The sequence below is a fragment of the Abramis brama genome (assembly GCF_963993115.1).
Source record: "Abramis brama genome assembly, chromosome: 1".
Taxonomy (NCBI): Eukaryota; Metazoa; Chordata; class Actinopteri; order Cypriniformes; family Leuciscidae; genus Abramis; species Abramis brama.
Genome location: NC_139963.1, coordinates 60,126,539 through 60,198,627, shown reverse-complemented (window position 1 = coordinate 60,198,627; position 72,089 = coordinate 60,126,539). Strand labels below are relative to the sequence as shown.

Sequence of the window (72,089 nt, the reverse complement as noted above, 5' to 3'; positions counted from 1 at the left end):
ATCATCTGAACAAACATTCATCCTTTACAGCCCAAGCTGATTCAACAACAGCAGTGAATCCTTCTACACGAGGTACATAACGATGCTGATGCTTTTACGCCATTGATTATTTTATTCACAGAATAATCTCTATTCTAGAATAATTCACAGCTCGATCTCTTCTTCAGTCATAGTGATTTCTGTCGCTGCAGTCGCTGTTCTCCTTCTTGCTCTTCTCTGGCTGATCTGCAGAAAAAGAGCTGGTGAGTTTTCAGATTTACTCCTTTGCAACAATTAAAAACAGTTCAGATGAGCAAACAAACACATCATGTTCAGATTGTAAAATCATAGAAACGTGGATTATATGAAATTCTCAAACAGAAGTTTATTCCTGCTGAGAATTCCTGTAAAGTCAATATCACAGAGTTATCAAGTGAAACAACAATCGTTCCCTTTCGAAATGTTTACTCGTATTGCGTCTTTGCAAGACACTAAGGAGGAAACTCCTTTTCTCAGAATTTTGAAGCCTTTAACCTGATAAGCTTCACCAGGCTTCATGGTCAATGGTCATGGTCTTCATGGTCTTCATGCCAGCCTAGTGGAAGGGAGGGGGAGTGCTTAAAACCACTGTAAAAAGTACCAACTTTTCATATTATATTCAGCATTTTGGTATAAAAAAAACATACAAAACAATGGTGGGCAGTTCTTATCTTTATGTTTAATAAGCACATTGCATAATCTTCGTGAAAAATGTAACCTGCAATTTACACTTTAAAAGAGCTAATTGACACGGGTCACACCCCCTCCATGCTAAAAGTCTATGTGGAGGCCATAGCAGCACACCACGCTCTCTTGGCCAGCCCGTCTCTGGGTAGAAGCGACCTGGTCGTCCGCTTCCTGAAAGGGGCAAGGAGGCTCAACCCGGCTCGTCCTCTAACTCTTGGGAGCCTCAAAAGGTCCCCTGTTCGAGCCACTACAATCGCTACAATGGCTACAACCTGCCACTTTCGATTAAGACCGCACTATTGCTAGCATTAGCATTGGTAAAGTAAGTGGGTGACCTGCAAGCTCTCTCCGTCAGCGCTTCCTGCCTCGAGTTTGGGCCTATCGACTCGAAGGTCATCCTCAAGCCAAGGCATGGCTATGTGCCCAAAGTGCTCTATACTCTGTTCAGAGCTCAAGTTCTTACGCTGTCAGCTCTTCCCAATTCGGAAGACAAGCGTCAACCTCACTTACTCTGCCCTGTTCGGGCCTTAGGAGTATATATAGAGCGCTCTGTCTATTTCAGAAAGTCAGAGCAGCTCTTTGTATGCTTCGGTGGGTTCTCTTACGAGAGTTCTCTCGTACTGCGTTTTAACCAAAACGCTACGGGAAAAGTCTCTTTTTCACGAAACACTGAAGCAAAAAATTATCCTTTAATTTTCATATATGTAAAACGCGTTGCGGCAGCAGTCAGCTATGGCGAGACGGCTTGCTCGCTCATTGGCTGCTCTGCGGCAACTGCATAAGCCTATCGAGCGAGGCCTGAGGTGACGTCAGGCCAATGAGGGCGCTTCGCGCCCTCCTCGCCACTTCCCGCCGAGACGGGCGTGGCTTACCTCTATAAAAGGAGCTCGAGAAGGCTGATTCACTTGATTTTAATCTCTTCAGCGAAGCGCACGCATCGCTGGATCACGAGGAAGCACGCGTCGTCTGATGCAAGCACTTCAGCGGGACGAGCCCTTGAAGCCGCTGGCCAACGCCGCCTTCTACCGCCGTACCTGCTGCGCTTTCCAACGCCATATCCTTTACATTCTTTGTTTTTGTGTATGTGTGTGTGTGTGTGTTCGCTTTGCAACACGCACCCCTAAAAGAGCTGCGTCTTTTTCAAGATGCCTTCTCATGCAGCGCTCGCGCTCGCTGACGGCGAATCGCCTTCACTCCGAGCCAATTGCCTACGGTGACTCTGAGGACTCGCCGGGCATCCTTTCCGAGGCTGCCCTTCCTGGAAGCGGATGGCGGGATTAGTTTTTCTTTACGTTACAAGAAAAGCTACCCTGCCTCTGCACGCGTCATTCACCGGCGAAGGAGAAAAGAGTGTTCTTAGTCCCACCGTTGGTCGGTCTGACCTCTTTTCTCTCACATTTCTCAGTTCCCTGTTCGGCGACTGGAAATATTATTGCAGCAAGTGAGTCTTGTTACACACTTGCCTGCCAGCAAACGCCGAAGAATACATGTTGACGCCGCTTTGAAAAGCCTGTATCCCCCTGTGGCTCAGTGGTGGAATTATAGGTTTTCCACACGGGAGACCGGGGTTTCGAATACCGGTCTAGCGGCATATATATTTATGCCGCCAATGCTTTGCTCTGTCAGTCCCCTGAAGGCGACTGCAGAGATGCATTTTGCAGCCAGCGAGCGCGTAGTACCCGCTTGCCTGCAACCGAACACCGTTTCTACGGTTCCCGTGCGTCACTGGCGAAAGGAGAATGGAGTGTTTTCAGCCCCGCTGAAACTGGGCGATATCCACTCTTCTCACATTCTGGCATTTTGCAGGCGTCTGAAAATGCAAATCACTCTGTCTGTTCCCCGAGAGGCAACTGTAGATGTGTTTTTTGCTGCCCACGAGCACGTGGTACATGCCTGCAAGCAAACGCCAGTGTGGATAATACTCTCGCTGACTTTGTTCCCGAGAGGCAACTGTAGATGTGTTTTTTGCTGCCCACGAGCACGTGGTACATGCCTGCAAGCAAACGCCAGTGTGGATAATACTCGCGCTGACTTTGTCTATGTATTTTCACTGTGGTCCAGTGGTAGATTCTTAGACTTGCGCGCGGGGGATCCGAGGTTCGAACCCCAGGCCTGCCGGCAGAAAATATTTATGCCGCCGAATGCAAATCACTCTGTTTGTTCCCCGAGAGGCAACTGCAGACGTGTTTTTTGCTGCCCACGAGCACATGGTACATGCCTGCAAGCAAACGCCAGTGTGGATAATACTCGCGCTGACTTTGTCTATGTATCTTCACTGTGGTCCAGTGGTAGATTCTTAGACTTTTGCGCGGAGGATCCGAGGTTCGAATCCCAGGCCTGCCAACAGAAAATATTTATGCCGCCGAATGCAAATTGCTCTGTTTGTTCCCCGAGAGGCAACTGCAGACGTGTTTTTTGCAGCCCACGAGCACGTGGTACATGGCCGGACTTCTACCGAAGTCCCGGCCACGGCCGATGATGCTATATGTGTAGAGAAGATGCCCACTGCTAGTGCCCATCCCTACACACTAGCACAGCCCTTCACACAGGGCCTGCGCTCATATATTCGACTCGGGTCGATCACGCACGCAACATAGTGAACGTGCCCACTGCCTAGTGCCCACAAACACTATGTTCTGCATGCCTTGTGGTTTCTGTAAAGACGAAACCTGTGTGCATTCACTCTGCTCAGGCAGACAGTGCACTCATTGCAGTAACTGTGCCCGCTCTCCCGCGCCCACACTTACTTACGGTATTTTCTGGTGTCCCGGCCACGGCCGATGGTGCTATAAGTGTAGTGTCGATGCCCACTCCTCAGTGCCCATCTCTACACACAAGCACAGCCCTACACTTAGGGCTCGCGCACATAAAATCGACTCAGGTCGATTGCGCTTCCAACATAGTGAAAGTGCCCGCACAAACACTATGTCTCACAGACCACAGGCTCTCTGTAAAAACGAGACCTGTGCGTGCTCGCTCTGCTCAGTCAGACAGCGCGCCCAAAGCAGTGAATGTGCCCGCTTCCCGCCCACATTTACTCGCAGACATGAGTCCCGCGGGACCCGCTCAGCCCTCCCTCACTCAGTCAAGCGCTGTAGTAAGGTCGAGGACGAGCGCTCTGCCCGCTGTAATAAGCGCGCCCCCCGCCTCGAATGCCACAGGCATAACGCCTACGTTATTGCGCCCCGAAGCGCCTCTGTCGCACGGCGAACAGAGCGCGCTTCGCATCCAGCCCTTAGCCAACCATGCAGAAGCATGGGCAGCGCTTCCAGGGGTTTCGGACTGGGTGCTAGGCATTATAAAGAGAGGCTTCTCGCTACAGTTTTGTTGACGCCCTCCCCGCTTCACAGCGCGCGTCCAAACTACGGTGGTTTCAGAAGTAGCACACCTACTTCGCGCCAAATATCAAAACTGATAAGCAAATGGGCGATAGAGTGTGTGCCCCAAGCTCAAAGCGAAGGGGGGCTATACAGCAGATACTTTCTAGTCCCCAAAAAGGACGGTGGTATCAGACCCATACTGGATCTAAGACGGCTGAACAAAGCATTAGTGAAACGCAGTTTCAAAATGCTCACGACCAGGAAAATCCTCGCGCATGTTCGCCGAGGAGACTGGTTTATGTCAATAGATCTGAAGGACGCGTATTTTCAAATACAGATAGCGTCACATCACAGGCGATACTTGAGATTCGCCTTCGAGGGTCAGACATACCAGTATACAGTCCTGCCGTTCGGTTTGTCCCTGGCACCTCGTACATTTACGAAGTGCATGGACGCAGCGCTCGCTCCTCTCAGACTCAGAGGCATGCGAGTGCTGAACTATTTGGACGACTGGTTGATCCTAGCCCAATCACGATCTCAGCTCGTGGAGCACAGAACCATTTTACTCGATCAACTCGAGAATCTTGGTATCACGGTCAATTGGGCGAAGAGTTCACTGAACCCCAGTCAAACGATTTCGTTTCTGGGTATCGTTCTGGACTCGCAGTCTATGACAGCGCGGCTGTTGCCACAGCGCATGCTGCACATTCAGCGCACGGCGAAGTCTTTCCGCCGCGGCGCTTTCACCCCGCTCAGGAAGTTTCAAAGGATGCTGGGTCTCATGGCCTCAGCATCGTCAGTTCTCCGGCTGGGCTTGCTCCGCATGCGCCCGCTGCAGTTCTGGTTGAAAGCGCGGGTACCCGGACGATTACGCCTCAAGGTCGATCAGAACTGTGTTACAGCCCTGGTGCCTTGGATGGCGGACGACTGGTACCGATCAGGTGTAAGCCTGGGGACTTCCTCGGGAGTGAGGATGGTGTCGACGGACGCATCCACCTCGGGATGGGGAGCGCTGCTCGAGGGCAGACCGTTCTTCGGCCTGTGGTCGGAACGAGAAAAGCTCCAACACATAAACTGCCTAGAAATGCTGGCAGTGCACAACGCGCTGACGCGTTTTTGTCCCCACATCAAGGACCAACACGTCATAGTCCGTTCGGACAACATGGCTGTGGTGTCCTACGTAAATCGCCAGGGCGGTCTGAAATCCACATCCCTGTACAGGTTGGCGAAACGCCTCCTAATATGGGCTCAGCACAACTTACGCTCGCTGAGAGCAGTGCATGTACCTGGGCTTCAGAATGTGGGCCCAGACAGACTGTCCAGGAACAACGTTCCCCCGGGCGAGTGGTCTCTACACCCACAAACAGTCCGGCTGTTGTGGGAGAGATTCGGCAGAGCGGAGGTGGACCTATTCGCGTCCCACGAAAACGCTCACTGCCCCGCGTTCTTTTCAAAGAGCGACAGCGCGCTGTCCCGAAGGTGGCCGCGCTGCCCGCTATACGTTTTTCCCCCCGTCTCCCTCCTGCCACAGGTGTTGGAACGGGTCAGGGAAACAAAATGCCCAGTGCTGCTTGTAGCACCGTTCTGGAAGAACCAAGCATGGTTCCCAGTCCTGATGCAGTTAGCAGACATCGCTCCATGGCCAGTGCCGTTGAGGAGAGATCTCCTCTCGCAGGCCGGGGGCTCGATTTGGCACCCACACCCGGAGCTGTGGTCCCTTCATGTGTGGGCGCTCAACGGATATCCGTTGGTCTCGCAGAGGGAGTCATGAATACCATCACTCAGGCTAGAGCACCGTCGACTCGGCGGCTTTATGCTTCGAAGTGGTCGGTTTTCTCCGGCTGGTGTACAGCTCGGAGCCTATCACCCCTCGAATGTGAGGTAACGGAGGTTCTCTCCTTCCTACAAGAGCTGTTGGATAAGGGCAGATCCCCTTCCACGCTCAAAGTGTATGTGGCGGCTATTTCAGCGTTCTCCGGTTCAACGCTGGGTCAGTCACTGGGAAGGAACGATTTAGTCATCCGCTTCCTCAGGGGAGCTAGGAGACTGAATCCACCCAGACCTCCTTCAGTCCCTATGTGGGACCTTTCTACGGTCTTGGCGGCCATGAAAGGTGCCCCTTTCGAGCCTATCCAGTCTATTAGCCTCAAACATTTGTCTCTCAAAACAGTGTTTTTGATGGCTCTCGCTTCAGTGAAGCGCATAGGCGATCTGCACGCGCTCTCCGTGAGCCCGGCATGCTTGGAGTTTGGTCCTAATGACTCTAAAGTCATACTCAAACCTAAGCACGGCTATGTGCCGAAATCCCTCAACACGCCTTTTCGGGCTCAGGTTATTTCCCTGTCTGCCCTGCCGGCATCGAGTGAGGAGGGGGACTCGAGTTTTCTTTGCCCTGTTAGGGCTTTAAGAGCTTATATGTCCCGCTCTGCTGTCTTCAGACAGACAGAGCAGCTCTTTGTCTCGTTCAGCGGACGTTCCAAAGGAATGGCTGTTTCGAAACAAAGTCTATCCAGATGGATAGTTGACGCCATAGCGCTGGCTTATACTGTCAAGGGCATTCAATGCCCGTTGGGAGTTAGAGCGCACTCTACGAGAGGCGTTGCCTCCTCGTGGGCTTGGTCTAGCGGGATTTCCCTACAGGATATATGTACGGCGGCAGGCTGGGCCTCTCCGTCTACATTTATCAGGTTTTATAACCTAGAGGTTCCCGCCTTACAGGCTAAGCTTTTGTCGGTGTAGTCGATTCAGCTGTCTAGCTAGACCTCTGAAATCGCAGGCGCAATGCGCTACCGACTATCTTGGGCAGAACTGTGTAAGACCCACATTTCCCACATTAGTTCAGGCTCCCTACCCTGTCTATGTGATGTCATATTCGCGTCTGTGGACATGTCTATATAAGGACGGAGGGAATCCCCTCTTGTCTTTAGACTCTCCCTGTGAGGTCGCGTTAAGCCTGCGGACGCTACAGTATAGGGAATTAACCCTCTGAGGTCTGAGCTGTTTTCTGGGCCCTGGAGGTGTTCTGACATGCTCTGACATTTCTGGTTATTTCTGTTACTTGTGACATTTTCATGGCTAAAGTCTAATTACACTGTATTCAGCACAAACTCTGCTACAATAATATATCAGCAGCATGTATGTAAAAGTTTGTAGTTTTGAGATAATGACATTTATGCGTGGTTTTTGAAAATACAAAAAAAAATTCTCACTGAAATAAGGCCATGAAACCCATACTGATTATTTCTTCACAAGACTTTTGAAAATTGTATGACGTAGCCTAGAATATTTGCTGCAAAACTATGTGAAAATCACCCTGACTGCTCATTCAGATAAGACAATATATTGATTTAAAAATTTTACGACGTGTTTTGTGTGAAAAAGCCTTATGCGAGAGCTCATTAATATGTAAGCTTTTCTCACCTGAGAAAGACAAAGAACCTCCCCTAACGGCCCTATTAGGAGCTATCAGGCCCCTATCATTCTGAGCAACCTTGCACAATACTGTAAATGAGGAGATTTAAAAAATAATGGCTTTTAAATTGTTTGGATTTATTTACAACACAACATAATCCAAAGATACACAACAAATGCCAAAAAAGCACTTCAAAGACAGAGACCTTTGTGCCATTCCTAAAAACATTGTACATACCTTTCATTTCCAAGATTTTCACTTTACCATGTTCACGTACTGAGACTCATGTGAATGTTGAAGTCCTCAGTGGCATCTGGGACCTGAAAAAAAAAAAAGTGAACATACTGATATCAAGAGAAAGGCCTGCACGATTTTGGAAATAAATATTAGATTTTTCTGGTTAAAATTGCTTTTTAAAATTCCTTTTTAAAATTCACAGAATACACACACACACACACGTTTCCAACGATATATAATATAATGAACACCAGGTTTGTTGTGCCTTGTAGGCATAAGGTATATGCGCAGTGCGGATAAAATAATAATAACAATAAATAACCTATAGCAGCCTATAAATCTTCCAAAAGAAGCTAGAGAAAAATATATTGATTATCATGTTACTTCAAATGTTTCCATCCGTTATGATGATATGAAATGAGATAATAATAAAAACATGAAGCCGTTTGGTGCGTTTTGCTTTCATCCAAAATATGATACATTCAAACGCGATCGCTTGCAAAATATGATACATTCAAACGCGATCGCTTGCAAAATATGATACATTCAAACGCGATCACTCTCAAATATAAAACATTATGGTTACCATAAACATATCTATGTTTGAGCAGATATCCACAAACACAGTAAACACATATGATACATTCAAACGCGATCGCTTGCAAAATATGATACATTCAAACGCGATCGCTTGCAAAATATGATACATTCAAATGCGATCACTCTCAAATATAAAACATTATGGTTACCATAAACATATCTATGTTTGAGCAGATATCCACAAACACAGTAAACACGGGTCTAAATATTATAATATTCCCCATATATCTAGCAACAGTTCAGCTGCAACGTGACATTTATGCAACAATAACAAACTAGGCTATGTAAGAATTTCTTACCTTATCTTTCTTGTCTTCAAATCGCGTTCTTCTTCTTCTGAGGTAGCCTAAATCCAATGTAAGCTCAGGCACGTCTTTCAAACTCGACGAAAAGTGAAGTGAAGTGTTTTGTTGTTGAGGTAACGAGCGCGTTCGCGTTCCATGTGGAGATTTGCATGTGAATATCTTTTGCGCGAGTAGGCGTGGCCAAATTAACTGTAATGAGCAAGCGTTTGAGAAGCTGGACATCTTGTTGGTTTTATACAAATTACTTAAACAGAGAATATTTGTTTTCGTTTTGAATCCGATCATTTAAAAGTACACACTTAAATGTTTATAAAGGTATATGGCTCATAAATGTGTGACAAGTATTCGCTGAGTTTTGTTTCAGTTTATAGACGTGCTCAAGAAAAAAAAGTTCACCGCGACGGAGAGGCAGAAAGCACACCCTGTTTATTTTCTTTATTTTACAAAAGCACAATGTTTTGATTTGATTGTAAGTGGACACATACAAAAGGAGAAATATCACAGATTCTTTTTTTATATTTCTTTTTTCTGTATGACCATAAATGATGGAGTAATTTAAGTTTATAGTGCTACAATGTGGGGAAAATCCGGCAAAACGCGTCGGCGCGTTTGTCGACCTCAGAGGGTTAAGGCTCCCCTCCCTTATTCCCTGACTCTGTGTGAGTCTATCTGGTGATTATGCACTGTATGCCTGAAATAGCTTCCGGTGATCAGTGTTTTTATCCCAGCACGCACGGCGTTTTACAAGGGGTTCCCGTAGCGTTTTGGTTAAAACGCAGTACGAGAGAACTCTCGTAAGAGAACGTACTCGGTTACTAACGTAACCTCGGTTCTCTCTAGAAGAGGGAACGAGTACTGCGTTCTCTGCCGTGCGTATGGTTCACTCTGGTTCGCTTCGGCGATCAAAATCAAGTGAATCAGCCTTCTCGAGCTCCTTTTATAGAGGTAAGCCACGCCCGTCTCGGCGGGAAGTGGCGAGGAGGGCGCGAAGCGCCCTCATTGGCCTGACGTCACCTCAGGCCTCGCTCGATAGGCTTATGCAGTTGCCGCAGAGCAGCCAATGAGCGAGCAAGCCGTCTCGCCATAGCTGACTGCTGCCGCAACGCGTTTTACATATATGAAAATTAAAGGATAATTTTTTGCTTCAGTGTTTCGTGAAAAAGAGACTTTTCCCGTAGCGTTTTGGTTAAAACGCAGTACTCGTTCCCTCTTCTAGAGAGAACCGAGGTTACGTTAGTAACCGAGTACGTTTTCGGTCACGAATCAGTGATCCCGCTACATAGTGGGCACTATCATGTTGGCTTATGCTTCGGTGGGCCTTCAATGCCCCATAGGAGTCAGAGCAAACTCCCCCAGAGGCGTGGCGTCTTTCTGGGCGTGGTCCAGTGGTGTGTCTATTGGCGACATCTGTGTGGCAGCGGGCTGGTCCCAGGGGCGATTCCAGGATTTTATACATGGGGGGGCACAGGGAGGACCAAGAACCAGTCAGGGGGGGCCAATCAGAAAATTCAACTGAAAATAAATACTGGTTTAGAAAATATTAAGCACGATTTCCAACATCTTGTGCAATGCCACGTGCTCTAATATAGATGGTATTATTTTTTTGTATTTTGCATGGATTAGACGACAACAGTTCTGTTCCAATAAATAAAATAAAAAAATCACACAGACATTATTTAGTAATTTAACATTATTTTATTTACTTTACTTTTTACATTACTTTATTTTCAACACAAAAAATAAATGTGTGTGTGTGTGTGTGCTCTGTTTTGCCTCAGAACAGCTGTATTCTGCGGTTTTTGTGCTGGCTACCAAATAGTCTGATAAACTCATCCATGTCCAGGGACTTGGCTCTCCGTGACTCTACACTGAGCACTCCCAGGTCACTCAGTCGCTCATCAGACATGGTTGTTCGTAGGTGGTTCTTGATTAGTTTCAGGGTGGAAAAACTCCGTTCACAAGAAGCAGTGCTTACAGGTATTGCGATGGCAATTTTTCACAACCGAAAAAGTTCATGGAAAACCTCTTTGAAAGGTTCCAGAAACACTGTGAACTCCAATAGGCTGGTGAGGCTTTGCATGCCTTCTTTCCTTTTCCTCTCCAAAATCCTTTTGGCTTGGTGCAGCTCATGCTTCAGATCATCCGAATTTGACTCATAGATCTCTGCGAATGAAAAAAGCTTGTAGAAAGCTGTTGCTGTTAGGATGGAGTGCTTGAACACCGCTCATTATGTTGCAGTTGGGCTTTGGAGAAACGTTTCTGTAATTCCCCAATAACAGAGTCAAGGATTGGATAGAAGATGTTCTTTCTAAAACCATCTTTGTCATCTTGGTCACTTGTACGCGCACCAACAGTGGATGTCACTACAGATCCTTCTAGTCTAGAGCTGGTCTTACGTTGCCTTTTTTCACTCTTTCAATGCTGATATTTCACTTTTGAGCTGTGTTTAAGATTTCTCTCCATAGCTCATCACAAAAGGATTCTTCTCTGTAACTCTTAAATGTGTCCTGAAGTGCTTCAATAAGCTCAACAGCTCTCGCTAGGTCTAGTAAAGGTGATTGAAGCATATCAGATAGAAGCTTGGTGTCACCCAGCACTTTGCAGAATGTTGCTTGAAGCCCAATGAAAGGCAAGTCAGTTTGGGCAAGAATACCCCGTGCCTCCACAGACCGGTCCCCACTTCTCTCTTCAGCATTATCTTCAAGGACACACAGCACTGCAGGTAACCTGTCCATCATATTATGGCAGGCAAAGTGCCTGCATGCCCATCTTGTGTCGCTAAGCTTCTGAAGCTCTCTAGGCTGACCTCCATACATTTCTTTCTGAACTTCAAGCCATTTGTGGTGAATGTATGAGCCTGACATGAAGACATAGTTTTTCCAGTAAAGAAAAGAAACATGATGCCTCAGGTACTGACTTGACAGTATCAACTAAAACTAAGTTCAGGCAATGTGCATTGCAATGCACATAGAACGCATGTTTTGCCACTGCCTTTATGCGTGCAGAAACACCTGTATGTTTTCCACTCATTACAGGCACTCCATCATATCCCTGGCCTACAAGATTGCTTCTGTAATCCAATCCATATAATATCAAATATCAAGACAATTGATGATCTTCTCTGTCAACCCTTCAGCATTTAAACTATCAGCTTTTTGAAAATGTAAAAAACTCTCATGTACTGCACTCGTATAATAATATATCAGGACCAGGGAGATTTGTTCTTTTTTTTTCATGTCCTTAGTTTCATCAACTAGAACGCTGAATGACTCATTTTCTTTGATGATATTTTGTCGAACCATCTCTGCCAAACACTCCAGGATTTATTTTTGTGTGGTATTACTTGTGTACTTAGCATTTCCGCTGGACAGTTTTTTCTTCACTATTGGGTCATGTTTTGCTATTTGCTCCAATATGGCCAGAAAGTTCCCCCTATTCTCAGACTCCTCTGACTCATGATGGCCTCTTTGGGGAATATTTTGTGTAGCAGTAAGCAGGAGACATCTGCCACAGTTTTTATATAGCCCTGGTTCTCTTTGACTCTTTTTAGGTAGTCTTTATTAATTGATTTCAACAAAGATTTGTTGCTCTCAGCTCCCCTTTTGTAGTCAGACCATGCCAACATTGCATTTACATGGTGCTCTGATTTGGAATGCATTGCAAACCCACCGTCCTTATATAGTGCTTTTTTCCAGTTTGCAAAACCAGAGCTTGAAGTGAAGGCAGATTGAGGGGCAGAAGGGAGTGAAAAATGTCTGCATACAAAACAATGGGCTGAGTTCTGGCTTTTTATGTTTTTAAAAACAATGAATAAAGGATTCTGCTGAGTGAATTTACTAAGGTGAATGTGAAATTTTGCAAGGAACAATAATAGATTAATAATAAAATACTCATTAAATTGAGCTTTTTGTATATTAAAGAAACCAAACAGTACATCCTTAAAAAGCAAAGAGAAATCCGGAAGCAGAAAATTCAACCCAAAATAACTGTGTGTGAGGACAATCCCAGAAGATATGAAGAGCAGTTTCATCAGGGGCACCACAAAAAGAACAACTTGTGTTTATGATTTAAATAAAAAGGAGTTTCCCCCATAGCAAAGACGCAACACTCGTTTCCGTTATTTCAGGGAACCGAGATTATGTAAGTAACCAAGACGTTTTTATTACTCACATTAATGATTGAAAAAAAAAAATGTATTGTTAAGATTCTGTGTTTTGCACGTGTGTTTTATCATAACTCATATTTCATGAGGCACTTGTTTTCAGATAATAAAAGAGGGACTGGCGACTCTGCGGTGAGTTCAGTAATACAGTGATTTAGATTTGATTACTGTCTTTAAAGCTCAATAAAGTGTCATTCATGCAGTTTAACTGTTTGTTCTGAAGGTCAAAGATGAGAATGATCATAAAGGGACGAATGAGACGATCAACATGTCCATTCCTCCCGCTGCAAGAGCCAATGTGAGTCCACTAAATCATCAAACATTACGTTCACTGTCTGTTCAATAATGTGATTTAAAAGCTTTTGTGTTATTCTACATATTATAGTGAGACATATGTCTGCTCTGTGTGTTAAACTTGACTCTCTGCACGTTTGCATTGATGTTTAGGAGCAGAAAAATGATCATGTGACTTATTGTGTCCACTGACCAGTCCTATTCAGAGAAAATCACAGCAGCTTCTCTCATCTATGTGAGTTTGACTGTGTCAGAAGTTTAGGAAATAAATGAAGCTCATGCTCTAATAATAATAATAATAATCGCTGGGGTTCAAACATTGATGGACAGAATCTGTGCTGTTCTTTCAGGATCATGATGATACAGTGACTTATGCTGCCATCAGAGGAAGAGAAGATCAACCGCAGGATGAACTTTACGCCTCTGTGAACAAGAACAAGACCTTCACACATAAACATTAATGATACAGATCATGCCCTTACGGAACAAAAATATATGGGATATACTGCAAAATATAATGCGATATATTCCATAATACATTTCCATATATGGGAAACTAGTGCTTATATTTTTAAATATACTGCAATATATGCATTGACCATGTATGTCTATTAATACATATTTACATTTTACATTTAGTCATTTAGCAGATGTCTTTATCCAAAACGACTTACAAATGAGGAATACTCATCAGTAATGTCTGTGCTCTCCTCAGCACAGTGATAGTCTCTTGGCTAAATACTTTAGTACATGCAGGTGTGCTTGTGCTTTTGTTAACTAGCTTGAAAAAATGAAACATTACATTATATATTACATTATATATTTCTCTATATATGTGTGTTTTTGCTCCATGAGTAACTATATCTGCAATATATTACACATGCAGTACCATATCTGATCACATATACATTTTATGAAGTGTATTACTGAATATAAAGAAAAATACATACATTATATACTAGTAAATATATTGTTACATATTTTCAGTATTTGAAAAGCAGCAATTCCTTATGTATTATTCAATATACTGTAATATATTAAAGAAGTATTCTTGAAATTTAATATTCAATTTTGTATCTTATTAAACATTGTGTTCCTAGATTGAAGATCGATTTTTATGTTGGCTGTACATTTAGCTAACAAAGGTTAATAGAAATAAAATAAAAACAGCTAGACTTGAGGGGCAGTGAAGCATATGTGACTGATAAATTGTAAATTAAGTAACACTCCCAGTCTACTAATACATGTTCCTGGTCTTGCTACTAGTCTCAGAGCACACTTGTCCTCTTTTTTTCTTTTCTTTAGTGCGACACATGGCTGGTTTCAGACTACTGGGGGGAAGAGAGCAGGGATGCACAGATATTCTAGTCATGTTGTTTGATGAAAAAAAAAATGAAAAAAGAATACACAGAATAATTTGGGAATTTAATTATTTTATCGAAAAAACAAAAACAATTTTGCAATCAGTTTGTCCCCCTTTAGGGTTTGGAAAAAAGTAAAGCTCATTATACATGGAAATTTCTTACTTACAAAATAAGACACAAGAAATTTGTTATATACAAGATAAAAATATATACCATGTATTTTTTTTTTCAAATATATTTTTATATATTTCAAAATATACAAAAAAAAAAAAAAAAAAGGCAAAAATATATTTACTAAAATGTGTTTCAAAATGTTTATGTAAATGTTTTCTACTAAAAAGATTTCGGCCATTCATACATTTGGTATAGGAATGGCCAAATATATTCATATAGTCATATATTTTTGAAAAAACATATTTTGCCCTCCATATTTTATATATATATATATATATATATATATATATATATATATATATATATATATATATATATATATATATATAGTGAAGTGGTGCTTGCAGTGGCAAAACTCGCCACTCGGTTGCTAGGGTGTTGTACATGATTGCATACGAGCCAACAACCATGTCTGTACGATGTTGTGGAGCTGAAATATGGCTTCTATATGTTGCAATATGGTTGGTAGGTGGCTCTAAATGGTTGCTAGGGTGTGAATACACAGTTACCATGGTGATATTTACAGACTGTTTTACAACTGAAACTAATGAGCCAACCCCCATCTCTATACAATATTCTGATGCAGAGATGTAGGTCTTGTAAAATGGTTGCTAGGGTACTCTGTTTGGTTGCTATGGAGTTGCTTGGCAGCTGCTAATGATGAAACTGCAAAGGCTTCTTGTCAGTATGAATGATATAAACCAACTTCCATCTCTATATGATGTTCTAATGCAGAGATATACGTTTAGCTAAACGGTTGCTAGGGTACTCTGTTTGGTTGCTAGCGAGTGGCTTGTCAGCTGTCAATGATGAAATTCCAAAGGCTTCTTGTCACTATGAATGATATAATCCAACTCCCATGCCTCTGTGACATTCAGAATGGAAGATATGCCTCTTTGGATTTTGGTTGCTAGGGTACTCTGTTTGGTTGCTATGGAGTTACTTGGCAGCTGCCAATGATGCAATTCCAAAGCCTTCTTGTCACTATGAATGATATAAACCAACTCCCATGCCTCTGTGACATTCAGAATGGAAGATATCCCTCTTAGGATTTTGGTTGCTAGGGTACTCTGTTTGGTTGCTAGGGAATGTCTTGGCAGCTGCCAATCATGAAACTCAAATGCTGCTTGTCAATATGAATGATATAAACCAACTCCCATGCCTCTGTGACATTCAGAATGGAAAATATCCCTCTTTGGATTTTGGTTGCTAGGGTACTCCGTTTGGTTGCTATGGAGTTACTTGGCAGCTGCCAATCATGAAACTCCAGAGGCTGCTTGTCATTATGAATGATATAAAACAACTTCCATGCCTGTGTGACATTCAGAATGGAAGATATCCCTCTTTGGATTTTGGTTGCTAGGGTCCTCTGATTGGTTGCTATGGAGTTACTTGGCAGCTGCCAATGATAAATCTGCAAAGACTTCTTGTCACTATGAATGATATAAACCAACTCCCATTCCTGTGTGACATTAAGAATGGAAGATATCCCTCTTTGGATTTTGGTTGCTAGGGTACTCTGATTGGTTGCTAGGGAGTGGCTTGGCAGCTGCCAATCAGGAAACTCCAAAGGCTTTTTGTTACTATGAATGATATAAACCAACTCCCATGCCTCTGTGACATTCAGAATGGAAGATATCCCTCTTTGAATTTTGGTTGCTAGGGTAATCTGTTTGGTTGCTATGGAGTTGCTTGACAGCTGCCATTGATGAAACTGCAAAGGCTTTTTGTTACTGTGAATGATATAAACCAACTCCCATGCCTCTGTGACATTCAGACTGGAAGATATCCCTCTTTGGATTTTGGTTGCCAGGGTACTCTGATTGGTTGCTAGGGAGTGGCTTGGCAGCTGCCAATCATGAAACTCCAAAGGCTTTTTGTCACTATGAATTTTATAAACCAACCCCCATCTCTATACGATGCTCTGATACAAAGATATAGGTCTTGCTAAATAGTTGTTAGGGTACTCTGTTTGGTTGCTATGGAGTGGCTTGGCAGCTGCTAATGATGAAACTCCAGAGGCTGCTTTTCAGTATGAAGGATATAAAGCAACTCCCATGCCTCTGTGATATTCAGAATAGAAGATATCCCTCTAGGATTTTGGTTGCTAAGGTGCTCGACAATGGTTGCTATGGAGGGGCTAGGAAGTGTTCAGGTGATTCATGATTGGCCATTTGATGCCCTGAGTGAAACGAGACCACCTTCGTGTTTCTATGATCTACTAGAGCATTTCTAGACGTTGCTATGGTGTTCAGGGTGGTTGCTAAGGTGTTTTTGTTAGTTGCTATGGTGTTACTAGGTGGTTGGTAGTTGTCAAATATGGTTACTATGGAGTTTTTATAGAGTTCTTAAAATCTTTAATAACGAGTGCCTTCAGTACGGCACTCGGCCTGCGGCCTCGTGCCTATGCCCGAATAGGCACAAGCATGGAGCAATATCGCAAGGCCACGAGAGTAAAATTGCTTTAAAAAATAAAAAAAATGTAAAAAAATGTTTTTTTTTGGTTTAGGGTGGTTGCTAGGGAGCTCTTAGTGGTTGCTAGGGTGCTGAAACTGGTTGCTAGGGTGTGGCTATGAAGATTTTAGGCCATTACTTATTGGCTGCTTGATAATATAAATCCTCTGAGGGAGAGAGAGAGGGAGAGATGCAGGGGTGTCAGGCCCTTTGGAGTGGTGTGTGTGTGAAAACGTCGGTTGGGATTAGAATTTTTTTAGAATGCCCAATGTAAAGCAAATGGGGACTTTTTTGGCCGGTTTTTCGTCCGCTGTGCGAACATCGTACACCCGATCGCTTAGAAAAGTCATAGCACACCTCTCCTCAATGAGCCGGTCGATTTGACACTTCACTCAGGGGTCTGTGACAAACGATGCGGGGCGAGTTTCGCGCCAAACTTTGTCCAGAATAATAATAATAATAAGAACTAGAATGTACATTTCCTGAAGAAAATGTGAAGTGGTGCTTGCAGTGGCAAAACTCGCCACTGGGCAGATGCTAACACAATTAACATGTTGTGATACCGTGATATACCACGTTTTAGCATTATTTACCACGATTTACCATGTTTCTAAGATGATTTACTACGATTTACCACATTCCAGCATGATTGACTATGATTAACATGTTGTTAGAATGATGCTAGCAGGATTAGCATGTTGTTAGCATGATTAGCATGTTGGTTGGATGATGCTAGCATGATTAGCATGTTGCTATCATGCTTTTAACAAGATGCTAGCATGATTAGCATGTTGCTAGCATATTTTTAACTTGATGCTAACATGATTAGCATGTTGCTAGCATTATGCTAGCTTGATTAGCATGTTGCTAGCATAATGCTAGCATTATTAGCATTTTGCTAGCATGATGCTAGCTTGATTAGTATGATGCTAGCTTGAATAGCATGTTGGTAGCATGATGCTAGCATGATGTTAGCTTAATTAGCATGTTGCTAGCATGATGCTAGCATGATGTTAGCTTGATTAGCATGTTGCTAGCATGATGCTAGCATGATTAGCATGTTGCTAGCATGTTTTTAGCAAGATGCTGTTGCCAGGTGGTTGCTAGGGTGTTCTGGGTGGTTGCTATGGTGTTGCTAGGCAGTTGCTAAGGTGTTCTGTGTGGTTGCTAGGGCTTTGCTAGGTGGTTGCTAGGGTGTTCTGGGTGGTTGCTATGGTGTTCTGGGTGGTTTATATGGTGTTGCTAGGCGGTTGCTAGGGTATTCTGGGTGGTTGCTAGGGCGTTGCAAGGCAGTTGCTAGGGTGTTCTGGGTGGTTGCTATGAAGTTGCTAGGCGGTTGCTAGGGTATTCTGGGTGGTTGCTATGGTGTTGCTAGGCGGTCGCTAGGGTATTCTGGGTGGTTGCTAGGCAGTTGCTAGGGTGTTCTGGGTGGTTGCTATGGTGTTGCTAGGTGGTTGCTAGGGTATTCTGGGTGGTTGCTATGGTGTTACTAGGTGGTTGCTAGGGTATTCTGGGTGGTTGCTAGGGCGTTGCTAGGCAGTTGCTAGGGTGTTCTTTGTAGTTGCCAGGGTGTTGCTAGGGTATTCTGGGTGGTTGCTATGGTGTTGCTAGGTGGTTGCTAGGGTATTCTGGGTGGTTGCTAGGCGGTTGCTAGGGTATTATTGGTGGTTGCTAGGGTGTTGCTAGGCAGTTGCTAGGGTGTTCTGGGTGGTTGCTATGGACTTGCTAGGCGGTTGCTAGGGTATTCTGGGTGGTTGCTATGTTGTTGCTAGGCGGCTGCTAGGGTATTCTGGGTGGTTGCTAGGGCATTGCTAGGCAGTTGCTAGGGTATTCTGGGTGGTTGCTATGGTGTTGCTAGGCGGTTGCTAAGGTATTCTGGGTGGTTGCTAGGCAGTTGCTAGGGTGTTCTGGGTGGTTGTTAGGGCGTTGCTAGGCAGTTGCTAGGTGTTCTGGGTGGTTGCTAGGGCGTTGCTAGGCAGTTGCTAGGGTATTCTGAGTGGTTGCTATGGTGTTGCTAGGCAGTTGCTATGGTGTTAATAGGCGGTTGCTAGGGTATTCTTGGTGGTTGCTAGGGCGTTGCTAGGCAGTTGCTAGGGTATTCTGGGTGGTTGCTAGGCAGTTGCTAGGCAGTTGCTAGGGTGTTCTGGGTGGTTGCTATGGTGTTGCTAGGCGGTTGCTAGGGTATTATGGGTGGTTGCTAGGCGGTTGCTAGGGTATTCTTGGTGGTTGCTATGGTGTTGCTAGGCGGTTGCTAGGGTATTCTGGGTGGTTGCTAGGCGGTTGCTAGGGTATTCTTGGTGGTTGCTAGGCTGTTCTGGGTGGTTGCTATGGTGTTGCTATGCAGTTGCTATGGTATTCTGGGTGGATGCTAGGGCGTTGCTAGGCAGTTGCTAGGGTGTTCTGGGTGGTTGCTAGGCAGTTGCTAGGTGTTCTGGGTGGTTACTAGGCAGTTGCTAGGTGTTCTGGGTGGTTGCTAGGCAGTTGCTAGGGTGTTCTGGGTGGTTGCTAAGGTATTTTTGTTAGTTGCTATGGTGTTACTAGGTGGTTGGTAGTTGTCAAATATGGTTACTATGGAGTTTTTATAGAGTTCTTAAAATCTTTAATAACGAGTGCCTTCAGTACGGCACTCGGCCTGCGGCCTCGTGCCTATGGCCGAATAGGCACAAGCATGGAGCGATATCGCAAGGCCACGAGAGTAAAATTGCTTTAAAAAATAAAAAAAATGTAAAAAAATGTTTTTTTTTGGTTTAGGGTGGTTGCTAGGGAGCTCTTAGTGGTTGCTAGGGTGCTGAAACTGGTTGCTAGGGTGTGGCTGTGAAGATTTTAGGCCATTACTTATTGGCTGCTTGATAATATAAATCCTCTGAGGGAGAGAGAGAGGGAGAGACGCAGGGGTGTCAGGCCCTTTGGAGTCTGTGTGTGTGAAAACGTCGGTTGGGATTCAAATATTTTTAGAACTCCCAATGTAAAGTCAATGGGACTTTTTTGGCCGCTTTTTCGTCCGCTGTGCGAACATCGTACACCCGATCGCTTAGAAAAGTCATAGCACACCTCTCCTCAATGAGCCGCTCGATTTGACGCCTCACTCAGGGGTCTGTGACAAACGGTGCGGGGCGCATTACGCGCCAAACTTTTGTCCAGAATAATAAAAAGAAGTAGAATAATAATAAGTATGAGCAATAACAATAGTGATGCTTTCAAAAAAGCACCACTAACTAGAATGTACATTTCCTGAAGAAAATGTGAAGTGGTGCTTGCAGTGGCAAAACTCGCCACTCGGTTGCTAGGGTGTTATACATGATTGCATACGAGCCAACAACCATGTCTGTACGATGTTCTGGTGCTGAGATATGGCTTATTCATGTTGTTCTGGGTGGTTGCTATGGTGTTCTGGGTGGTTGCTATGGTGTTGCTAGGCGTTTGCTTGGGTATTCTGGGTGGTTGCTAGGCGGTTGCTAGGCAGTTGCTAGGGTATTCTGGGTGGTTGCTATGGTGTTGCTAGGCGGTTGCTAGGGTATTCTGGGTGGTTGCTAGGGTATTCTTAGTGGTTGCTAGGCAGTTGCTAGGCGGTTGCTAGGGTGTTCTGGGTGGTTGCTATGGTGTTGCTAGGCGGTTGCTTGGGTATTCTGGGTAGTTGCTAGGGCGTTGCTAGGCAGTTGCTAGGGTATTCTGGGTGGTTGCTATGGTGTTGCTAGGGTATTCTGGATGGTTGCTAGGGCGTTGCTAGGCAGTTGCTAGGGTATTCTGGGTGGTTGCTATGATGTTGCTAGGTGGTTGCTAGGGTATTCTGGATGGTTGCTAGGGCATTGCTAGGCAGTTGCTAGGGTGTTCTGGGTGGTTGTTATGGTGTTGCTAGGCGGTTGCTAGGGTATTCTGGGTGGTTGCTATTGTGTTGCTAGGCGGTTGCTAGGGTATTCTGGGTGGTTGCTAGGGTATTCTTAGTGGTTGCTAGGCAGTTGCTAGGCGGTTGCTAGGGTGTTCTGGGTGGTTGCTATGGTGTTGCTAGGCGGTTGCTAGGGTATTCTGGGTGGTTGCTAGGGCGTTGCTAGGGTATTCTGGGTGGTTGCTATGGTGTTGCTAGGGTATTCTGGATGGTTGCTAGGGCGTTGCTAGGCAGTTGCTAGGGTATTCTGGATGGTTGCTAGGGCGTTGCTAGGCAGTTGCTAGGGTGTTCTGGGTGGTTGCTATGGGGTTGCTAGGCAGTTGCTATGGTATTCTGGGTGGATGCTAGGGCGTTGCTAGGCAGTTGCTAGGGTGTTCTACGTGGTTGCTAGGTGTTCTGGGTGGTTGCTAGGCAGTTGCTAGGTGTTCTGGGTGGTTGCTAGGCAGTTGCTAGGTGTTCTGGGTGGTTGCTAGGCAGTTGCTAGGGTGTTCTGGGTGGTTGCTAGAGTTTTTTGGTGGTTACTAGAGCATTTCTAGACGTTGCTAGGGTGTTCAGGGTGGTTGCTAAGGTATTTTTGTTAGTTGCTATGGTGTTACTAGGTGGTTGGTAGTTGTCAAATATGGTTACTATGGAGTTTTTATAGAGTTCTTAAAATCTTTAATAACGAGTGCCTTCAGTACGGCACTCGGCCTGCGGCCTCGTGCCTATGGCCGAATAGGCTCAAGCATGGAGCGATATCGCAATGCCATGAGAGTAAAATTGCTTTAAAAAATAAAAAAAAATTAAAAAATATTTTTTTGTTGTTTTAGGGTGGTTGCTAGGGAGCTCTTAGTGGTTGCTAGGGTGCTGTAACTGGTTGCTAGGGTGTGGCTATGAAGATTTTAGGCCATTACTTATTGGCTGCTTGATAATATAAATCCTCTGAGGGAGAGAGAGAGGGAGAGACGCAGGGGTGTCAGGCCCTTTGGAGTGGTGTGTGTGTGAAAACGTCGGTTGGGATTCAAATATTTTTAGAACTCCCAATGTAAAGTCAATGGGACTTTTTTGGCCGCTTTTTCGTCCGCTGTGCGAACATCGTACACCCGATCGCTTAGAAAAGTCATACCACACCTCTCCTCAATGAGCCGGTCGATTTGACACCTCACTCAGGGGTCTGAGACAAACGGTGCGGGGCGAGTTACGCGCCAAACTTTGTCCAGAATAATAAGAAGAATAACTAGAATGTACATTTCCTGAAGAAAATGTGAAGTGGTGCTTGCAGTGGCAAAACTCGCCACTCGGTTGCTAAAGTGCGTTTAGCTATTTTTTAGCAAGATTATAACAAAATGATCATCATGCTAGCATTATAAGCATGTGACTAACATAATGCTAGCATGTTGCTAGCATGATGCTAATATGATTAGCATGTTGTTAGCATCATGCTAGCATGTTTTTAGCAAAAGCTAACGTGAATGTAGCTAGCATGATTAGCATGTTGTTAGCATGATGCTAGCATTTTTTAACAAGATGCTAACATGAATAGCATGTTTGCTAGCATGTTTGTAGCAAGAAGCTAGCATGATTAGCATGTAGCTAGTATCATGCTAGCATTATTAGCATGTTGCTAGCATCATGCTAGAATTATTAGCATCATGCTAGCATCATGTTAGCATGATTAGCATGTAGCTAGCATGATGCTAGCTTGTTTTACCACGTTGCTAGCATGGTTTACCATGATTTACCATAGTTTACCATGATTTACCACAATTTACCATAGTTTACCAGATTTACTATAGTATACCATGATTTACCATGTTCAAGTATGATTTACTATGATTCTAGCATGATTTGCCATAGTTTACCATGATTTACCACGATTTACTATAGTTTACCATGATTTACTATAGTATACCATGATTTACCATGTTCAAGTATGATTTACTGATTCTAACATGATTTACCATAGTTTACCATGATTTACCATAGTTTACCATGATTTACCACAATTTACTATAGTTTACCATGATTTACTATAGTATACCATGATTTACTATGTTCAAGTATGATTTACTGATTATAGCATGATTTACCATAGTTTACCATGATTTACCATAGTTTACCACGATTTACCACGATTTACTATAGTATACCATGATTTACCATGTTGAAGTATGATTTACTGATTCTAGCATGATTTACCATAGTTTACCATGATTTACCATAGTTTACCATGATTTACCACGATTTACCATAGTTTACCATGATTTACTATAGTATACCATGATATACCATGTTCAAGTATGATTTACTGATTCTAGCATGATTTATCATAGTTTACCATGATTTACCATAGTTTACCATGATTTACCATAGTTTACCATGATTTACTATAGTATACCATGATTTACCATGTTCAAGTATGATTTACTATGATTCTAGCATGATTTACCATAGTTTACCATGATTTACCACGATTTACCATAGTTTACTATGATTTACTATAGTATACCATGATTTACCATGTTTTAGTATGATTTACTATGATTCTAGGATGATTTACCATAGTTTACCATGATTTAGTCAAAAGAGCCAAGTCCCATGTCTATACTATGTTTTGATGCAGAGATATACGTTTTGCTAAACGGTTGCTAGGGTACTCTTTTTGGTTGTTATGGAGTTGCTTGACAGCTGCCAATAATGAAACTGCAAAGGCTTCTTGACACTTTGAATGATATAAACCAACTCCCATGCCTCTGCGACATTCAGAATGGAAGATATGCCTCTTTGGATTTTGGTTGCTAGGGTACTCTGTTTGGTTGCTAGGGAGTGGCTTCTCAGCTGTCAATGATGAAATTCCAAAGGCTTCTTGTCAGTATGAATTATATAATCCAACTCCCATGCCTCTGTGACATTCAGAATGGAAGATATGCCTCTTTGGATTTTGGTTGCTAGGGTACTCTGTTTGGTTGCTATGGAGTTACTTGGCAGCTGCCAATGATGCAGTTCCAAAGGCTTCTTGTCACTATGAATGATATAAACCAACTCCCATGCCTCTGTGACATTCAGAATGGAAGATATCCCTCTTTGGATTGTGGTTGCTAAGGTGCTCGACAATGGTTGCTAGGGAGAGGCTTGGAAGTGTTGAGGTGATTCATGATTGGCTGTTTGCTGCCCCAAGTCAAATGAGACCACCCCCATGTTTCTATGACAATTCAGTCTGGAGATATCTCTTTGAACTCTTTCAATGGAAGTCTATGGAACTTGTTGCTAAGGGGCTCTAAATAGTTGCTAGGGCGTGGCTTGATAGCTTCACAATGATCCTGAGAGACTGATTGGTCGTCTGAGTAAAATGAGCCGTCCCCCTTGTCTCTATGACACTGTGATCCAGAGCTACGTTCAATACAAAGTCCCTATGCAATTTACCATAGTAGGAAAAGCATGTGTGTTTCACGGGACGTTCCTTCCCCATAGTAAGTCAAAGGGGCAACTTTGGGCATCTCCTGCCCCCCAGGGGTGCAACTTTTACCCCATTGTGAGGTATGTTCTTACAGAGCCTGTCAGCCTCTTCAAATGTGGCAAATCACACGTTTCTGCGAAATCGTCGCTCGGAGTTATGACTCGTCAAAGTTTGTCGCAATGTTAAGTCTATGGGATTTTTCGGACGCTTTTTCGCCCCTGGGGCGAACACCACACCCCCGATCGCTTATAAAAGTCATAGCACACCTCTCCTCAATGAGCCGGTCGATTTGACACCTCATTCATGGATCTGTGACAAACGGTGCGGGACGAGTTACGCGCCAAACTTTGTGTGGAATAATAATAAAAAGAAGAATAATAATAATAAGTATGAGCAATAACAATAGTGATGCCTTGCTTTCAGCAAGCACCACTAATAACTAGAATGTACATTTCCTGAAGAAAATGTGAAGTGGTGCTTGCAGTGGCAAAACTCGCCACTCGGTTGCTAGGGTGTTGTACATGATTGCATACGAGCCAACAACCATGTCTGTACGGTGTTGTGGAGCTGAAATATGGCTTCTATATGTTGCAATATGGTTGCTAGGTGGCTCTAAATGGTTGCTAGGGTGTGAATACACAGTTACCATGGTGATATTTACAGACTGTTTTACAACTGAAACTAATGAGCCAACCCCCATCTCTATACAATATTCTGATGCAGAGATGTAGGTCTTGTAAAATGGTTGCTAGGGTACTCTGTTTGGTTGCTATGGAGTTGCTTGGCAGCTGCTAATGATGAAACTACAAAGGCTTCTTGTCAGTATGAATGATATAAACCAACTCCCATCTCTATACGATGTTCTGATGCAGAGATGCTAAACGGTTGCTAGGGTACTCTGTTTGGTTGCTAGGGAGTGGCTTGTCAGCTGCCAATCATGAAACTCCAAAGGCTGCTTGTAAGTATGAATGATATAATCCAACTCCCATGCCTCTGTGACATTCAGAATGGAAGATATGCCTCTTTGGATTTTGGTTGCTAGGGTACTCTGTTTGGTTGCTATGGAGTGGTTTGGCAGCTGCCAATGATGAAACTCCAAAGGCTTCTTGTCAGTATGAATGATATAAACCAACTCATGCCTCTATGACATTCAGAATGGAAGATATCCCTCTTTGGATTTTGGTTGCTAGGGTACTCTGTTTGGTTGCTAGGGAGTGACTTGTCAGCTGCCAATCATGAAACTCCAAAGGCTTCTTGTCACTATGAATGATATAAACCAACTCCCATGCCTCTGTGACATTAAGAATGGAAGATATCCCTCTTTGGATTTTGGTTGCTAGGGTACTCTGTTTGGTTGCTAGGGAGTGGCTTGTCAGCTGCCAATCATGAAACTCCAAAGGCTGCTTGTCAGTATGAATGATATAAACCAACTCCCATGCCTCTACGACATTCAGAATGGAAGATATCCCTCTTTGGATTTTGGTTGCTAGGGTACTCTGTTTGGTTGCTATGGAGTGGCTTGTCAGCTGCCAATCATGAAACTCAAAAGGCTTCTTGTCACTATGAATGATATAAACCAACTCCCATGCCTCTGTGACATTCAGAATGGAAGATATCCCTCTTTGGATTTTGGTTGCTAAGGTGCTCGACAATGGTTGCTAGGGAGGGGCTTGGAAGTGTTGAGGTGATTCATGATTGGCTGTTTGCTGCCCCGAGTCAAATGAGACCACCCCCATGTTTCTATGACAATTCAGTCTGGAGATATCTCTTTGAACTCTTTCAATGGAAGTCTATGGAACTTGTTGCTAAGGGGCTCTAAATGGTTGCCAGGGCGTGGCTTGATAGCTTCACAATGATCTTGAGAGACTGATTGGTCATCTGAGTAAAATGAGCCCTCCCCCTTGTCTCTATGACACTGTGATCCAGAGCTACGTTCAATACAAAGTCCCTATGCAATTTACCATAGTAGGAAAAGCATGTGTGTTTCACGGGACGTTCCTTCCCCATGGTAAGTCAATGGGGCAACTTTGGGCATCTCCTGCCCCCCAGGGGTGCAACTTTTACCCCATTGTGAGGTATGTTCTTACAGAGCCTGTCAGCCTCTTCAAATGTGGCAAATCACACGTTTCTGCGAAATCCTCTCTCAGAGCTACGTGTGGTCAAAGTTTGTCGCAATGTTAAGTCAATGGGACTTTTTTGGCCGCTTTTTCGCCCCTGGGGCGAACACCGCACCCCCGATCGCTTATAAAAGTCATAGCACACCTCTCCTTAATGAGCCGGTCGATTTGACACCTCATTCATGGGTCTGAGACAAACGGTGCGGGGCGAGTTACGCGCCAAACTTTGTGTGGAATAATAATAAAAAGAAGAATAATAACTAGAATGTACATTTCCTGAAGAAAATGTGAAGTGGTGCTTGCAGTGGCAAAACTCGCCACTCGGTTGCTTGGGTGTTGTACATGATTGCATACGAGCCAACAACCATGTCTGTACGATGTTTGTGGAGCTAAAATATGGCTTCTATATGTTGCAATAGGGTTGCTAGGTGGCTCTAAACGGTTGCTAGGGTGTGAATACACAGTTACCATGGTGATATTTACAGACTGTTTTCCAACCGAAACTAATGAGCCAACCCCCATCTCTATACAATATTCTGATGCAGAGATGTAGGTCTTGTAAAATGGTTGCTAGGGTACTCTGTTTGGTTGCTATGGAGTTGCTTGGCAGCTGCTAATGATGAAACTACAAAGGCTTCTTGTCAGTATGAATGCTATAAACCAACTTCCATCTCTATACAATGTTCTGATGCAGAGATATACGTTTTGCTAAACGGTTGCTAGGGTACTCTGTTAGGTTGCTAGGGAGTAGCTTGGCAGCTGCCAATCATGAAACTCCAAAGGCTGCTTGTCAGTATGAATGATATAATCCAACTCCCATGCCTCTGTGACATACAGAATGGAAGATATCCCTCTTTGGATTTTGGTTGCTAGTGTACTCTATTTGGTTGCTAGGGAGTGGCTTGGCAGCTGGCAATCATGAAACTCCAAAGGCTGCTTGTCAGTATGAATGAAATAATCCAACTCCCATGCCTCTGTGACATACAGAATGGAAGATATCCCTCTTTGGATTTTGGTTGCTAGGGTACTCTATTTGGTTGCTAGGAAGTGGCTTGGCAGCTGCCAATCATGAAATTCCAAAGGCTTCTTGTCAGTATGAGTGATATAATCCAACTCCTATGCCTCTGTGACATTCAGAATGGAAGATATGCCTCTTTGGATTTTGGTTGCTAGGGTACTCTGTTTGGTTTCTATGGAGTTACTTGGCAGCTGCCAATGATGCAATTCCAAAGGCTGCTTGTCACTATGAATGATATAAACCAACTCCCATGTCTCTGTGACATTCAGAATGGAAGATATCCCTCTTTGGATTTTGGTTGCTAGGGTACTCTGTTTGGTTGCTAGGGAGTGGCTTGTCAGCTGCCAATCATGAAACTCCAAAGGTTTCTTGTCACTATGAATGATATAAACCAACTCCCATGCCTCTGCGACATTCAGAATGGAAGATATGCCTCTTTGGATTTTGGTTGCTAGGGTACTCTGTTTGGTTGCTAGGGAGTGGCTTGTCAGCTGCCAATCATTAAACTCCAAAGGCTTCTTGTCACTATGAATGATATAAACCAACTCCCATGCCTCTGTGACATTCAGAATGGAAGATATCCCTCTTTGGATTTTGGTTGCTAAGGTGCTCGACAATGGTTGCTAGGGAGGGGCTTGGAAGTGTTGAGGTGATTCATGATTGGCTTGTTTGCTGCCCTGAGTCAACTGAGACCACCCCCATGTTTCTATGACAATTCAGTCTGGAGATATCTCTTTGAACTCTTTCAATGGAAGTCTATGGAACTTGTTGCTAAGGGGCTGTAAATGGTTGCTAGGGCGTGGCTTGATAGCTTCACAATGATCCTGAGAGACTGATTGGTCGTCTGAGTAAAATGAGCCCTCCCCCTTGTCTCTATGACACTGTGATCCAGAGCTACGTTCAATACAAAGTCCCTATGCAATTTACCATAGTAGGAAAAGCATGTGTGTTTCACAGGACGTTCCTTCCCCATAGTAAGTCAATGGGGCAACTTTGGGCATCTCCTGCCCCCCAGGGGTGCAACTTTTACCCCATTGTGAGGTATGTCCTTACAGAGCCTGTCAGCCACTTCAAATGTGGCAAATCACACGTTTCTGCGAAATCCTCGCTCAGAGCTACGTGTGGTCAAAGTTCGTCGCAATGTTAAGTCAATGGGACTTTTTTGGCCGCTTTTTCGCCCCTGGGGCGAACACCGCACCCCCGATTGCTTATAAAAGTCATAGCACACCTCTCCTTAATGAACCGGTCAATTTGACACCTCACTCAGGGGTCTGTGACAAACGGTGCGGGGCGAGTTACGCGCCAAACTTTTGTCCAGAATAATAAAAAGAACTAGAATGTACATTTCCTGAAGAAAATGTGAAGTGGTGCTTGCAGTGGCAAAATTCGCCACTGGGCAGATGCTAACACAATTGACATGTTGTGATACCATGATATACCACATTTTAGCATTATTTACCACGATTTACCATGTTTCTAAGATGATTTATTACAATTTAACATATTCCAGCATTATTTACTATGATTAACATGTTGTTAGAATGATGTTAGCAGGATTAGCATGTTGTTAGCATGATTAGCATGTTGGTTGGATGATGCTAGCATGATTAGCATTTTGCTAGCATGATGCTAGCTTGATTAGCATGTTGCTAGCATGTTTTTAGCTAGATGCTAACATGATTAGCATGTTGCTAGCATGATTAGCTTGGTGCTAGCATTATGCTAGCTTGATTAGCATGTTGCTAGCATAATGTTAGCATTATTAGCATGTTGTTAGCATGATGCTAGCTTGATTAGCATTATGCTAGCTTGATTAGCATGTTGTTAGCGTGATGCTAGCTTTATTAGCATGTTGGTAGCCTAATGCTAGCATGATTAGCATGTTGCTAGCATGATGCTAGCTTGATTAGCATGATGCTAGCATTATGCTAGCTTGATTAGCATGTTGTTAGCATGATGCTAGCTTTATTAGCATGTTGGTAGCCTAATGCTAGCATGATTAGCATGTTGCTAGCATGATGCTAGCTTGATTAGCATGTTGCTAGCATGATTAGCATGTTGCTAGCATGATGCTAGCTTGATTTAGCATGTTGCTAGCATAATGCTAGCATGATTAGCATGTTGCTAGCATTATGCTAGCTTGATTAGCATGATGCTACCATTATGTTAGCTTGATTAGCATGTTGTTAGCATGATGTTAGCTTTATTAGCATGTTGGTAGCATAATGCTAGCATGATTAACATGATGCTAGCATGATGCTAGCTTTATTAGCATGTTGGTAGCATAATGCTAGCATGATTAGCATGATGCTAGCATGATGCTAGCTTGATTAGCATGTTGCTAGCATGATGCTAGCTTGATTAGCATGTTGCCAGCATGTTTTTAGCAAGATGCTGTTGCCAGGTGGTTGCTAGGGTGTTCTGAGTGGTTGCTATGGTGTTGCTAGGCAGTTGCTAAGGTGTTCTGGGTGGTTGCTAGGCAGTTGCTAGGGTATTCTTGGTGGTTGCTAGGCAGTTGCTAGGGTGTTCTGGGTGGTTGCTATGGTGTTGCTAGGCAGTTGCTATGGCATTTTGGGTGGATACTAGGGCATTGCTAGGCAGTTGCTAGGGTGTTCTGGTTGGTTGCTAGGTGTTCTGGGTGGTTGCTAGGCAGTTGCTAGGTGTTCTAGGTGGTTGCTAGGCAGTTGCTAGGGTGTTCTGGGTGCTTGCTAGAGTTTTTTGTGGTTACTAGAGCATTTCTAGACGTTGCTAGGGTGTTCAGGGTGGTTGCTAAGGTATTTTTGTTAGTTGCTATGGTGTTACTAGGTGGTTGGTAGTTGTCAAATATGGTTACTATGGAGTTTTTATAGAGTTCTTAAAATCTTTAATAACGAGTGCCTTCAGTACGGCACTCGGCCTGCGGCCTCGTGCCTATGGCCGAATAGGCACAAGCATGGAGAGATATCGCAAGGCCACGAGAGTAAAATTGCTTTAAAAAATACAAACAATTTTAAAAAATGTTTTTTTTTGGTTTAGGGTGGTTGCTAGGGAGCTCTTAGTGGTTGCTAGGGTGCTGAAACTGGTTGCTAGGGTGTGGCTATGAAGATTTTAGGCCATTACTTATTGGCTGCTTGATAATATAAATCCTCTGAGGGAGAGAGAGAGGGAGAGACGCAGGGGTGTCAGGCCCTTTGGAGTGGTGTGTGTGTGAAAACGTCGGTTGGGATTCAAATATTTTTAGAACTCCCAATGTTAAGTCAATGGGACTTTTTTGGCCGCTTTTTCGTCCGCTGTGCGAACATCGTACACCCGATCGCTTAGAAAAGTCATAGCACACCTCTCCTCAATGAGCCGGTCGATTTGACACCTCACTCAGGGGTCTGTGACAAACGGTGCGGGGCGCATTACGCGCCAAACTTTTGTCCGGAATAATAATAAGAAAAAGAATAATAATAAGTATGAGCAATAACAATAGTGATGCTTTTAAAAAAGCACCACTAATAACTAGAATGTACATTTCCTGAAGAAAATGTGAAGTGGTGCTTGCAGTGGCAAAATTCGCCACTGGGCAGATGCTAACACAATTGACATGTTGTGATACCATGATATACCACATTTTAGCATTATTTACCACGATTTACCATGTTTCTAAGATGATTTATTACGATTTAACATATTCCAGCATTATTTACTATGATTAACATGTTGTTAGAATGATGTTAGCAGGATTAGCATGTTGTTAGCATGATTAGCATGTTGGTTGGATGATGCTAGCATGATTAGCATGTTGCTAGCATGATGCTAGCTTGATTAGCATGTTGCTAGCATGTTTTTAGCTAGATGCTAACATGATTAGCATGTTGCTAGCATGATTAGCTTGGTGCTAGCATTATGCTAGCTTGATTAGCATGTTGCTAGCATAATGTTAGCATTATTAGCATGTTGTTAGCATGATGCTAGCTTGATTAGCATTATGCTAGCTTGATTAGCATGTTGTTAGCATGATGCTAGCTTTATTAGCATGTTGGTAGCCTAATGCTAGCATGATTAGCATGTTGCTAGCATGATGCTAGCTTGATTAGCATGATGCTAGCATTATGCTAGCTTGATTAGCATGTTGTTAGCATGATGCTAGCTTTATTAGCATGTTGGTAGCCTAATGCTAGCATGATTAGCATGTTGCTAGCATGATGCTAGCTTGATTAGCATGTTGCTAGCATGATTAGCATGTTGCTAGCATGATGCTAGCTTGATTTAGCATGTTGCTAGCATAATGCTAGCATGATTAGCATGTTGCTAGCATTATGCTAGCTTGATTAGCATGATGCTACCATTATGTTAGCTTGATTAGCATGTTGTTAGCATGATGTTAGCTTTATTAGCATGTTGGTAGCATAATGCTAGCATGATTAACATGATGCTAGCATGATGCTAGCTTTATTAGCATGTTGGTAGCATAATGCTAGCATGATTAGCATGATGCTAGCATGATTAGCATGATGCTAGCATGATGCTAGCTTGATTAGCATTTTGCTAGCATGATGCTAGCTTGATCAGCATGTTGCCAGCATGTTTTTAGCAAGATGCTGTTGCCAGGTGGTTGCTAGGGTGTTCTGGGTGGTTGCTATGGTGTTGCTAGGCAGTTGCTAAGGTGTTCTGGGTGGTTGCTAGGCAGTTGCTAGGGTATTCTTGGTGGTTGCTAGGCAGTTGCTAGGGTGTTCTGGGTGGTTGCTATGGTGTTGCTAGGCAGTTGCTATGGCATTTTGGGTGGATACTAGGGCATTGCTAGGCAGTTGCTAGGGTGTTCTGGTTGGTTGCTAGGTGTTCTGGGTGGTTGCTAGGCAGTTGCTAGGTGTTCTAGGTGGTTGCTAGGCAGTTGCTAGGGTGTTCTGGGTGCTTGCTAGAGTTTTTTGTGGTTACTAGAGCATTTCTAGACGTTGCTAGGGTGTTCAGGGTGGTTGCTAAGGTGTTTTTGTTAGTTGCTATGGTGTTACTAGGTGGTTGGTAGTTGTCAAATATGGTTACTATGGAGTTTTTATAGAGTTCTTAAAATCTTTAATAACGAGTGCCTTTTGTACGGCACTCGGCCTGCGGCCTCGTGCCTATGGCCGAATAGGCACAAGCATGGAGCAATATCGCAAGGCCACGAGAGTAAAATTGCTTTAAAAAATATTTAAAAAATAAAAAAATGTTTTTTTTTGGTTTAGGGTGGTTGCTAGGGAGCTCTTAGTGGTTGCTAGGGTGCTGAAACTGGTTGCTAGGGTGTGGCTATGAAGATTTTGGGCCATAACTTATTGGCTGCTTGATAATATAAATCCTCTGAGGGAGAGAGAGAGGGAGAGACGCAGGGGTGTCAGGCCCTTTGGAGTGGTGTGTGTGTGAAAACGTCGGTTGGGATTCAAATATTTTTAGAACTCCCAATGTAAAGTCAATGGGACTTTTTTGGCCGCTTTTTCGTCCGCTGTGTGAACATCGTACACCCGATCGCTTAGAAAAGTCATAGCACACCTCTCCTCAATGAGCCGCTCGATTTGACACCTCACTCAGGGGTCTGAGACAAACGGTGCGGGGCGAGTTACGCGCCAAACTTTGTCCAGAATAAAAATAAGAATAATAACTAGAATGTACATTTCCTGAAGAAAATGTGAAGTGGTGCTTGCAGTGGCAAAACTCGCCACTTGGTTGCTAGAGTTTGGTACATGATTGCATACAAGCCAACAAACATGTCTGTACGATGTTCTGGTGCTGAGATATGGCTTATTCATGTTGTTCTGGGTGGTTGCTATGGTGTTGCTAGGCGGTTGCTAGGGTATTCTGGGTGGTTGCTAGGCGGTTGCTAGGGTATTCTGGGTGGTTGCTAGGCGGTTGCTAGGGTGTTCTGGGTGGTTGCTATGGTGTTGCTAGGCGGTTGCTAGGGTATTCTGGGTGGTTGCTATGATGTTGCTAGGCAGTTGCTAGGGTATTATGGGTGGTTGCTAGGCGGTTGCTAGGGTATTCTTGGTGGTTGCTAGGCAGTTGCTAGGGTGTTCTGGGTGGTTGCTATGGTGTTGCTAGGCGGGTGCTAGGGTATTCTGGGTGGTTGCTACGGCGTTGCTAGGCAGTTGCTAGGGTGTTCTGGGTGGTTGCTATGGTGTTGCTAGGCGGTTGCTAGGGTATTCTGGGTGGTTGCTAGGGCGTTGCTAGGCAGTTGCTAGGGTATTCTGGGTGGTTGCTAGGCGGTTGCTAGGGTATTATTGGTGGTTGCTAGGGCGTTGCTAGGCAGTTGCTAGGGTGTTCTGGGTGGTTGCTATGGTGTTGCTAGGCGGTTGCTAGGGTGTTCTGGGTGGTTGCTATGGTGTTGCTAGGCGGGTGCTAGGGTATTCTGGGTGGTTGCTACGGCGTTGCTAGGCAGTTGCTAGGGTGTTCTGGGTGGTTGCTGTGGTGTTGCTAGGCGGTTGCTAGGGTATTCTGGGTGGTTGCTAGGGCGTTGCTAGGCAGTTGCTAGGGTATTCTGGGTGGTTGCTAGGCGGTTGCTAGGGTATTATTGGTGGTTGCTAGGGCGTTGCTAGGCAGTTGCTAGGGTGTTCTGGGTGGTTGCTATGGTGTTGCTAGGCGGTTGCTAGGGTATTCTGGGTTGTTGCTAGGGCGTTGCTAGGCAGTTGCTAGGGTGTTCTGGGTGGTTGTTATGGTGTTGCTAGGCGGTTGCTAGGGTATTCTGGGTGTTTGCTAGGGCGTTGCTAGGCAGTTGCTAGGGTATTCTGGGTGGTTGCTATGGTGTTGCTAGGCGGTTGCTAGGGTATTCTGGGTGGTTGCTATGGTGTTGCTAGGTGGTTGCTAGGGTATTCTGGGTGGTTGCTAGGCGGTTGCTAGGGTATTCTTGGTGGTTGCTATGCAGTTGCTAGGGTATTCTGGGTGGTTGCTAGGTCGTTGCTAGGCAGTTGCTAGGGTGTTCTGGGTGGTTGCTATGGTTTTGCTAGGCGGTTGCTAGGGTATTCTGGGTGGTTGCTAGGGCGTTGCTAGGCAGTTGCTAGGGTATTCTGGGTGGTTGCTAGGCGGTTGCTAGGGTATTATTGGTGGTTGCTAGGCCGTTGCTAGGCAGTTGCTAGGGTGTTCTGGGTGGTTGCTATGGTGTTGCTAGGCGGTTGCTAGGGTATTCTGGGTTGTTGCTAGGGCGTTGCTAGGCAGTTGCTAGGGTGTTCTGGGTGGTTGTTATGGTGTTGCTAGGCGGTTGCTAGGGTATTCTGGGTGGTTGCTATGGTGTTGCTAGGTGGTTGCTAGGGTATTCTGGGTGGTTGCTAGGCAGTTGCTAGGGTATTCTTGGTGGTTGCTATGCAGTTGCTAGGGTATTCTGGGTGGTTGCTATGGTGTTGCTAGGCAGTTGCTATGGTATTCTGGGTGGATGCTAGGGCGTTGCTAGGGTGTTCTGGGTGGTTGCTAGGCAGTTGCTAGGTGTTCTGGGTGGTTACTAGGCAGTTGCTAGGTGTTCTGGGTGGTTGCTAGGCAGTTGCTAGGATGTTCTGGGTGGTTGCTAGAGTTTTTTGGTGGTTACTAGAGCATTTCTAGACGTTGCTAGGGTGTTCAGGGTGGTTGCTAAGGTATTTTTGTTAGTTGCTATGGTGTTACTAGGTGGTTGGTAGTTGTCAAATATGGTTACTATGGAGTTTTTATAGAGTTGTTAAAATCTTGAATAACGAGTGCCTTCAGTACGGCACTCGGCCTGCGGCCTCGTGCCTATGGCCGAATAGGCACAAGCATGGAGCGATATCGCAAGGCCACGAGAGTAAAATTGCTTTAAAAAATAAAAAAAATGTAAAAAAATGTTTTTTTTTGGTTTAGGGTGGTTGCTAGGGAGCTCTTAGTGGTTGCTAGGGTGCTGAAACTGGTTGCTAGGGTGTGGCTATGAAGATTTTAGGCCATTACTTATTGTCTGCTTGATAATATAAATCCTCTGAGGGAGAGAGAGAGGGAGAGACGCAGGGCTGTCAGGCCCTTTGGAGTCTGTGTGTGTGAAAACGTCGGTTGGGATTCAAATATTTTTAGAACTCCCAATGTAAAGTCAATGGGACTTTTTTGGCCGCTTTTTCGTCCGCTGTGCGAACATCGTACACCCGATCGCTTAGAAAAGTCATAGCACACCTCTCCTCAATGAGCCGCTCGATTTGACGCCTCACTCAGGGGTCTGTGACAAACGGTGCGGGGCGAGTTTCGCGCCAAACTTTTGTCCAGAATAATAAAAAGAAGTAGAATAATAATAACTAGAATGTACATTTCCTGAAGAAAATGTGAGTGGTGCTTGCAGTGGCAAAACTCGCCACTCGGTTGCTAGGGTGTTATACATGATTGCATATGAGCCAACAACCATGTCTGTACGATGTTCTGGTGCTGAGATATGGCTTATTCATGTTGTTCAGGTGGTTGCTAGGGTGTTCTGTGTGGTTGCTAGGGCTTTGCTAGGTGGTTGCTAGGGTGTTCTGGGTGGTTGCTATGGTGTTCTGGGTGGTTGCTATGGTGTTGCTAGGCGGTTGCTACGGTATTCTGGTTGGTTGCTAGGCGGTTGCTAGGGTGTTATTGGTGGTTGCTAGGGCGTTGCTAGGCAGTTGCTAGAGTATTCTGGGTGGTTGCTATGGTGTTGCTAGGCGGTTGCTAGGGTATTCTGGGTGGTTGCTAGACAGTTGCTAGGGTGTTCTGGGTGGTTGCTATGAAGTTGCTAGGCGGTTGCTAGGGTATTCTGGGTGGTTGCTATGGTGTTGCTAGGCGGTTGCTAGGGTATTCTGGGTGGTTGCTAGGCGGTTGCTAGGGTATTATTGGTGGTTGCTAGGGCGTTGCTAGGCAGTTGCTAGGGTGTTCTGGGTGGTTGCTATGGTGTTGCTAGGCGGTTGCTAGGATATTCTGGGTGGTTGCTAGGGCGTTGCTAGGCAGTTGCTAGGGTATTCTGGGTGGTTGCTATGATGTTGCTAGGCGGTTGCTAGGGTATTCTGGATGGTTGCTAGGGCATTGCTAGGCAGTTGCTAGGGTGTTCTGGGTGGTTGCTATGGTGTTGCTAGGCGGTTGCTAGGGTATTCTGGGTGGTTGCTAGGGTGTTGCTAGGCAGTTGCTAGGGTATTCTGGGTGGTTGCTATGATGTTGCTAGGCGGTTGCTAGGGTATTCTGGATGGTTGCTAGGGCGTTGCTAGGGTGTTCTGGGTGGTTGTTATGGTGTTGCTAGGCGGTTGCTAGGGTATTCTGGGTGGTTGCTATGGTGTTGCTAGGCGGTTGCTAGGGTATTCTGGGTGGTTGCTAGGGTATTATTGGTGGTTGCTAGGGCGTTGCTAGGCAGTTGCTAGGGTGTTCTGGGTGGTTGCTAGGGCGTTGCTAGGCAGTTGCTAGGGTATTCTGGATGGTTGCTAGGGCGTTGCTAGGCGGTTACTAGGGTATTCTTGGTGGTTGCTAGGGCGTTGCTAGGTGGTTGCTAGGGTGTTCTGGGTGGTTGCTATGGTGTTGCTAGGCAGTTGCTATGGTATTCTGGGTGGATGCTAGGGCATTGCTAGGCAGTTGCTAGGGTGTTCTGGGTGGCTGCTAGGTGTTCTGGGTGGTTGCTAGGCAGTTGCTAGGTGTTCTAGGTGGTTGCTAGGCAGTTGCTAGGGTGTTCTGGGTGCTTGCTAGAGTTTTTTGTGGTTACTAGAGCATTTCTAGACGTTGCTAGGGTGTTCAGGGTGGTTGCTAAGGTGTTTTTGTTAGTTGCTATGGTGTTACTAGGTGGTTGGTAGTTGTCAAATATGGTTACTATGGAGTTTTTATAGAGTTCTTAAAATCTTTAATAACAAGTGCCTTCTGTACGGCACTCGGCCTGCGGCCTCGTGCCTATGGCCGAATAGGCACAAGCATGGAGCGATATCGCAAGGCCACGAGAGTAAAATTGCTTTAAAAAATATAAAAAAAATATAAAAATGTTTTTTTTTGGTTTAGGGTGGTTGCTAGGGAGCTCTTAGTGGTTGCTAGGGTGCTGAAACTGGTTGCTAGGGTGTGGCTATGAAGATTTTAGGCCATAACTTATTGGCTGCTTGATAATATAAATCCTCTGAGGGAGAGAGAGAGGGAGAGACGCAGGGGTGTCAGGCCCTTTGGAGTGGTGTGTGTGAAAACGTCGGTTTGGATTTGAATTTTTTTAGAATGCCCAATGTAAAGTCAATGGGGACTTTTTTGGCCGCTTTTTCGTCCGCTGTGCGAACATCGTACACCCGATCGCTTAGAAAAGTCATAGCACACCTCTCCTCAATGAGCCGGTCGATTTGACACTTCACTCAGGGGTCTGTGACAAACGGTGCGGGGCGAGTTTCGCGCCAAACTTTGTCCAGAATAATAATAATAATAAGAATAATAAGTATGAGCAATAACAATAGTGATGCTTTCAAAAAAGCACCACTAACTAGAATGTACATTTCCTGAAGAAAATGTGAAGTGGTGCTTGCAGTGGCAAAACTTGCCACTCGGTTGCTAGGGTGTTGTACATGATTGCATACGAGCCAACAACCATGTCTGTACGATGTTGTGGAGCTAAAATATGGCTTCTATATGTTGCAATAGGGTTGCTAGGTGAGTCTAAACGGTTGCTAGGGTGTGAATACACAGTTACCATGGTGATATTTACAGACTGTTTTCCAACCGAAACTAATGAGCCAACCCCCATCTCTATACAATATTCTGATGCAGAGATGTAGGTCTTGTAAAATGGTTGCTAGGGTACTCTATTTGGTTGCTATGGAGTTGCTAGGCAGCTGCCAATGATGAAACTCCAAAGGCTTCTTGTCAGTATGAATGATATAAACCAACTCCCATCTCTATACGATGTTCTGATGCAGAGATATAGTTCTTGCTAAACGGTTGCTAGGGTACTCTGTTTGGTTGCTAGGGAGTGGTTTGGCAGCTGCCAATGATGAAACTGCAAAGGCTTCTTGTCATTATAAATGATATAAACCAACTTCCATGCCTCTGTGACATTCAGAATGGAAGATATCCCTCTTTGTATTTTGGTTGCTAGGGTACTCTGTTTGGTTGCTAGGGAGTGGCTTGGCAGCTGCAAATCATGAAACTCCAAAGGCTGCTTGTCAGTATGAATGATATAAACCAACTCCCATCTCTATACGATGTTCTGATACAGAGATATTCGTTTTGCTAAACGGTTGCTAGGGTACTCTGTTTGGTTGCTAGGGAGTGGCTTGGCAGTTGCCAATGATAAAACTGCAAAGGCTTCTTGTCACTATGAATAATATAAACCAACTCCCATTTCTCTGTGACATTCAGAATGGCAGATATACCTCTTTGGATTTTGGTTGCTAGGGTACTCTGTTTGGTTGCTATGGAGTGGCTTGGCAGATGCCAATGATGAAACTGCAAAGGCTTCTTGTCACTATGAATGATATAAACCAACTCCCATGCCTCTGTGACATTCAGAATGGAAGATATCCCTCTTTGGATTTTGGTTGCTAAGGTGTTCGACAATGGTTGCTAGGGAGGGGCTAAGAAGTGTTGAGGTGATTCATGATTGGCTGTTTGCTGGCCCAAGTCAAATGAGATCACCCCCATGTTTCTATGACAATTCAGTCCGGAGATATCCCTTTGATATCTTTCAATGGAAGTCTATGGGACTTGTTGCTAAGGTGCTCTAAATGGTTGCTAGGGCGTGGCTTGATAGCTTTACAATGATCCTAAGAGACTGATTGGTCGCCTGAGTAAAATGAGCCCGCCCCCTTGTCTCTATGACACTGTGATGCAGAGCTATCTTCAATACAAAATCCCTATGCAATTTACCATAGTAGGAAAAGCATGTGTGTTTTCACGGGACGTTCCTTCCCCATAGTAAGTCAATGGGGCAACTTTGGGACGCTCCTGCCCCCCAGGGGTGCAACTTTTACCCCATTGTGAGGTATGTTCCTACAGAGCCTGTCAGCCTCTTCAAATGTGGCAAATTACATGTTTCTGCGAAATCCTCGCTCAGAGCTATGAGTGCTCAAAGTTCGTCGCAATGTTAAGTCTATGGGATTTTTCGGACGCTTTTTCGCCCCTGGGGCGAACACCGCACCCCCGATCGCTTATAAAAGTCATAGCACACCTCTCCTCAATGAGCCGGTCGATTTGACACCTCATTCATGGATCTGTGACAAACGGTGCGGGACGAGTTACGCGCCAAACTTTGTGTGGAATAATAATAAAAAGAAGAATAATAACTAGAATGTACATTTCCTGAAGAAAATGTGAAGTGGTGCTTGCAGTGGCAAAATTCGCCACTGGGCAGATGCTAACACAATTGACATGTTGTGATACCATGATATACCACATTTTAGCATTATTTACCACGATTTACCATGTTTCTAAGATGATTTATTACAATTTAACATATTCCAGCATTATTTACTATGATTAACATGTTGTTAGAATGATGTTAGCAGGATTAGCATGTTGTTAGCATGATTAGCATGTTGGTTGGATGATGCTAGCATGATTAGCATGTTGCTAGCATGATGCTAGCTTGATTAGCATGTTGCTAGCATGTTTTTAGCTAGATGCTAACATGATTAGCATGTTGCTAGCATGATTAGCTTGGTGCTAGCATTATGCTAGCTTGATTAGCATGTTGCTAGCATAATGTTAGCATTATTAGCATGTTGTTAGCATGATGCTAGCTTGATTAGCATTATGCTAGCTTGATTAGCATGTTGTTAGCGTGATGCTAGCTTTATTAGCATGTTGGTAGCCTAATGCTAGCATGATTAGCATGTTGCTAGCATGATGCTAGCTTGATTAGCATGATGCTAGCATTATGCTAGCTTGATTAGCATGTTGTTAGCATGATGCTAGCTTTATTAGCATGTTGGTAGCCTAATGCTAGCATGATTAGCATGCTGCTAGCATGATGCTAGCTTGATTAGCATGTTGCTAGCATGATTAGCATGTTGCTAGCATGATGCTAGCATGATGCTAGCTTGATTTAGCATGTTGCTAGCATAATGCTAGCATGATTAGCATGTTGCTAGCATTATGCTAGCTTGATTAGCATGATGCTACCATTATGTTAGCTTGATTAGCATGTTGTTAGCATGATGTTAGCTTTATTAGCATGTTGGTAGCATAATGCTAGCATGATTAACATGATGCTAACATGATGCTAGCTTTATTAGCATGTTGGTAGCATAATGCTAGCATGATTAGCATGATGCTAGCATGATGCTAGCTTGATTAGCATGTTGCTAGCATGATGCTAGCTTGATTAGCATGTTGCCAGCATGTTTTTAGCAAGATGCTGTTGCCAGGTGGTTGCTAGGGTGTTCTGAGTGGTTGCTATGGTGTTGCTAGGCAGTTGCTAAGGTGTTCTGGGTGGTTGCTAGGCAGTTGCTAGGGTATTCTTGGTGGTTGCTAGGCAGTTGCTAGGGTGTTCTGGGTGGTTGCTATGGTGTTGCTAGGCAGTTGCTATGGCATTTTGGGTGGATACTAGGGCAGTGCTAGGCAGTTGCTAGGGTGTTCTGGTTGGTTGCTAGGTGTTCTGGGTGGTTGCTAGGCAGTTGCTAGGTGTTCTAGGTGGTTGCTAGGCAGTTGCTAGGGTGTTCTGGGTGCTTGCTAGAGTTTTTTGTGGTTACTAGAGCATTTCTAGACGTTGCTAGGGTGTTCAGGGTGGTTGCTAAGGTGTTTTTGTTAGTTGCTATGGTGTTACTAGGTGGTTGGTAGTTGTCAAATATGGTTACTATGGAGTTTTTATAGAGTTCTTAAAATCTTTAATAACGAGTGCCTTTTGTACGGCACTCGGCCTGCGGCCTCGTGCCTATGGCCGAATAGGCACAAGCATGGAGCGATATCGCAAGGCCACGAGAGTAAAATTGCTTTAAAAAATATAAAAAAAATAAAAAAATGTTTTTTTTTGGTTTAGGGTGGTTGCTAGGGAGCTCTTAGTGGTTGCTAGGGTGCTGAAACTGGTTGCTAGGGTGTGGCTATGAAGATTTTGGGCCATAACTTATTGGCTGCTTGATAATATAAATCCTCTGAGGGAGAGAGAGAGGGAGAGACGCAGGGGTGTCAGGCCCTTTGGAGTGGTGTGTGTGTGAAAACGTCGGTTGGGATTCAAATATTTTTAGAACTCCCAATGTAAAGTCAATGGGACTTTTTTGGCCGCTTTTTCGTCCGCTGTGTGAACATCGTACACCCGATCGCTTAGAAAAGTCATAGCACACCTCTCCTCAATGAGCCGCTCGATTTGACACCTCACTCAGGGGTCTGAGACAAACGGTGCGGGGCGAGTTACGCGCCAAACTTTGTCCAGAATAAAAATAAGAATAATAATAATAAGTATGAGCAATAACAATAGTGATGCTTTTAAAAAAGCACCACTAATAAGTATGAGCAATAACAATAGTGATGCTTTTAAAAAAGCACCACTAATAATAAGTATGAGCAATAACAATAGTGATGCTTTTAAAAAAGCACCACTAATAAGTATGCAAGAGAACAATAGTGATGCCTTGCTTTCAGCAAGCACCACTAATAATAAGTATGAGCAATAACAATAGTGATGCTTTCAAAAAAGCACCACTAACTAGAATGTACATTTCCTGAAGAAAATGTGAAGTGGTGCTTGCAGTGGCAAAACTCGCCACTCGGTTGCTATGGTGTTGTACATGATTGCATACGAGCCAACAACCATGTCTGTACGATGTTGTGGAGCTGAAATATGGCTTCTATATGTTGCAATATGGTTGCTAGGTGGCTCTAAACGGTTGCTAGGGTGTGAATACACAGTTACCATGGTGATATTTACAGACTGTTTCCTAACCGAAACAAAAGAGCCAACCCCCATCTCTATACGATGTTCTGATGCGGAGACATGGGTCTTGATAAACGGTTGCTAGGGTACTCTGTTTGGTTGCTATAAAGTTGCTTGGCAGCTGTCAATGATGGAACTGCAAAGGCTTCTTGTCACTATGAATAATATAAACGAACCCCCATCTCTATATACTGTGTTCGTTACCACGACTACCGTGCTTCTTGTGTATCCAGCTCATAGCAAATTAAAAGAAATCATACAGCACAATCTAACTTAATACTGAGCAACAGTGCATCATTTGTATTGTTTTAAATGGCAGATTTGTTTGTGTGAAGGACCCAAGTAGAGGACGCATGTGCAGTTACTTTATAAAAGGCACTTAACTGACACCCCATCGATCATACTGCACATTTTCCTTTTTTTGTTTAAAATAATCATTCAAGTGTTAAATTATAATTCATTTTTATTGTTTTTTTTAAAATAATTGTTTAAAATTGTTTTTTGTTATGCAAAAATTTGTTGAATTAAAAAACAACTGTACTGTAGTTTAAAATTATAATATGACACCACACCTACTGTACCTATTTTGGTCATAACAGCAATCGCTGGAAGCCACTTCTGCTCATCAGATCGCATCGCATAGTTTATTGGAATATGAATAGAAATAATGATTTTGTCTAAATAAATGAAACAAACTTCTAAATGTATCAATATTCCTCCAATTATGCACACTTCTGGATTAAAATGCCATTTGGATGCTGTTCAGTGAAGCTGTGTGAAGACACATTAACAGGTGCGTCTGAATATGGATGCATGTTATTCTTTTCAAAGCACCAAACATTAATTGATCGTTGATATCCTGTACATGTAGTGGTCTTGATTTTATAAGTGTTGAGTAAATAAAGCTCATTTAAATGTAAGCTTTTAAATGACCCTCTTACCATCTTAAAGAACCATCTGTGAATATACCTGGATCTTCTCTGAAGTTCACAAGAAAATATTCATAATGTGACAATGAGTAACTTTCAATAACATTCAATAAAGACAAAAACACAGTATGTGCCAATTAACCAAATGTTTATTTAAAAGATTTTTTTAAACGCCTGTTGTGTCAAACGCCTGTTGTTTGCCACCCAGCAAATGGATTAGATCCTAGTGTTGTACTAGTTCTTACTTTGTATTAAAATTATCTTTACAGCATTACCCCTAAGATTATAAAAAGCATTTTTTTAAATTATGTACTAGTTTAGCCTAAATGTGAATGTTAGCTATACTGTTCCCATGTCTTAGTGCTTTAATAGGTTCTTTGCGTGTTAGGTCAAAAGTTTATTACCAGCTTGGTTCAGATTACACGATTTTAGCGCGATTTTGGCATGACTCGTTTGACATAGGTTGTCGTGGGGATTCGTAAATGACTATGGGCGTCGGGACGCAAGATTCATATAGCATATAGCGTGTCATAGTGGGCGACAACCTCTGCGATGCTTCAGGACATCACGACAGAAAGACTAGCATGTTTAATTTTTTAACGGCCCTCCACGACGGGTTGAGTATGTGAGCGAGAGTGAGAGTGCGAGCAACAGTAAGTGTGTGTGTGCGCCAGTGAGCGTGAGTGTGTGTGTGCGCGAGTGTGTGTGCATGCGAGTGTGTGTGTGTGTGTGAGAGAGTGAGTGAGTGAGCGCAAGTGAGTGAGTGAGGGGCAGTGGTGTGTGTGTGTGTGTGTGTGTGTGTGAGTGAGTGAATGTGTGCGTGTGACGGCATGCGATGACTGGTCGGAAAGCAACGTGTAGTCTGACATGTTTCTTGTCCATGACACGACAAGATTTTAGGAGTCAAAATCGTGTAATCTGACACCGTGACATCTTAACAGACACAAAAATCTTGTAATCTGAACCAGGCATTATTCATCGTGTCAGGCTGTCTGTTGCAATGTGTTCATTGCGCAAGTTCATATTATGATGACGATGAAAATTCGATGTATCGTTCAGCCCTAGTTGTGAATACATTTGTAAAAATGCTCTTTAGTTGAATGAGTGGGTAGCTCTGAAAAGAGCCGTTGTTGCCTTTAAAAGGACATTTGGCTTCAACTTTGGAGTTCCACCCGCAGACATTCTCTGATGTTGCTCAGGAGAAGCTGGTTTCCCTCTGTGCTCAGGTGAACTCCGTCTCTGCACAGATGGGAGAGGCCGATGTTTCTATGCTGAATGGCGCGCATTTGTCTCCCTGGATATCCTGAGGGCAGAGGAGGTAAAACATATATGATAATGTTAGTGAATTTATTTGAATTGTTCTGATTCTCCAAGACTTATTGAGCAGCATAGTTGATGGGTCAAATATAAGCCTGGCAAAATACCATTTTTGCTCTGTCACTTCTGAGAACCATCATGCACATTAAAATCAAAGCTTTTCACATCAAATCATACACCTTTGAACAAAACCCATGGTTTTTCCTGCATTTAACTTTTTTAGCATTTATTAATCTTTGTTAGTGATTTTTAACATTTACTAATACTGGTACATTGTTAAAATTAAAAGTTTTAAGTGCTAACATTAGTAAATACAGTTAACTAACATGAATAAACATTGAACAGCAGTTTTTAAAATAAATAACATTGTCAAAAATAAATAAATAAAATTAAGTTCATACTGGAGTGATTAAAATCATAAAGCGCAAAGCAAGTTGTTGTTAGCTACCTGTTAATTTTATTCAATTGTTAGCTATATGGTAGAAAATTAAGACTATTAGTTTAAATAAACCTTTTGATGCTACTTTTTTTAGTTTAACTTTTTAATATCAATATAACAAAATTATAATTTTATCTTACAAAACTATGAAATCCAGTGGTAAAATCTGCTCTTTTTTTAAATAAGAGGGCAAGATAGGACAGCAGTGTCTGTTGGCCACCAACGAAGACAATTTTTGACCCGGGAAAAACAATGAAACCATTGTATAATAAAATGCACTGAAACACTAGACCTTATCAGTAGTATTGACAAACTTTACCTCAGTCTGCTTCTTCCTCTGCTTCTTCATTCTTCAGCGTTGTCCTCAATGCCATAGATATTTGGACCTGTTCTCCGGGCATGAAACTAATAAATTAACAATGGGATCACTAATACACCCGGTACTAATAAACAAAAAAAAGAAAGAAACTCAGAAATAAAACTTACGGAAAGAAATTGGCACGTAATCTGGTATGCAGCTCGTCATCGTCATTGATGTAGCACACGTGACCTTCTCAGACAATCTGACTTCATTTGGCTGGTTCCTGAAAAACATAAAAATCAAAATTAGATTCAAATATAACATTTTGATTCAAATGCGGTTATGAAAAGCAGTAGTACTGAAGCTGAAGCAAAATCTTTTAACACTTAGCTTTAGAAGGTATATTGCACACTCGTATCCAGACAGGACTGCTATGGTCTCCCAATTCTTCCTGCAACTTTACAGAAGTGCACATATCAATCATAGAATAGCAGAGGACTGCATATCCCGCACAGATTGTCACAAATTGTGTAGATTGAAATCAATTCAAGTTAAAATGTATGTTATAAGGTCAAAATCAAACATTACAATGGTGTCTTGCTACTTCTCTCTTTCCCTTGTCTTTTATAACTTACTGCCACTGTTGCTCAATGACTCTCTGTGTCCTCCCTGGAGCTGTCACACTACTCCTCCGTACTTCCTGCTGCTGCTGTGGTTGCTCCTTCCTCGTAGCTCAGTGGCATAAACCCTAAACATGACCTAACCACAATCTCCTAACCACAATCTAACCGCAACACGACCATACGCGCCAACCCGTTTGATTAAGGCTGTCGAAGCCCCGCTGATGTCATGTATCCAGGTCCATTGGCAACGGTTCCGTATGGCCTACCTAACAACCCGACCATACGCGCCCAACCGTTCAACTAAGGCTGTCGAAGCCCCACTGTCTCATTTAAAGCAAGGTTCAGTGGCAAACGGTTCCGTATGGCATACTAACCTACCGCAACACACAACAATACCGGTCCATCACAAAAACTCATTTACGCAAAATACAGTACACGGGATTGTGATAACTATGATAACTATGCAAGACACCTGACTGAAGGCACAAATCCGGATGAGAGATGTAAATATGATCCAATAGAGTGTTCTTTTTGGTTGTTGCTGTGGTGATCAGTTGCGTGTATCCTTTAGACTGAAACAATTCCAGAACAGTTTTTTTCCCTGCGCAGAGATCCTCATTAAAATCTCCACAGATTATTACAGGATGTTCGTCCACGATGTCCAAATAATCCAGCAGACTCTTCAAGTTTTCCAGGAATCCTTCGAATCCGTAGTGTGGTGGCCTGTAGACAGCAGCGATTGTTGCTTTGATCGGGCTATCTACTTTGATGACGACATACTCCAGATCAGTCACATTTTGAATAAACTGCCTAGCCTGAGCTGATATATGCTCTTTGCAATAGATTGCGACTCCACCGCCAGCTTTCTGTGCAATTTCTTGGTGTGTCGAGTAGGAGACATGTCTGTTACGCAGAAACATGTTGTATCCATCCAATTGGACGTGAGGTGTAGTGAATGATCCGGTCAGGTGAGTTTCCGTCATGCAAAGAATATCCGATAGAAGCAGTTCATGATGGCATCTGATGTCTTCAATGTGGGATGACAGTCCTTCTGTGTTGTGATGGATGATTTTAAGCGTTTGATCCATGTTGGTTTCCCTCACCTGCTGCAAAAGTGGCATGATTCCTTTAAACGTCGCTCTTGTCATGTTTGCCAATGAGGCTGTGACAGTAGGATCTGCATATATCTTCTTTTCACTGAAGTCCATAATGTGCAGTCCACGAAGCGAGGTCGTTCTGCTGAGGGCAACGTAGGCCATTCCCGGCTCGAAAATCTTCTTCAGTGAGACAACGGCATTCTCCATCGTCATGCCTTGGACTTTGTGAGCTGTGCAGGCGTAGGCTAACTTGATGGGGAATTGTCGACGAACTGCCCCTTTCCTAAGAGTTTCTTCGGATCTCTCGATGTAAACCAAGTCATCTTCTTCACCTTGCACCCTTTTGCGGTGTTTCTTGCCTGCGTTTGGATTGTCAAGCTGAAGTCCTAACATTTGCACGGTGTTGATTCCATCTTTTGTCTTATTGACAATGTTTGCAATCTTTCCAAAACACCCATTGACAATTCCATCTTCAACATCCAGATTCCTAGTCACCATTATGCGTACTCCCAACGCAATTTGTATGGTGTCAGGCAAGTCATCCTTTTTTCCGGTGATGGGCTTCATTTGTCTCTTCATCCCTCCTGTTCTTGGGTCTTTCCTGTAGTCTTCGGCATCGATGGTAATGATGTCAGTGTGAAGAGCATGGATTGTTTTCGTATTGTGTTCGTGAACTTCCTTGTTTGTGGCAAATATGTGCAGTGCATCACACGGGCAGTCTTTGGGGTCCTTCACTGCCTGGAGTAGCAAAGCTCTATCTTCTTCGGCGAGATCGTCGGTCTTCTGCTTCACCCGTAGGCGGTTTAAAAGTTGTGCAAAAGCCAGGTCTTCTTTCTGACGCATGATCTCGGTGAGGGTAATCATTTGGAAATGGTCTTTCCAGAAGTCCAAAACATCCTCTTCGTACACGCAGAGTGGTTTGGCTTTACCCAGAGGTGGCAGTTGGTAAAAGTCGCCCACGGCGAGGACAGAGATTCCCCCGAAAGGTTTTTTGCTGCCTTTGATTTGCTGACATCTCCAGTTTATGTAGGCAAAAAGATCCTTCGAAATCATGGACACTTCATCGATGATAAGAATCTCCACGTCGCGTAGTCTTGCTCGTAGTTCATCTAGGGCATTTCCAAGTCCTTGATACGGTGGCTTCAGATTCCTTGGAAGTTTCAAGATGGAATGCAGAGTTTTACCGGATATGTTGAACGCTGCCGTTCCAGTAAACGCACTCAAGAGCACCGTAGGCACGGATAGATCTCCTTCCTCTCGTAGTCGAGGCAGTTGTCGCAGAATCTTGGTCGCTTCCGTGTATATGCACTTGATGACGTGTGATTTGCCACAACCAGCACCACCTGACACGAAGTAGAAAAACTGTTCCGGATTATGACCCCACACACGCTTCTGACACCACTGGCAGACCGTGTAGAATATGGCTGCCTGCGTCTCGTTTAGACTTCTAAACAACCTCCTGACAAATTCGATGCTCATCTGCGGTGCCTCTATTTGTGGCACGACTCCATCTCCATGTTCAAGAATCTGAAATTCTGGGACATCATCTTGTACATCCTCATCATCTGGATTGATGTCTTGTCGTTCTGCAACGCACTCTAAACGATCCACTTCAATCTCTGGTGCAAAGGCGGCCCATGCGTTCTCGGGTGGCCCTTGCTGTTGCAGCTGATCGAACGCCTTATCCACCTCGTCGCTGTGTTTTTCGAATTTTTCCTTGTGTGCTTGCACTATGGCGCAGACAGGGAAAAGCAAACCAGGGGTTGTCCAGGGTAGTTCCACCTTTGCACTCTTGTAAAATGTTTCATATGTCGGAAATCTAGGCGGTTTTAGCTGTTCGTTGCTTCGATGTGGCATATAAAGCTTAAGTAATCTACTGTAAAACTTTTCGGGTTGTTTTTCCTCCGAATAACGTGCATACCTAATAACTGCAGCCTTCCCAGTTCTTTTCTGAAAAAAGCCCATGCCGTAGAGCAGCTGGTGAACATTCTTGCCTTTTGTTTGTTGACCGTACACGATGCGGCACTCCGAAGCAAATTCTGCCAGACACATCTTCTCAAAGTCACGCGTTTGAGGCCTTGCTCTGTATTTATCTATCATCCCTGACATCCACACATCCTCCGAATCAGGATTTTTGTTTTGTAGGACGCTTAGGGGAAGACTCATCTTAAGCGCGTCATCGTCCGTCGGTAGAAACACAACACTTCGTGAACACTTCTTCAACGGTAAGCTGCATGTTCGTGCCACAGACTCCTGAGCGCTAACTTGCCTGTGTTTTGAGTAGGCTTGCATTATCTGCTTCATTTCATCTTCCTCGCTAACGTTCGTCTCACGCACACTCTTGATTACGTTCTTAAGTAAATCGCCCATTTCATGCTCCGGCTTGGAAATATACGAAAGCATATACATAACGCAGCTAAAAGCGTCAAGAACGAACTGAATGTCCATATTAGCGTTCCATGCCCTCAACAAATCGGGATTGTATCCATTCACCCAAGACTCCTTTGGATCACGCTTCAGCAGAATCACGTTGGCATTGGACAATGCTTCGACGTTCTCATTGTAGTCATCAATGGACAACTTACTCTTTGTCAGTAGGTCTGACAAGCTGTCAAAAGAGGCTTGGGGGTCATTCAACAGATCCCACACCGGCTTGAGTTTTGTCCTGGCTTCGCTCATTGCCTTTTGAGCAGCCTCCCGTCTCAACTTCCTTCTGTCTGCTTGCTTTTGCTCTTTCTCATGCTCTTCTTCAGGACGCTGTGGTTCTTTAGATGCAAACATGCAGCTTCCAGATGGAGAAGTGTCCGTGTCATCCTCTTCTTCAGGACGCTGTGGTCGCGGACGAGTGATAGTGGTGCTAGACACCGGCAGTTTGGGGAACCCAAATCGACACAATAGATTTCCCTTCTTACAGGACTTTGAGTGGTTCCTGCTGTGAAGCTGGACCTCTGTGACGATCTTGTGAAGCTCAGGATCAGCCAAGGGATCGGGCAACTGGCAGGTTATGTTGCGGTCAATAAAGTCACAAACATCCTTGTCAGAATCCTTCTCAAACTCGGGTGCGTCCTTTATCCAAACAAGAAGATGGATATGTGGGCTCCCTCTAGCTTGAAACTCCACTCGGTAAAAGTAGTCCTCAACTTTACCAATGGGTTGGGCAGGCGACAAAAGCAGATGAGTCATTAGCGCATCCACCCGCTTCTCAAACATACGCATGACAGTGACCGCATTGCTTCGGAGGATTTCACACTTTGTCGTCCAGTCAAGCTCGGAAAAGTCGACGTGTTCACCTTGCTGGGCCTTGATTGCTGTAATTACTTCAGGCCATCTCATTTCAGCTGCACTGAATGTGCAAAAAAACGTAGGGGTTCCTAACTGTCTTATCATAGCCTGTAGATCCCTCAAAGTTTTCTCCCAATACGCTGGAGAGCCTCTCAGTGGTTGCATGAACCGTGTGGCGTCTCTGTTGTGTACCAATCTTTCAATCTCCCGGTTGTCTTGAAGCAGCCTGTTAGAAATTCTTCGGCCGTCTCTTGTGAGAGGTTTGCCTTTTCGCAACTGAATAGACATGCTGTTTCTAGCCAGTTGCGTTTCCGTTACAAACTGCGCAAAGAAAAGATAACTCTGATCTTTTGCAAAACGCGTGTCCACGCTGAACAATCTCACGTTGAAATACATACTGGGAGATATTGAAATTTGTCTTTCCTCGTCAATGGAATTTTGTCCAGTGGGGAATTGAACAGGGAAAGCCATAGCTTCCAGCTTTGGGATTTTGAAAAATCCAACAGGCTTTTGTCCTTGTGCAGGTGCGATACTAAATATTCCCTCACCGTACGACAAGATCTCCTGTCCGATGTCGGGCGGCTGCATGCACGTGTCTAATGTGAGCCCGGGTCGAAGCTCATCCTTTTCCTCGACGCTAACGTGTTGCTCATCCTTTTCCTCGACGCTAACGTGTTGCTCATCCTGCTCAGCAACATCGACTTCTTGTTGCATCTCAGAGACTTCAGCTTCCTCGTCTAGGTGACTTTCAGAGACATCAGCTTCCTCATCTATGGGACTTTCGAATATAGCCGTTTCTCTTATGGAGATATTCCTGTATTCCGAATGCATTGCTTTCAGCTTCGATAAAGCTGCAAGTACGTTATGCATGTTCACCGTGTGGAACTGCTGGTATCCTTTGAACTTAACATGTCTCTTCAGCTTCACCTGCAGCAGCTGGGCCTCACTTCTTGGTCTTGGCAGAGAGTTGACAGTCTTCTCCATCTCGGAGGGCACACACACGACGGCACCACGTACTGCTCTCTGCTGTCCTTTGGGTAATGCAACTATTTTTGCAAATGGTAAAATTTTTGCAATGAGTTGACGTTCAAGGACATTTAATTCATCCAATTCCGCAGGGATTGGTGGCAACTCCAGTTTGTTGGCTGCTGCAATTGAAGACATCTGTCCTCTCTTGAGGTGGCTGTCACAAGTGTGGCAAATCCATTCCTGTCTTCTCTCTTCCGGAACTACGCAGGAACCTGAGCAGGCATTATCACAAGCGTGAACATACTTCCCAGTTAGGCAAGACATTGCAACATGAACGTTTTTGTAATAACTTGTTCTATTACAGACCTTGACTTGATTAGGAAACAGGGCTCTGTGACAGACTGTGCAGACATGTGTAGGGCCATGCTGAATCTTACACCGGAATGCATGTATGGCACTTTCCATCACTTTGTTAACACAAGGCTGGGGTGTTTCCTGGCTGGGACGGATGTATGGTTTATATTTATTTTTGATCCGCAGTGCGCATTGCAATCGATGAAGAACGTGATATGAAGCATCACCCGCACATTTCTGGGTCTTGCGCAGCGTACATCGCAGGATGTGATGTGCTCTGAACTCTGGGTCACCTGCATATCTCTTAACCATGTAGGCTTTCATTTTCCGCTGGAAGAGAGTATCTGTGCTGTACCTCTTCTTAATGTACTCTTTTTTCTTCTTTTGGAAGAGAACATCTGTGCTGTACCTCTTCTTACTGTATTCTTTCATCTTCTTCTGGAAGAGAGCATCTGTGCTGTACCTCTTCGTCATGTTTTCTTTCATCTTCTTCTGGAAGAGAGCATCTGTGCTGTACCTCTTCGTCATGTTTTCTTTCATCTTCTTCTGGAAGAGAGCATCTGTGCTGTACCTCTTCGTCATGTTTTCTTTCATTTTCTTCTGGAAGAGAGCATCTGTGCTGTACCTCTTCGTCATGTTTTCTTTCATCTTCTTCTGGAAGAGAGCATCTGTGCTGTACCTCTTCGTCATGTTTTCTTTCATCTTCTTCTGGAAGAGAGCATCTGTGCTGTACCTCTTCTTCATGTTTTCTTTCATCTTCTTCTGGAAGAGAGCATCTGTGCTGTACCTCTTCTTCATGTTTTCTTTCATCTTCTTCTGGAAAAGAGCATCTGTGCTATACCTCTTCTTCATGTTTTCTTTCATCTTCTTCCGGAAGAGAGCATCTGTGCTGTATTTTCTCACTATAGACCATTTCATTTGGTTTCGGAAGAGAACATCTTGATTATACTTTACCTTATTTGCTTCTTTTTTCTTTGATTGGTATTGCAAAGAAGTGGCATACCTCCGTCTCTCACAATCCCTTTTTTTATGTTTCCTGGTGGCATAAGGTGCAGCCGGGTTCTTAGGTTCACTGCCTTGTTTTGACATTTTAAATGTTTTACGCAATTCTTTTCTTCTTCTGTGCTTATTTGTTTTATCTGCCACATCTCGGTTTTCAGCTCCTGAGCCAACAAAATTTACTTTGGCTCCAACATTTGTTGCTGGTTCTGGTAGAGCTGAAATCACTTGTGATACCGGTTCACAAACAGATGAAGGCAGTTGGACAGACTGTTGCTCTGCTTCAAAAGACACAGGCATAAATTCATAGCTGGTCTCATCACCACGATCCCGGAAGATCTTGAGAACTCTGTCTGCCATGTCACTCAAGTGGGTGAAAGTCAACATGACAGCAGTTCCATGGCCAGTTGGATGGGGCAAGCCTGCAGCAGTCCTCGAGTGAGAATCAAAGTATCCGTACCTTCCAGATCTGTCTCTGAACACAGCAATACACTCTGGAGCAACAAGGAGCAGAGCATGCCTGACATTTGTTGAGAGACACTGCAGTCTTTCAGTGAGAGGAAGCCACCACTCTTCAGTGCCAGGGGTCCCTGTGGCTCTGAGGTATCCAAACATCACTCCTGACTTCAGCACATTATGTGTCCGGTGAAATGATGCCACGCTCAACGGTACTTCCTCCATTGTCAGATGGTTGCGATTAAACCTCCCTTCAGCAATAAGCTGCATTTTAATATAGACATAACACGCATCTCCCTCCTCTAAAACTCTATCAAGGTCAGGCATCTTGAACGTAATCCCTTCACTCTGATTAGCTAAAAATGTCAACGCTACACACGTGCACTGATGATTTCTAGAGAAACTCTCATACCTATCATCACCTTGACAATGAGATGCCTGCACAGACAAAACCCTGGGTGCAATATCACCACCTTCTGCATACGTTCTACCCGAAAACTGAGCTACAGCTGCACTGGTGCTTGCCTGTTCAACCTGTAAATAATCATTCATGGAATTAGGCTGTAGGTAAAAATTAGTGTTATAGAATCTCTGTTAAATTTTAAATTGCACTTCATAGTGTTTGGGACAAAGACATTTTTGTTAAACATTATTAAAGATAAACTAAAAAACTAAAGAAAAGGCATTTAAAATTAAAGATTAATTAATTTATTTTAACAATTTACATTATAATAAATGTGCTATACGGATTTGCATGTGTGTGAGACAGAACCGCTTGTATGGAAGTAAAATAATGACAAATGTTTTTAAAAAAAAAATCTTGTTGAATTGCACTACTTGAAAAAAATTACATAACATTATAATCTTGTTCATGGTAGAGAAAGCTGCTTACATGTACAAAACTAACTGTGAAGACTTAAATGTAAACACGGCTTATGTGTCTTTTACAAACTTTTACAAACTTTCCACTGACGTCTGTGGAAAAGGGATGCGCTCGACCAGCTCGCACTGCTCTCAATCCACTGCATGTTTTTCTCTGATCAGCTCGCGTACCACAGCTATGTGTTATTATATTTTGTTTAATATTCCACTAATAAGATACATTTACTTCATAAACAGCCTTCTTTTTTATCCCCTCTGTTGTCAGTGTTTCTTTGTCTGGACACAAACACTGTACTGTAGCCTACACACGCTGCCTGGTATTGGTTATTGGTTTCATGGCATTTTTACGAGTATGAGTACATGAGCTCAGTATCGGGCCCGATACTGTTACTGGTATCGGTGCATCCCTAATGGAGATTATCAATTGGCAATCTACTGATATTCATATACTTATAGCAAGTGAGCATTGTTGTTTTTTTTGTTTATATCTAGAGCTGCACGATTAACAGAAATTAAATCGAAATCACAATTTGGCTTAGTGTGATTATTTAAAAAATTGCAATATTTTAATTAAATAAGTATATGCGCAGCACTGAGATCAAAGCGGATCGACACCGGTTCACAGTAAATGCAACTCCATCTCTGCAAGCACTGTAAATTTGAGTCACTTATAAAAGGTGTATTTGAAAATCATAGAATAAGGCAGAAATTATATTATTTAAAAGTGTTGTATAGAGTGATAAAGTCATTATGATTAGCATTGCAGGGTCCAGGCTGCGACCAAAAAAGTCGTCATATACGACCATTTTTGGAGAATTTGCAAGTTAAAATTGGATGTGGTCGCATTTGTGAAATCGTGACAGCCCTAGTCCCAAACATTAAGGTGCCCTGAAATGTGCATGTTGCAAGACACAGATATCAATAGTACCTGGTTAATCCTGGAGGGTCTGGTCTGGTCATCCTCCAGGTCCAACTTTCTCCAACGAATTTTTTGAGCCTGAGATCTCTTTCCTTTCCGTGGCATCCTTTAAAATATGAAGAGATAAAAAGAAATGACAAAAAATGATTCTTGACAAATTTATCTGTTTAACTTCTAAAAGTAGAGATTTTACTTTCAAGTCTCAAATCATAAAAAGTAGCCATGGATTTCTTTTTTAATTCTCAAAAGTAATACATATTTAAATGCACTTATTTGTTAAGTCAAATTCATTTTAATTGGACATTCTCACTTAGGTAGGCACATACTTTGAACGTTCTCCAGATGTAACAGCTGTTGAGCCTAAAAAGATAAAACCTGTAGTACTCTCAGGAAGAAAACAAACAGTTAAACAAGAACAAAGAAAGAGACACTGTGTAAACTTGTAAATTGCAATAAAGTTTTTTTTTTTTTTTTTTTTTTTGGGGGGGGGGGGGGGGGGTAGGTGGTGGGTCGGTGGGTTGAGGGGGGTGAAGGTGGAGGGGGTAGGTCGTGTGATGGGTGGGGGTGAAGGTGGAGGGGGTAGGTGGTGGGTGGGTGGTGAAGGTGGAGGACGTGGGGTAAGAAATTAAATAAACTGCTCTCTGTAGAAAACGGCAAAACCCAAGGAACCTGAACAAGATATAAAAACAGCCATATTAAGGCACAGGGACTACAATTATGCTGATGGGATGAAAATGCCATAATACAGCTTAAGAAACAATATTAATACTAACCAGAGAGAAAAGTGCAGCAGAAAATGCAGGTTGTGCTCTGATCAGTCAGTCTGAAAAAAATAATGACAACATAATGAAATATGCCTTTATGATAATGATTATGATACTTTATGATATTTTATCTATATGTAGAATACAGATAATTTTAGGAATTTATCTCAAGAAAGTCTTTTTTTGAAATACTCTTATATTTTCTAGAAGCTGAGTTATGTCAAATATGCTGCCTAAAACCTGTGATGGACCGACCATACAGCAGGTTTACTATATAGGACAAGTGGTTTGGAGAATGGATGGGTAAATGTAGTCTTAATTATTTGTGGCATAAACAAAACAGTTTTTTTTCTAATAGCTTTTATATTCATGATCATTTTTAAACTATAACGATTTTCTTATCAACAAGCTAAATCTGAAGCATTTTGTATTTGTGGCCATATCCCTAATTAACCCTTTACCTTTGAAATGCAGTAAAGGAATGCTTGTGAATCAGTATTCTGAAACAGAGAAAAAGAGTGTCATAAAACTCAACACCAACAACTTCACTTACAAACCATGTAACTTGAACTTTTATTGCAAATAATAACACTGGAAAAAAAGCTGAAAATGTTCACCTCACTCACACCTTCACCTAAATGATTTCTACAAAAATGTTTGTCATTTTCTACAAAAATCTACACATTGTTATATATATAACCTGAAAATACTGTAGTTTATTAAGGTTAAATCTTACTAACCAATATTAATAATAAAAAATGGGGTAAGCACTTCTGAGTTCAGAGTAAATTAGTTGTTTGTAACACTTTAGAGTATGGTTTGATTTGTTAACATTAGTTCATGTATTAGGCTAACTAACCATGAACAATACATTTGTTCCTGTATTTATTAATCTTTGTTAATCTTAGTTAATAAAAATAAAGTTTTTCATTGTTTGTTCGTGTTACTTCACAGTGCATTTACTAATGTTACCAAATACAACTTTTGATTTCAATAATGTAGGCTACTAGTAAATGGTGAAATTAACATTAACAAAGATTAATAGTTTATTAATAGTTAATGTTAACTAATGTAGTTAACAAGAGTTTGATAAATGGAACCTTATTGTAAAGTGTTACCAGTCTGTTATACACCGATTCAGACGTCTTGTGAGTTCAGTGTTGGACAGATCAGTTGTTTTAACAATTCATTAAAGTGAATCGGTTCAAAAGAGTCTTTAGTTTTGCGAGTCGGACGTGTACGCGTTGAGTGATTATCCCAGCAGTTAGAACATCGCACAAGATTCCCAGTCAGCAAATTACCTTTGGCACAGATGTGGGCCAGATAAACAGCTGAGCTGTGGCCCAGATTAGTTTGTGTTTGCCGGCCCAGATATGGCCCACATCTCCTTTGCCAGAACTGAACCAAAGGACTGCCATAACTCCACCAAGCATGAGCCAAATACTACAAATTCATGTGGCCCATATGTGGGCCTGGTATGCAACTTTAGTATGGTTGAGTTCTGTTAAAATCTAACGGCCCTTATGTGGCCCACATGCAGCTGACAGTATTTAAAGTCTTATTAACTCACAGGTAAATTAAACACTCAACAACAAATGTACTCAAAACTATTTATTTTGACAAGCATTTAAATAATTACAGCTAAAGTGTTGTACTTAATTACAGTAGTATTCAGTTGAAAACATTTCATAAAAATAAATATAATTACAGCAAGAGTTGAATAATAACAGTAGTATTCAGTTGAAAACATTTATCAAAATAAATATAATTACAGCAACAGAGCTGAATTTAATAATTTACAGTAGTATTCAGTTGAAAACATTTAAGAACACATAATTACAGCTACTCAGTTGTACTTATTTTAAGTAGAATTCAGTTGAAAACATTCAAGAATACAAATTAATAATATAAATAGCATTCAAAGCTAATTTTTTACACCAAAGTTCAAAACACTCGATCAAACCTTGTATTAATGTTATGTTTAATTAGTCCAATGAGAGTAATACAAATAAATCACAGTTGGTAAAGAGAACTTTAAAGAGAAATTGAGAAAGTTAAAGCAAACTTGAAAGGCAAAGAGTTGAGAAGTGTGTTGATGTGCAGAGAAGTCTCCAATGAGGGTCGGCAATGTGTTGACCTTTTCCAGTAAGGGGATTCTGCCTGACTGCACCTGCAATAAAGAAGAATTTAAATAATGTTAGCAGCAATACAACCTGGAAGCTAGAGCTGCAGGATAATAAAAAAAAATCATTAATGTAAATATCCTTTAATATTTTAATTGCAATTATTAACAAATTAAACACCTCTGAATTACCAGTTTTTTTTCCAGTAAATTTTCAAAAGGAATTGCAAATTGTATTTTTCAATATGTGGGCCAGAATTATACTGTAATTCCTTATGACAAATTATTTCGATTTTTAGAATACTTTTGCACCAACAACCGGTTAAAATTTACAGCACTGCATGTATTCTGCTTCTTTTTTTAAAAAAAAAGACATGCACACTCTAATGTAAAAACACACCAACACAGATAGCATTAATGTCATGTTTGAGTCCAAAGACAGAGTCTACAAAAATAAGTGTTTTTACAAACACAAAATAAACTCAAGATAATCTGCAATGATGCGAGACAATTTGGAAGCAGAAACACACAAACAATAATGGGCCAAGTACTGAATGCAAGGAGGAACATAAAGGGTTAGTTCGCCCAAAAATGAAAATTCTATCTGTAATTACCCTCAAGTTTTTCCAACTTCTGGGTTGTACGTCAGAGCGTAGACTCACTATTGGCCGACGCTGGTCATGTGTGGGATGCTGGCCAGTCGTGAGCCTACGTTCTGACGTACAACACAGAAGCGCTGTGCTGTTACACTACGTTGAATAAAGTCTTTATTTTAGCTTGTTTTGTGCACAAAAAGTATTTGACACTTGATAAACTTAAGGTTCAGCCACTGTATTCTTGGACTATTTTAACAATGTCTTTACTAACTTTCTGGGCTGGCAAGTTTCAATAACAGAGAAGCCTATGGAGGAGTGAGACAGCTCTCAGATCTCATCATAAATATCTTAATTTGTATTCCGAAGATGAACGAAGGTCTTACGGGGGTTGGAACAACATGGGTGAGTAATTACTGACAGAATTTTCATTTTTGGGTAAACTAACCTTTTAAATACACAGTGATAATGAACTAAATACAGATAGTTGTAGGCATGCGCTGGTATGAGACTGACAGAATGATAATCTTATATTGTGATTACAGCTTTAAAATGTATGATTGAAACAATATGATTCGCAATATATAAAAAACAAAACATAAAACTTCTAAATAAAAAAATGCAGTCACTTAAGTGAGCCACGGATGTGATCAGGTAATGACAAAAAAAGTAGTTTGGTTCGATACTGAGATAACAGAAATAAAAATACAATGTTCTGTAAAGCGGTTTTGAAAAGTTGTGTATTGTGCAAAGTGCAATACAAATAAAAGTGACTTCTAAAAAAGGTCTCACCAATGACAACTTCCTTTACGACCAGGCGTTGGACACCAATCTTCCCATTGACTTCTCTCCAATTCATCAACGTGCCACAGCAGTTGTAAAAGTACCTTTCAGCACTCTCCACACGGTGTCTTTCAGGTCAGAGCCACCAACCAGACCCAGATAGGTAATCTGATAGGAAAAAAAAAACATTGTGTAAGTGGTTGAAATATGCAATTAAATAGACCACCCTAAAATGGAAGTGCTTTTATATTCAAAAATGAACTATAAACTATTATTTACTCCATCTGAAACCATATTTTCTAGGTTTTTAATATGGAAATTATTGTCATTGCCCCACCCATACCACACATTAGGGCTGGGTGGTATGACAGTATACCATAGCATGGTATATAAACTATATCGTGAGAAATTAGAGTAATTATAAAAATGTCCTTCCTCTTCCAAGTTTTTTAATGGCAGTGAATGGCTGCTCAATTAATTGATAGTTAACAGAAATACAGCAATTCATTGTTTGTTCATGTTAGTTCACAGTGCATACTAAAGTTAACAAGTAGCCTACAATTTTTTATATTGAATGTGTTAGTAAATGTTGAAATTAACATTAACACATATTAATATATGCAGTAGAAGTGCAGTTCATTATTAGTTCATGTTAATGTTCAGGTATTGTATCGAAAGTCATAATTTTGGTATTGTGACTTGACACTAATAGCCTAACGTTAACATTACAAATTTAATTTTAAAGAGGGAAAGGTCATGAGAAAAAGTCTTGGTTGAATATCATTTCAGAGTTAAATAAAAATACATACAATAATGCACACGTATTAATGTGTTTATTCTTGGCATTTTTATATTATTATGATTAGTTGAATGATTGTGAACACAAATTAGGATTTAGGTTTTCTGACAAACAGTAAAGGCCCGTTCACACCAAGCACGATAACTATAAAGATAACGACAAAGATAACTATATATGCGTCCACACCAACGAACGATAACGGTCTTTTTATTCTAAGCACGCGCGCGCGCGCCCCATTTTAAATGCGCGAGACCTTTAAATTAGAATGGATTCTGATTGACTGTCAGTGTTTTATCGTTTGACAGCTGAAAAAAAATCGTTCTGAAAGTGATCCCAACGATATCGTTCCTCATATCTTTATCGTTATAGTTGTGGTGTGAACTCTGTTATTCTTTAATATGGAGAACGATTTTTAGAATTATATCTTTATCGTTATCTTTATAGTTATCGTCCTTGGTGTGAACGGGCCTTAACACCGACATTGGACCGCGTCGCCTTAATTCACAAACAGGCTACTACACAATGACAAACTATACTATTTTATTGTGTACGACAGTGAGCTGTTGATTTATAAACAAAAACATCTTAATTTAAAACGGCAAACCAGCGAACTGCTATAGCCTAAGTTAAAGGTTAAGTTACATTAAACTTTATTGTAAGTTAGTATAGCAGTAAACTGAGGAAAATATTAGCTAGTTCAACCCCTTCCTCGATGGAACGAATAACTAAACATAATAACATGCAATATTGACACATAATGCTGCATATTTCATTTATATGACTTTAAAATGCCAAAACATCACTTACCTGAATGTACACAGTCGAGGAAAGCAGAGTAAAAGGCGTCAGCTGGCCAGCGTCGCAGTCAAACTCGCGCCAGTCTCACTCCACCAATAGGAGGGGAGATGCAGAGCAACCTGAGGTGTGGAACGGCGGATGTTTGCCGCACTTGATTTCAGGATTCCTGTGTTTTTCCACGTATAAGCCAAATGTTTACCACAAGTCGGTGTTTCTCACTGTGTGCCATAGCTCAACCACATATGGTCCTCATGTGTTCGTTGTTATCTGGGCCATATACCTCAAAATCAGTTGTGAACCAAGAGAGCATTTCCCGCAGATTTTAAAGTTATGGCAAAACAAATATGGCTACGATTTGGCCCATATCTGTTCAGCCATGCCACATCTAGGCCATATGTGCCAGATAATACCCACATGTGGCCCACATGTAATTGCTATCTGGGTTGTGTCAACACAGAACACATTTCATCACTGAATAGTTTACCATCGTGTCATTTGATTTTGATAAATAGCGCGAGGGAGAGAGAGCAAGACATCGCTCTGAAGACGTGAGAATGCGCGCGCGCCGCCGGGGTGCGTGGCTATAAGTTAGTGCTCAACACTGCATTTGATAGACATGAACACTGATGTAATGCACTAGTCGACATTATTTGATCATAATTATTTATTAACATAAAATATATTCTAACTATAACTGAACTAAAACATAGTGAATTTATTTTTAATTGATAAAAGTTACACTCAAGGTGTTTGGTCGGTTTTGAGGCCGACCCACAATCTATAAGGAATATCTGAAGGTTAACTTAAACACAAGAAAAACAATTTTGTCTCTCCATCACTCCTCAAAATACTGTGAATCTCGTCAACGTAGTAATCGATGCGTTATGCGTCACATCATGCTTTAATATTGACCAAAATTGCTGCAAATATAGTAAAGCTGCCGTCTCTATCCTACTGACCCTTTCAAACAGATTGTAAGCGGGGATTTGTGTAACATGAAGCACGTGACAGCAAGGCGCGAAAGTTATCAACTCACTCTTGAGAAATACCAGTAAAACACTCATGGAACTCCCGTTATATGAAAAGCTAAATACAGAGCAAAATTAATATCTTACATACATTATATTTGCACTTTGTGGTTTATGATTAGCTGCTACAGAATTCTGTCAGTGAGCGCGCACTGAAATCGGTTCTCTCACCGCCTTTGAAACTTCAACGCTGTCTTTGACATGAAGCGACGTGCATCAATCGACAATTTTCATTATAATATTTCTGCGTCCATATGCATGAATGTAAAATACAACAAACGGCGAGTACCATATGTATACTTGTACATTACCACATAATCTACCATTAAGGATGCTTTAGCTTAAAATAAGCGCCAAAATAACACACTACCCAGCCGGCACATGACCGACCTTCAACGTTGAAAAATGGTTGAAATAATGTCAGTTGTTGTTTTAACGTTGAAACAACGTTGAAATAACGTTTAATGCTAAATGGTTGAAAAAGGTTAACAAAACGCTTCTAAATCAACGTTGAAATATGGTTGAATAATGTCAGTTGTTATTTCAACGTTGAAACAACGTTGAAATAACGTTTAATGCTAAATGGTTGAAAAAGGTTAACAAAAACACTTATAAATCAACGTTTACATTTTTACAAGATCTGTATGTTGAAACAACGTAATGTTTTCGACAACATACTACAAAAATATCTGCCTTTTAACATATTATTATGATAATTAATTAGCATTTAATTACTTTTTATCATAACAGCTCTTCAATGTATATGTTAAAATACAATTATTATCATTATTAACAATAGTTTCACCCTCAAGAGAGCAGTGCAGCAGAAACCTTTTGCCTTATGTGATTTTGTGTGAATTTACCATTTTGTCTGCTTGCCTAACAGTTTACATTGAATTATTACATTTGTATTCACACTGTCATGTCATTTGACCAATTAATTAAATATTAATACAGACTGCACTCAATAGCCTACAACACTATGTTAACTCGCGCAAACTATTGTTATTGGTTGTTTCGCCGTTTTACTTTGAGCATGATTGGTTAATCTGTCTGTCTTCCAGGAAACTGTCCAATGAGAATGTGCGCGGCTCTGCCCGCCTATTTTAAGTTTGAAAATACGTCCGTTATTATTACTCTCGGTCGGTGACGGTGAGCTGCTGCTGCTTGCGTCAGACCTGGATTATTTTATTTTATTTTATTTTTCTGCCTGTTGAATTCTTAAATTTTGAGCGAATTTGAGTTGATATGTCAATGAAGAACAAAAGCTGGAATGTGAACGGAGGAAGGGGTCGTACGTGGTCTGTAAAAATACTGGACATATCAGGTAAGAAAACATTTTTCAGTCCTTAACAAGTCTAACGTTTAGGGACACGGTTAAGTTAACGGTCATAGGTTTACTGCAACCTCATAAAATAAATAAGTTATCTCTGTCTGTGTGTGTGTGTGTGTGTGTGTGTGTGTGTGTGTGTTTGTACTGCTTCACCATTAGCGTAGCGATATTAGCATGTATTTCAATGTAAGTTTTAGTACCATCTGACATTGCTGTGTTTTGCTGTTGGTAACGTTAACTTATGTGTTTAATATTGTCAGCTAACATTAGTTTAAAAACGCATGAGAGGTAAAAAAAAAGTGTGGGAATGAGTAAAGTGGTAAAACCGTCATTTATTCAGTTTACATAACCTCTTCAAACACTGATAACGATATTGAAAATATATTTGTTTACTTTTTTTTTTAGATCAAGCAGCATTGGAATAAAATTATTTATCGGGAGAGAACACCCAACAGAAAGACCCATTCACCAACTACAGTAAGTCAATTTTACCCACTGTTCGAAAACCTACACTGGGATTAATAGTATTAAGTATGATTTTCATCTTTAAAGTAAGACATTTAACGTTACTGATAGAAAGTCTGAGTAACTTTTTGTCCTTTTGTCTTCTGCTGAAGTGGCTTACTGAAAGTGGATTCATGTCACCTTCATCAGTCCTTTCTTTAATCACTGGAAACCATCAAGGGAAAGACCCTCAAAAATAGGATAAATGCAGCTGCAGGTAAAATTATTTGATGGTTTGATTTTGGTGTACCATTTGGCTTTTTTGTGTGTGCTTCCCTTGCTATGATACACATTTCTGATGGGATTGCCATGCTTTAAGTGTATGTTTACATTTTTAATTATGTAGGCTAATACTAACAGTCTCAAAGATGACAACTCAATTCATGTTGTGTGAATGTTATAATGGCAAACGTTTTTACAATTTAAATCAATTTTTAAGATTGTTTAAAGGAATGGTAAAAAACAAACAAAAAAAACCCTGCTTTTTATGGACTTTTCATTGAATAATTTCTTATTTCCCCCCTTCAGATTCGCAAAGGATCCAGATGATTACTGGCAATTTGGTGGAGGATTATTCTTTAGCTGCTACATTGCACTATCACTTCTGGTACAGATTCATTGGCCTTTTTTTTTATTTATTTTTTTTTACTTGATTTAATAAATTACTTTTAATTAGTACAATGTATGGTTAGGATTCTGAATTAAAACAGTGTAATGTTCTCCACAAATATTATCAGAAATATATAATTGTTGAAACAATATAAACCTGCATTGAAAGATATAAAGAACAGCAGACCTCAACCCTCTCAGCTCAACACCACAATTTGTTGATTTCTTCATCTGGTTTAAGGATGAAATCATGACCTTATGATTATAGTAACCGTAACTGACACATGGAGTAATAGTAATTTTTTTACAATTCCACCTTGGGGCTCTGAAGAATTTCTTGTGTAAATGTACATCTGAATACATTAAAATAAGTGTTTTAGAATGGATAGTGTTGTATACTTTGTTTTCTACCCGACAAATTGAACTGTAAAGTGAAAATCTTATACATGATTTATTTTGTATTCAGTGTTTTTGCTTTTATTTATAGGATAGTAGCAGACAGCGGGCACGAAGTGAAGAGGAAGTGATGGCATCGGAATGGACCTCGAGCTGGGACTCTGTCGGAGCACTGCACAAGGCTGTCACATTTTATTGAGAATTTAAAAACTTTTTTTTTTACACTTTAAATATTAAATGTTTAATTTAAGGGTTACTGTAATTGAACAAAAACTGTCTTTAAATATTCCATTTAGATGTTTACTTCTACAGGTTTTTAACATTACTTTGAAAACGCTGCAATTTAAAGTTTGAGATGTTTTTCTTTTTTTTCTTTTTTGTATTTTTAGACTTGTTTTTTCAGAATAAAACTTTTTACAATCTTGAGCATGTGTTAACTCATTATTTAATGTGTTTAATTAAGCCATTGCCGCCAGTCATTTAACAGTTAACATTTTTTATTGTACAGTATGGACAGTTAATCACAAATTCAGTCAGCATTGTCATGACTCATGTTCCAACTGCAAACTAGTTTGTAATTGAATGTACAATTTTCCCATTAGATACTGTGTCTAGGGTAGTATTGCAAATTATGCATATGCAAGTTACATAATTACAGTTGCTTTGATTTTCTGTACAAATGTAATGTCTTCAGAGAGTACAGTGAACAGGAAACTCAATCTATAGTTTATTCAATGTTGAAAAATAAGATATAAGGTATTATTTTTCAACGTTGTTTCGTTTTGCAAAATCAATTCAACCTCAACGTTGCTGCAAGACGGTGAAACAACGTCACGGAATCAACGGTGAAACAACGTCACGAAATCAACGGTGAAACAACGTCACGATTTCAACGTTGAATCGTTTTGCAAAATCGAATCATAATCCAACGTTGATTCAACCTTGGTCCCTGACGTTGATTCAACGTTGAATCAACGTTGAAATGCCGGCTGGGTACTCACGCAGTATTTAAGCTATTGTAAGCTACACAAACAACAAAAACCAAAGGACATAATATTCATCAGACACACAAAAAATATCATGTTACGTTTTCACACAAAGATTGAAGTGTAATGTTAGCTAGCTGTAGACATAAGATATCATACATTACCCTCTTTACAGAGAAAAAGGTAGCTTCAGTGCAAACAAAAACGATATTAACTACAACTCATTACAATACGAATAATATTACCTACATTTAATTCAAAGAGCTGCATTTGACAATACAAGGCTTTATAAAACAGCATATTTGAAAACAACCGTCTCCACTTACCTCAAGAGAACAATGGAGCAGTTGACCAGTTGTGCTCCAGTGAAGTCGATCTCGCAACCAATCAGCGGCGAGCTTTGATTGTACAACCAATAGAATCGCACTTTCTAGTGATGAATCAGTCATGAATGATTCATTCATTGTAAACAAATCTATGACTCGCTCACTCGTTCACTCATTCACTGATCCTTATAGTGTATGTATGGCATATCTGCAAGGAATGAACGAAGTGTGAGTGAGTTCTGACGCTGATACACGGTAGGAGAGCTCGAGGTGTCGCAGAAACATCTTTGTCACACGTATTCACGTGATTAAACTACTTTTATCTTACATGTTACTTTATAAAATAATATTAATAACAATCGTAATGACTTTATTTTGTAATTATATATACCTCTGTGCCACCTTTGTAGTTTCATCGATTGAATTGGTTAATTATGCTTAATGTGTGTATAATCATTAAATACTATAAACAACAACAAACAAACAAAAATAAACACACATTAACAATGGTAAATTATGCAATGTATTTATTGTAAGGTTTTTTTAGTTTGTTAGAAACTCACACTCACAGATGACATGGTCGTTGAGCGCCCTCAGGCGACCATTATGATTACATTTAAATAAATAGGGTTGCTAAGGTGTCCTGGGTGGTTGTTAGGTGGTTTCAAGGGTGTTCTGGGTGATTGCTATGATGTTGCTAGGCAGTTGCTAAGGTGTTCTGGGTGGTTGCTAGGCGGTTGCTAGGGTATTCTTGGTGGTTGCTAGGGCGTTGCTAGGTGGTTGCTAGGGTGTTCTGGGTGGTTGCTAGGCTGTTGCTAGGGTGTTCTGGGTGGTTGCTATGGTGTTGCTAGGCAGTTGCTAGGGTATTCTGGGTGGATGCTCGGCATTGCTAGGCAGTTGCTAGGGTGTTCTGGGTGGTTACTAGGCAGTTGTTAGGTGTTCTGGGTGGTTGCTAAGCAGTTGCTAGAGTGTTCTGGGTGGTTGCGAGTGCCTTCAGTACGGCACTCGGCCTGCGGCATCGTGCCTATGGCCGAATAGGCACAAGCATGGAGCGATTTCGCAAGGCCACGAGTGTAATATTGCTTTAAAAAATATTGCTTTTTCAAGGGTGTTCTGGGTGGTTGCTATGGTGTTGCTAGGCAGTTGCTAGGGTGTTCTGGGTGGTTGCGAGTGCCTTCAGTACGGCCGAATAGGCACAAGCATGGAGCGATTTCGCAAGGCCACGAGTGTAATATTGCTTTAATTTTTAAAATAAAAGCAGTTGCTAGGGTGTTCTGGGTGGTTGCGAGTGCCTTCAGTACGGCACTCGGCCTGCGGCCTCGTGCCTATGGCCGAATAGGGTGTTCTGGGTGGTTCAGTACGGCACTCGGCCTGCGGCCTCGTGCCTATGGCCAAATAGGCACAAGCATGGAGCAATATCGCAAGGCCACGAGTGTAATATTGCGTTAAAAAATACAAAAAAATGTAAAAAAAAACATTTTTTGGTTTAGGGTGGTTGCTAGGGAGCTCTTAGTGGTTGCTAGGGTGCTGAAACTGGTTGCTAGGATGTGGCTATGAAGATTTTAGGCCATTACTTATTGGTTGCTTGATAATATAAATCCTCTGAGGGAGAGAGAGAGGGAGAGACGCAGGGGTGTCAGGCCCTTTGGAGTCTGTGTGTGTGAAAACGGCAGTTGGGATTCAAATGTTTTTAGAACTCCCAATGTAAAGTCAATGGGGACTTTTTTGGCCGCTTTTTCGCCCCTGGGGCGAACATCGTACACCCGATCGCTTAGAAAAGTCATAGCACACCTCTCCTCAATGAGCCGGTCGATTTGACACTTCACTCAGGGGTCTGTGACAAACGGTGCGGGGCGAGTTTCGCGCCAAACTTTGTCCAGAATAATAATAATAATAATAACTAGAATGTACATTTCCTGAAGAAAATGTGAAGTGGTGCTTGCAGTGGCAAAATTCGCCACTGGGCAGATGCTAACACAATTGACATGTTGTGATACCATGATATACCACATTTTAGCATTATTTACCACGATTTACCATGTTTCTAAGATGATTTATTACGATTTAACACATTCCAGCATGATTTACTATGATTAACATGTTGTTAGAATGATGCTAGCAGGATTAGCATGTTGTTAGCATGATTAGCATGTTGGTTGGATGATGCTAGCATGATTAGCATGTTGCAACCATGCTTTTAACAAGATTGCTAGCATGATTAGCATGTTGCTAGCATGTTTTTAGCTCGATGCTAACATGATTAGCATGTTGCTAGCATGATTAGCATGGTGCTAGCATGATGCTAGCTTGATTAGCATGTTGCTAGCATAATGTTAGCATGATTCGCATGTTGCTAGCATGATGCTAGCTTGATTAGCATGATGCTAGCATTATGCTAGCTTGATTAGCATGCTGTTAGCATGATGCTAGCTTTATTAGCATGTTGGTAGCCTAATGCTAGCATGATTAGCATGTTGCTAGCATGATGCTAGCTTGATTAGCATTATGCTAGCTTGATTAGCATTGTTGCTAGCATGATTAGCATGTTGCTAGCATGATGTTAGCTTGATTAGCATGTTGCTAGCATAATGCTAGCATGATTAGCATGTTGCTAGCATGATGCTAGCTTGATTATCATGTTGCTAGCATGATTAGCATGTTGCTAACATGATGTTAGCTTGATTAGCATGTTGCTAGCATGATGCTAGCTTGATTAGCATGTTGCCAGCATGTTTTTAGCAAGATGCTGTTGCCAGGTGGTTGCTAGGGTGTTCTGGGTGGTTGCTATGGTTTTGCTAGGCAGTTGCTAAGGTGTTCTGGGTGGTTGCTAGGCAGTTGCTAGGGTATTCTTGGTGGTTGCTAGGCAGTTGCTAGGGTATTCTTGGTGGTTGCTAGGGCGTTGCTAGGTGGTTGCTAGGGTGTTCTGGGTGGTTGCTATGGTGTTGCTAGGCAGTTGCTATGGTATTCTGGGTGGATACTAGGGCATTGCTAGGCAGTTGCTAGGGTGTTCTGGTTGGTTGCTAGGTGTTCTGGGTGGTTGCTAGGCAGTTGCTAGGTGTTCTAGGTGGTTGCTAGGCAGTTGCTAGGGTGTTCTGGGTGCTTGCTAGAGTTTTTTGTGGTTACTAGAGCATTTCTAGACGTTGCTAGGGTGTTCAGGGTGGTTGCTAAGGTGTTTTTGTTAGTTCCTATGGTGTTACTAGGTGGTTGGTAGTTGTCAAATATGGTTACTATGGAGTTTTTATAGAGTTCTTAAAATCTTTAATAACGAGTGCCTTCTGTACGGCACTCGGCCTGCGGCCTCGTGCCTATGGCCGAATAGGCACAAGCATGGAGCAATATCGCAAGGCCACGAGAGTAAAATTGCTTTAAAAAATATTTAAAAAATAAAAAAATGTTTTTTTTTGGTTTAGGGTGGTTGCTAGGGAGCTCTTAGTGGTTGCTAGGGTGCTGAAACTGGTTGCTAGGGTGTGGCTATGAAGATTTTAGGCCATAACTTATTGGCTGCTTGATAATATAAATCCTCTGAGGGAGAGAGAGAGGGAGAGACGCAGGGGTGTCAGGCCCTTTGGAGTCTGTGTGTGTGAAAACGTCGGTTGGGATTCAAATATTTTTAGAACTCCCAATGTTAAGTCAATGGGACTTTTTTGGCCGCTTTTTCGTCCGCTGTGCGAACATCGTACACCCGATCGCTTAGAAAAGTCATAGCACACCTCTCCTCAATGAGCCGGTCGATTTGACACCTCACTCAGGGGTCTGTGACAAACGGTGCGGGGCGCATTACGCGCCAAACTTTTGTCCGGAATAATAATAAGAAAAAGAATAATAATAAGTATGAGCAATAACAATAGTGATGCTTTTAAAAAAGCACCACTAACTAGAATGTACATTTCCTGAAGAAAATGTGAAGTGGTGCTTGCAGTGGCAAAACTCGCCACTCGGTTGCTAGGGTGTTGTACTTGATTGCATACGAGCCAACAACCACGTCTGTACGATGTTGTGGAGCTGAAATATGGCTTCTATATGTTGCAATATGGTTGCTAGGTGGCTCTAAATGGTTGCTAGGGTGTGAATACACAGTTACCATGGTGATATTTACAGACTGTTTTCCAACCGAAACTAATGAGCCAACCCCCATCTCTATACAATATTCTGATGCAGAGATGTAGGTCTTGTAAAATGGTTGCTAGGGTACTCTGTTTGGTTGCTATGGAGGTGCTTGGCAGCTGCTAATGATGAAACTACAAAGGCTTCTTGTCAGTATGAATGATATAAACCAACTCCCATCTCTATACGATGTTCTGATGCAGAGATATACGTTTTGCTAAACGGTTGCTAGGGTACTCTATTTGGTTGCTAGCGAGTGGCTTGTCAGCTGCCAATCATGAAACTCTAAAGGCTTCTTGTCACTATGAATGATATAAACCAACTCCCATGTCTCTGCGACATTCAGAATGGAAGATATGCCTCTTTGGATTTTGGTTGCTAGGGTACTCTGTTTGGTTGCTATGTAGTTACTTGGCAGCTGCCAATGATGCAATTCCAAAGGCTTCTTGTCACTATGAATGATATAAACCAACTCCCATGCCTCTGTGACATTCAGAATGGAAGATATCCCTCTTTGGATTTTGGTTGCTAGGGTACTCTATTTGGTTGCTATGGAGTTGCTTGACAGCTGCCAATGATGAAACTGCAAAGGCTTCTTGTTATTATGAATGATATAAACCAACTCCCATGCTTCTGTGACATTCAGAATGGAAGATATCCCTCTTTGGATTTTGGTTGCTAGGGTACTCTGTTTGGTTGCTAGGGAGTGGCTTGGCAGCTGCTAATCATGAAACTCCAAAGGCTGCTTGTCAGTATGAATGATATAAACCAACTCCCATGTCTCTGTGACATTCAGAATGGAAGATATGCCTCTTTGGATTTTGGTTGCTAGGGTACTCTGTTTGGTTGCTATGGAGTTACTTGGCAGCTGCAAATGATGAAATTCCAAAGGCTTCTTGTTAGTATGAATGATATAAACCAACTCCCATGCCTCTGTGACATTCAGAATGGAAGATATCCCTCTTTGGATTTTGGTTGCTAGGGTACTCTGTTTGTTTGCTAGGGAGTGTCTTGTAAGCTGCCAATCATGAAACTCCAAAGGCTGCTTGTCAGTATGAATGATATAAACCAACTCCCATGCCTCTGCGACATTCAGAATGAAAGATATACCTCTTTGGATTTTGGTTGCTAGGGTACTCTGTTTGGTTGCTATGGGGTTACTTGGCAGCTGCTAATGATGAAACTGCAAAGGCTTCTTGTTAGTATAAATGATATAAACCAACTCCCATCTCTATACGATGTTCTGATACAGAGATATACGTTTTGCTAAACGGTTGCTAGGGTACTCTGTTTGGTTGCTAGGGAGTGGCTTGGCAGCTGCCAATGATGAAACTGCAAAGGCTTCTTGTCACTATGAATTATATAAACCAACTCCCATTTCTCTGTGACATTCAGAATGGAAGATATACCTCTTTGGATTTTGGTTGCTAGTGTACTCTGTTTGGTTGCTATGGAGTAGCTTGGCAGACACCAATCATGAAACTCCAAATGCTGCTTGTCAGTATGAATGAAATAAACCAACTCCCATGCCTCTGAGACATTCAGAATGGAAGATATGCCTCTTTGGATTTTGGTTGCTAGCGTAATCTGTTTGGTTGCTATGGAGTTGCTTGACAGCTGCCAATGATGAAACTGCAAAGGCTTCTTGTCACTATGAATGATATAAACCAACTCCCATGCCTCTGTGACATTCAGAATGGAAGATATCCCTCTTTGGATTTTGGTTGTTAAGGTGCTCGACATTGGTTGCTAGGGAGGGGCTAGGAAGTGTTGAGGTGATTCATGATTGGCTGTTTGCTGCCCCGAGTCAACTGAGACCACCCCCATGTTTCTATGACAATTCAGTCCGGAGATATCCCTTTGATCTCTTTCAATGGAAGTCTATGGGACTTGTTGCTAAGGTGCTCTAAATGGTTGCTAGGGCGTGGCTTGATAGCTTCACCATGATCCTGAGAGACTGATTGGTCGTCTGAGTAAAATGAGCCCGCCCCCTTGTCTCTATGACACTGTGATCCAGAGCTACGTTCAATACAAAATCCCTATGCAATGTGTAGGACGGCCCATGAAATGTACATGGGCCTACACCATTGTAAGTCAATGGGAAACTTTGGGACGCTCCTGCCCCCCAGGGGTGCAACTTTTACCCCATT

At 42.3% G+C, this 72,089-nt stretch overlaps 1 protein-coding gene and 4 long non-coding RNA genes across 7 annotated transcripts in view; 2 read left to right on the top strand and 3 right to left on the bottom strand.

The window, feature by feature from the left end:
- The window catches only part of LOC311097573 (uncharacterized protein), a gene marked incomplete at its 3' end in the record, with an annotated part of 14,384 nt that extends 1,297 nt beyond the window's left edge, over nucleotides 1-13,087 (top strand). Inside the window, exons 4-7 of the mRNA XM_084137377.1 lie at nucleotides 31-72; nucleotides 168-242; nucleotides 12,845-12,873; nucleotides 12,965-13,087. Of these exons, the coding sequence (XP_083993503.1) occupies nucleotides 31-72; nucleotides 168-242; nucleotides 12,845-12,873; nucleotides 12,965-13,087 (269 nt within the window). The remainder of the gene's footprint in view (nucleotides 1-30; nucleotides 73-167; nucleotides 243-12,844; nucleotides 12,874-12,964) is intronic.
- Nucleotides 13,088-43,964: 30,877 nt separating this feature from the next.
- LOC311096142 lies at nucleotides 43,965-45,529 on the bottom strand. Of its 2 annotated transcripts, none has more exons than XR_014608965.1 (3): nucleotides 45,399-45,529; nucleotides 45,232-45,317; nucleotides 43,965-44,459 (listed from the first exon to the last, which is right to left on the bottom strand). It is a non-coding gene; the product is annotated as an uncharacterized lncRNA (long non-coding RNA). The 2 variants fall into 2 exon arrangements; XR_014608966.1 differs by having other exon boundaries at nucleotides 45,232-45,298; nucleotides 45,399-45,499.
- Nucleotides 45,530-45,602: 73 nt separating this feature from the next.
- LOC311066755 lies at nucleotides 45,603-55,284 on the bottom strand. Its single transcript, XR_014603135.1, has 3 exons — nucleotides 55,121-55,284; nucleotides 54,804-54,900; nucleotides 45,603-45,670 (listed from the first exon to the last, which is right to left on the bottom strand). It is a non-coding gene; the product is annotated as an uncharacterized lncRNA (long non-coding RNA).
- Nucleotides 55,285-55,345: 61 nt separating this feature from the next.
- Nucleotides 55,346-56,294, bottom strand: LOC311095100. Its single transcript, XR_014608773.1, has 3 exons — nucleotides 56,020-56,294; nucleotides 55,568-55,617; nucleotides 55,346-55,463 (listed from the first exon to the last, which is right to left on the bottom strand). It is a non-coding gene; the product is annotated as an uncharacterized lncRNA (long non-coding RNA).
- Nucleotides 56,295-62,871: 6,577 nt separating this feature from the next.
- Nucleotides 62,872-64,949, top strand: LOC311066572. Of its 2 annotated transcripts, XR_014603108.1 has the most exons (5): nucleotides 62,872-63,008; nucleotides 63,420-63,491; nucleotides 63,632-63,735; nucleotides 64,047-64,125; nucleotides 64,615-64,949. It is a non-coding gene; the product is annotated as an uncharacterized lncRNA (long non-coding RNA). The 2 variants fall into 2 exon arrangements; XR_014603109.1 differs by lacking the exon at nucleotides 62,872-63,008 and having other exon boundaries at nucleotides 63,340-63,491.
- The last annotated feature ends 7,140 nt before the right edge of the window (nucleotides 64,950-72,089 follow it).